The sequence below is a fragment of the Microcebus murinus genome, chromosome 20 (assembly GCF_040939455.1).
Source record: "Microcebus murinus isolate Inina chromosome 20, M.murinus_Inina_mat1.0, whole genome shotgun sequence".
NCBI classification, from domain to species: Eukaryota; Metazoa; Chordata; class Mammalia; order Primates; family Cheirogaleidae; genus Microcebus; species Microcebus murinus.
This window is the reverse complement of record NC_134123.1, coordinates 13437350-13509438: the sequence shown is the minus strand read 5'-3', so window position 1 is coordinate 13509438 and position 72089 is coordinate 13437350.

The window sequence follows — 72089 nt, the reverse complement described above, 5'->3', positions numbered from 1 at the left end:
CTTTGTGCCTAAGTACTTGCCTTTCCCTGGGTGACTAGCAGTGGGAATATATACCCTTTTCAGGAGATTAGTCTGATGTTCATTCACAAGATGTTCATTCACAGATCACATTAGTCTGATGTTCATTCACATTGCTCTTTTTCTGTGGTCTCAAAAGAGACTTACCAGAAGACCTGTAGTAATCTAAACCAAAAAAATGAACATACACGGGGTAGCATGGAGCTTTCTCTTTTTTTTAGGACATGAGCAATACAATTTGTATATTTACAGATATCTGTTCTATCCCTCATGTTCTCACTGAGTGGTCATAATAAGTAACCTTTAAATGAAAGGCACATATGTTACATTTGCCCTGCAGAAGACAGTTTGTTTTTCCCCATACATTTTACTATAGGGAGGGGGAATATTGAAAATGCCATGGAAAGCAAAAAACCAACAATAATTTAATTTTAATTGGATTTAATAATTTAATTTTAATTGGATATTTACAAGTTATCTTTATTTTTTGGATTGTGCTGCAATCTTTTATTAAATTGTTTAGCTTAAAGTTCGCCTCCTAAATCCTGTCAATCTGGGGATACTAACAAAATTAGATTCCTCTTCCTGCCAAACTGATGACTAAATCTTGGATCACATGACCAAAATAAGATAATGTTGTCCTAGAAGTCTTGAAATACAGTCTGCCTACCCTAATGATAATGGTAAACAGTTAATTGCATCCATCACACTCTATCAAAAGGAGAAATGATACAGAGGAAACCACCATTGGACAATGTGTAAGAAAATATCAATGTTACTTTAGAATAAACTAGGAGTTATGTTAGCTTCAGGCAATTAAAAAACGTACACTATCAGGGGATTTAACAGGAAATTGATGCCAGAAAACTACATTTATTATGGGTGTTAAAGAAGGAAAAATGTTCCAGAATGGCTATCTCTATGTTTGCTATATGACAGGTGTTCGTTCAATGGCCCTAAAGTCCATTTACTGGCAGAACAGGAGCCATGCTAGAAAAAGCAATAATGTCTCCATCCCTTCACACACCATGGTGAAGATATTCAGAAGTGACTCAAGGCCTGTGAACACCCAGTGAGGCTGACAAAACCATGTATTTAAATTGTTAAATCAAGATAGTCCCTATAGGGTGTTTTAGCCTCTGAGGCTCATTCTCTCTTAGGGATCCACTAAATTTGACAGCAGGGTGACAATTAACAAAATCTGTGATATGCAGACACCTATCCATTAGGAATTGGACTAAAGCCATTCATTCATTTTACCTAAGCTACAGAATGGGAAGTAACTATTACAAAGTAATGGCTTCCAGCCGCTATTGCTCAAGGCCAGTTTTGGATTAGTGGTGAGGAACTAAAACGGCCTTAACTACTTTTACTAATCCCAGCAAAATGTTCTCCTTAGTTAAGCATATAATGATGCATGAGGGCAGAAACAATTTGCCTATATCAGGCTTTCATCTTAAATGTATATTTTTCTTGTTGATGTCCTTAAAAATTATAGGCATTCATCTAAGTAAGATTTGGAGTTTTTCTCTCACGAAGAATAGCCATCTCAGAGTATACACAGTTTCTTTTAGCTTTTTAAAAAAAATCATTTGCTCCATATATTTAATTTGGTGCTTTTCCTTCCTTGTTATTGCCCCATTTTTTTAAGCATAAATTTACATGCAGTTCTTTTGAGTTGAACACTTGCTTAGATTAGCATAAGTACCACTACAGTCAGGATACAGAACAATTATAACATCCAAAGAATTCCATTTTGCTGAACTTTTGTGATCAAATACTTTTCTTACCCCAAACTCTGGCAACATTTACTTGTTATTTTCTTCTATAGCTTTGCCTTTTTCTGGATTGTCACATAAATGAATTCAAGTAGTTTACAAACTTTTAGGTCTGACTTCTTTCACTTAGTGTAATGCATTTGGGATCCATCTATGTTGTGTATCAATAGTTCATTCCTCTTTATTGCTGAGTAGTATTTTATTTCAGGTAGGAACCACAGTTTGTTAATTCACACATTGAAAGACATTTTAGTTGGTTCAAGTTTGGGGCTATTATGAACAATGCTGCTATAAACATTTGTATATAAAAGTGAACTAAAAATATAATCCTATGCTCCCACTAACTGAATGGACCCTGTCGTGGTCAAGGGACTCCAGAAAAATCCTTAAAATGAGTTCACAGCCATGATGGAATGGGAGGTGTAAAGCATGACTACACATCCATGTTTTCTCTTCATAAATATTCATGATTCCTCCTATAGCTTTTTAAATATGTATACGTAATCACCCTGGCTCAATATAAAATCCTGTTCCCTTTTGTCCCTCCCTTGAAACATGTGTTCCTGGCTTGTGGCTGGAGTAGTGTTTCCCAGCCAGCCAAAATGGCCACTGCATGTTAAGAACTCTTCATGAGAAATAAAGCTTTCCTTTTTTAAAAAACATAAACCTTGTGGGTTTTTTTTTTTAGGTTAACATATAAGTTCACATTTTCTTGGATAAAGACCCAGGAGTAATATTTTTGAGTCATGTAACTTTTTGATGTTAATTTTTTGCTTTTATTTGCAGGTGAGCAGATAGATAGTTTCTAAATGTGTCTATAAATAATCAATACATGAGCATTTTATTACTAAGTGCACATTATGTTCCAATAGTGCAAGGCACGGAGGACCCAAAGATGAATAATGCATAGCATATTAAAAGAATACATGAGTCCACTGACATAAGCAGTGTATTAGTTTCCTACGGCTGCTATAACAAAGGACCACAAATTGCGTGGCTTAGAATAACAGAAGGTTATTTTCTCACAATTCTGGAAGATAGTAATCCAAAATCAAGATGTCAGCAGGGCCATGTACCCTCCGAGACTCTGGGCAGAATCATCATGTCTTCATAGCTTCTGAGAGTAGCCATCAATCCTTGGTGCTTCTTGGATTTCAGCAGTGGCACTTCATTCTTTGCCTTAATTTTCACATGGTATTTTTCTGTCAACCTAAAATAATCTATAGAGTCTGAGTCTAGTTTAAAGAGAGTGTATTCAAGTACGAAGTTGAGGACAGCCCACTTGGGAAGCACAGATTACAAAGAATGAAAGTTAGTGTTCCGATGTATAGAAGTTTGGGATCGCTTATATAGACAAAGCTTAGGGAAGTTTAACAAAATTTTGTCATCTTTGTATGCAAGGCTTAATGCATAGTTAAAACATTAGCTCAGGTTGTCTTTTTCTTTTAGGAAAGTATATTTAACATTCCACACAGAAAATGTAATTGTCATGGGGTCTGGGTGGCATCTGGTTTGAGTTAGATACAGGACAATAAAGGAGGCAGTTAATCTAGAACAAAAGATCAGTGATTGAAAGTGGGGAGATCTCATCTCTTGTCTCTCCTAGTCATTTACACAAAAACAATGAGAAAGAGAGCTAAGCTATAATCTAAGAAGCAAAATTGCAAACATACTACATAACTCAGTCTCCAGGGCTTAACTTCCCCCTTTCCATAATATAGTAAATACAGAGAGTTCAGAAATTTTATTTTGTTTTACACTACCCTTGTCTTCTTTAAGGACATCAGTCACATTGGAGTAAAGGCCCACCCTACTCAGACCTCATCTTAATTAATTACATCTGCAATGACATTATTTCCAACTAAGCTCATATTCTGAGGTACTAAAAGGTGGGACCTAAATATATCTTTTTGAGGGATACAATTCAACCCATAAAAAATAGGGACAGAAATGTATTATGTGCTGACCATTGGTCAGGCATTGCGCTAAGTATGGAGGATACAGTGGTCAATAGATTAGGTAAAGTTCTGGGTTTCACAGATTTTAGAGCCTACTGGGCAAGACAAACTTGGATACAATTTTGATAAAGAATCTGTTTATAAAATTATGGTCCTTCTTAGGAGAAACACGAGATGCTCTTGGAATGTAAATAAGGGGTTCTAAATCTGCCCAGGGTATAGAGAATGCTTTTCTGAAGAAGTAACATTTAAGATGAACCTAGAGAATCAAACAACATTAGACAATAAAGAGTAGTAAAAGAGTAGCCTACACAGAGAAGAAAGCATGTAGAAAAGACTAGAAGTTGGAAAGAGTATCATGTTCCAGTAATTCAGCATAAAAGTGTCAAGGAAGAGTGTCAGGAGATGTGGACAGCAAAGATGACAGAGGTTTGACTATGCAGAGCTTTGTAGATCAGGCCTGGATTTCAGACACACTTTAAGGGCAATATAAAGTGATTAAATGGTTTTATTACAAAGTTTGATTTGATCATAAATGCATTTATAAAGATCCCCCACTTTGTGGAGAATAAACTGAAAGGAGACAAAATAAATTAGAAGGCAGATAATTAAGATATGTAAATATTTAAAACAAGATATAATAGTCAATTTGATTAAAGTAGTATTGATGGAAATGGAGAGATGAAGCTGAGATTGAAAAATAAGTTGGAGGCTGCTTAATAAAAATTGGATCCATTATGAAGGTGAGGAATAAAGAGATATCAAAGAAAACTTCCGCATTTCCAGGGTGAGCCATTAGGTGAGTGAAAGTGCCTTTTACTGACTGAAGAACCACTAGTGGACATTCCATTTGGGGTGTGGGATGCTCCAGGAGTTCCATTTGTGACATATTGAGTTTTAAATGTCTGGTAAATATTCAAATGCTTATATCAAGCCAATAGTTGTACATAAGACTATATAGCAGGAAGAGGTGTCTGGGCTGGACACATAGATTTTTGAGTCATCAGTTTATAGATGGTAATTTAACTTAAAAAATGGATGGAATTATGTAGGCAAGGAGGATATAATTAAAAGAGCTAAAATGGATCCCTGAGGAATTCCATCATTAAAAGGTCAGGTGAAGAGGAAGTGTTGGGAAAAGAAACTGAAGGTGTTAGGTAAAAAGTGAGGGATTCGGGGTCTCCTAGGGATGAAAGTGGGTGCTGTTGACCCTATCTTGGTCCTGCCTCACCCTAGTTTTCCATAGCTGGGGGAGGAGGAAATACCCTATGAAACTGACAATCAGAACTTGGTGCATCAGCTGCGAAAGAATGCAGAGGACTCTGTGGCCCACAGGCCAAGCAGCATAGGTACCAGAGAGTCCAGAAATTGACCTTCATGCATAGTTTAGGCTCAAGTCATGTGACTCCCAGCTGTCCAATTGAAGTGGTTCCATGGTGACCTCTGAACCACGAGGGAGGTCTCTATCTGGGCACTATAAAGCAACATGCACACCATAACCAACCCCTCTGTTTGTACCCTTCTTTTGGCCCTCAATTTGCTGTGACAATGGGTCTGGTCATCATCTGTGGTGTATGTATTATGTTCTATAAACCTGTATCTTGCTCTTGCTCTATAATCCTATCTTTTCTTTCCTCAATAAATCTCATTTTTGTGCTTGCTTAACTTTGGTGTGTCTGGTCATTCTTTGGCTGTGAGCATGCCAGAACCGACATTTTCAGACTAAAACCTGACAAAGAAAGCTGACATTTTTGCTGATAGATACAACTTTAGTAAAAAGGTTGGGTTAGGGGTTGACGACAGATGCTGGATCCAGGGGGAACAACAACAAAAACGGGCAAGGCTGCAAGAAAGTTAAATTCAGAACACATTGGCGAGTTGTGTTTGGCTGAAGAACAGGATGTAAGAATTGATGTAAGGAGAGGGAAGCCTTTAAAGTTAGGAAGGGATCAGATCAAGGAAATCTTTGGTGCCAACATTTGATTTGTTATCTAATCAGTATCATTTAAAGACAATCACTTTAGAACAGAATGTTAAATGAACTACCCTGCAATCAATACCTGGGGCAGGGGAGTTAATTCAGGCTTTATTTTAATAATGTACCTTCTTTCAATAGTGTAAAACTAGATCCCACTATAGAGCTTCCTTTTAGGGACAGATAACCTATGCTTTCTTCTTATACAAATGGGTGGTTTCTATTTATTCCCAATGATGTAGATTTACACCTGATAGTGTAAATATGGCTTTCTGTCTCCTAATTATATTAATAGCAACATTTTAATGAAAGGTAGTCTTGGGTAAAAAACCCAGTTAAACAATCTTTATAAAAAACAAATATTGCAATCAACTGGTGGTTTAATTTCTGGCAGTCACACAGTTTCTAATTCCCTAAAGTGTGATTTGCTTCTTCCATTGAATCAGTGTAGGCCATCGTGGAAATCAGTCAAGAGCTGGAATTGACGTAGTATCCAGCACAGTGACGGGAGACATTAGCTGCAGTGGCAACCTAATTGTAATGTAATTCCAGTAATATGTGCAGTTAGCACTGAGAGCACAATTTAGGGTTCCCTGCCTAGAGTTTCAGGAAAGCCATGCTGTTATTGTAATGAACCCACTGTTCTGCTGCTCCAGTTTTAGTCCTTAGCTTTATTACTCAGGAACAGTTTCCTGGTTGTTCCTAAAACTTCTCTAAAAGAAAAGAATGATAATGACTCTGAATACCACTGTCATATTACTTACAAAGACTTCATAAATGTTAGCTATGACTAGCTGTTTTATAACTCATTAGTATGCTTTTTGCATGGATTATATAATTTAATCTGTTCAACAACACTTGGGTAGACACTACTGTTAACTCCAAGTTTAGATAATTTAGTCAAAGTCACACAACTAGTGAGTGGAAGTGGCAGGGCTCAGACCTCCATCAGGCTGACTCTGGACTCCACTCTACTGCTAATATACTAGTCTTACATTCACCAGCAGCTGCATGTTAATTTGCCCTCTCAATTATAAAGCATAAGTTTCTTCAAGAATTTTGCTTTTGTCAGGTACTTTGCATATTCATCAAATAATAAATGTTTGCATAGAGAAGGAAAAAAATTAAGAAAAGAGAATGAAAAGGGGGAAAAATAAAAAAAGAGAAAAAGAGAGAAAGAGATGGAGGGAGGAAGGGAGGGAAAGAAGGAGGAAAGGCAGAAAGGAAGCCAGGGATGGAAGAAGAATGAGAGAGAGAGAAAGAAAGAGAGAAAGGAAGGAAAGAAAGGAAGAAAGGAAGGAAGGAAGGAAGGAAGGAAGGAAGGAAGAAAGGAAGAAAGAAAGAAAGAAAGAAAGAAAGAAAGAAAGAAAGAAAGAAAGAAAGAAAGAAAGAAAGAAAGAAAGGCCTATGCTGTCCAGCCATATTTCAGTGTGGGAGGGGGCCATGCAAGGAGACAAGGCTTACTGGTGGGCATCAGGAGGCTGGACACAACAGTAAGGGCCTAACCAGGACAAAATAGGAGGTCAAAAACAGGGAATTTTTTCCTTAGAGGATGGAAAAGATAAGCCAACTTTGGAAAAGGAGATAACCCAGATATCAGCAAGAGCAAGAACCCACTGCCACCTATCCTAGGCTATAGAGACAAAGGAAGAAAGAAGTGGTGTTACCAAAGCCTGAGGCTTGGGTCTGCTGATGGTGACTGTAACACAGCTAATCCTATGGACATATGGAGACACAAAGAAGGTAAGGTGCTGTGGAAGTTTCTGCAGGAGGCAGAAGGATAGAGAAAGGTACCTTATTTCTTCCTTCTTTGAACCCTGCAGTCTCCCTGCCTCTCTGGCTGAAGCAAGCAGTATTTATTTGACACAGGACCCTTATAGCATTCAAGGTTCAGCTCATCTGCTGCACAGAGCAGAATAGGTGAAAGTTTCAGAATGGAACAGAGATTAAATAGGTTCAGGACTAATCCTGAGTAAGACTGGAGGGGAAAAAAAAAAAAAATATATATATATATATATAGTCCCTTGAAAGGAAAAATAAAAAACAAACTGTTCATATGCCATTCTGTCTAACAGAGCACTCATTACAAGGATAATTCTATGAGAGCCCCAACAGTGAGACTATTTGTTCAACAAGACTTTGAGGCTTTAGCCTGGGTTACTAGAAAAGGAGGTATAAATATTTGTCATGAGCCTAGGCAGAAGGGGGAGAGCTGAGGTATCTAAAATATAATCTTCTCCCTACTACTTGTGCCTTTCTCTCTTCTTACTCTCTTTTAAATTCATAGCACTCATCATTTCCTGAAAACAAATATGTGTCTGTTTATTAGTTGATTGTCTCTGCCACAAGGAAGCCTATCGTTTTCACCACTATATCTCTAGGACCTAGAAAACTGTCTGCAACATAGACAATGCTCAATAAATATGTTTTTGTTCACCCATTCAACAAATAGTTGCCATCTCTGAAATAGAAATGTGCAGAGAGAAGTGGTACGCTGAACTAAACATTGATAGAACTAGAAATATACAAATCTTAGCTTCCTTACATCTATACAACTGTAAGCTTAATTTATGTTTGTAGGAGGAAGCTATTTTTTTCAGGACTTTGCCTGAAATCATACCCCTACTTAGCTCTCTCCCTTACCTTTCCTGTTTCTTCTAGTCTCTTACTGATTTCTTCTGGGAATGATTCCTTTAACAAATCATTTGCACATAACTCCTTGTCTTTGGATTCTACCTCATACTCTGTGGTGATTCACAGACAAGAAAACCAAGACAAGGCCAAGTAAACTGTCTTTACTAATTCCTGTCTCATAGGACGGTTAGGTCAATTAAGAGAGATCAAATAAGACAACCCTTGCATAGAAACAAGAGTATTGAAACTGGTAACCAGTTTTACTAGCAGCTCCTAAGCATTCTACACTTAAAATAATGCTTTTATTTATGGGCTCTCATTTGACTACTCTGAAACTCCTATGAAATTGATAAGGTTGTATCTTCATGCCCATTTAGAGATAATACTAATTAAGTTCAGAGGAAGAAAAGACACTTGTATCCATACCAGTACTGTTAGGGGCTGTGCAAATTTTGACTAAAGTCTTCAATCTCCAAGGCTATGTGTATCCATGTTCTAGTAGATTTTTAGCTCTTTTTTTACTCAAAGAGATTATTCTCCATACAAAAAGAAGAAAAGCACATGCAGGATACAAACTTAAACCTCTGAGTTCTCTGGTGCCCAGGCTTCATTCACTCAGCTCCTTTTCCAAGATGGCCCCCAAAGAGTCCTGTCAAATCCCTAAGGCACTCCTAGACCCAGCTTGAAACCACTTCATTTCAGCACGCTCAAGAAACTGATCTGGCAGAAGCCCTGTCATTTCACAGCATAATCTAAATAAAAGACCTCGGCAGGTCAGGATGAAAAACTCAATCACTTCCATCCATCACTAGTGAAAGGCAGGAAAACAATTGGATGGGTGTCCTGAGCACCTTGGTCTCTGCCAACTTGCTATATTAGATGTTATTACTAATGGAAGAAGGAGAGAGTAAATGCCCTACTGTGTATAATATCAACCGCATGAGTCTTGATAGATAAATGTAACTTTTGCGAAGTTTATGGATTAGCCATCAGGGAAAGCTTCCACTGTATTAGCAGACAGGTTTTCAATGCCACCCTGGGTAGCTGGGCACTAAGATAAGTAAAGCAAACACCTATGCTCAAGGGAAAAACTATAGTTGATCTTAATGCTCTGGTCAGAGGAGACCTTCAATTCAAAGGATGAAGAATGAGGTTCTATATCATTTATGGTCTCCCTTTGCCAGGTACTTTCTATCTGTTATTGCAGGCAAGGCCTTCATTGATCTTTTCTCTCAGCTGTTATTTATTCTCTCCTTTTAGCCTCAGCAAAGGAGGAAGATGAAGGGTCCAGGTACTTTGTCATTCTCCAATACTTATGAACAGTGTAGCACTTTCTTAACAAGAAAACCAATAGTTATTTTCTTCAGTGCTGCCCGCTATGTTTTGCTATGTAGTGAGAATGCAAGGCTGCCCCTGGGGGAGAGATACTGGAAAGGGTTGGAATTGGGAATATACCTGAATTGTTTTCTCTTCTTTCACTTCCTATGGGATCTGCATTCTCTAGCACAGTTCCCCAAAATGGAGCATGATCCTTCACCTCCAAGGCTATTCCCTCACTTTTAGTGTGTGTGTGTGTGTGTGTGTGTGTGTGTGTGTGTGTGTGTGTGTGTGTGTGTATCTTTCTCCTCTTTCCCTCCTCAATTTCTTCAATCATAGAAAGGGACACTCTTGTGGCAGGACAATTAGAGATGTGCCTTTGGCATTAGAAATACCCATGTTCTTATCCCAGTTCTATCACTTTTCAGCTGTGTGACCTGGGAACAGGTCCATAACTTCCCTGTGCCTCAGAGTCCCCTTTATAAAGTAATAACAGTACTGCCTTCCTAAGATTGCTATGAGACATAAAATAATGCACGTAAAGAACTTAGTTCTTACTAAGCACTCAGTAAGTCAATAAAGAATAATTTTTAAATGTTATATAAATGTAATTAATAGTAGTAACAATTATAACTCAAAGCTATTTCTTTCCCTCTAAGGTGCATTCTTTGATCTTTCAATAATCTGGTTTAGATGTCTTTCTCTGGACCTCGCTGGTAGCTTCTACCTACCTATGCTAGAGAATTATGGTCAATTTTTATATCTCTCTCTTCCTCTAGATTTTAAGTATCTAAAGGCAAGACTTATACCAGGTGATTTTGTGTACTCAACACATAACATGGTACCTGCAACAGGGTAAAATAAATGATTAGTGTCATTGTTTCCCTTGCTTCCTCCCAAAAATATTAATCAATTCAATAAGCACTAAATATCTTGATTATGCTCCAAGTACAAAGGTGTTGGAGATGTAGGTATGGATTAGACAGAAAAAGAGATTAATAAACCAATAGCTTCAATTAAATGTAGTGCATTCTATACCATAGTGATGCCCAGGGAGCTATAGGAATAGAAAAAGAACTCTAATGCACCTGAGAGTGAAGAGGTAGAAAGAAAAGTATCAATCACAAAGGCCACCCAATAGAATCTTGGAAGGTGAGCAATTGTTTAAGCAAGTAGAGAATAGGAAAAGGGCTGATTCTTACAGGCAGAGAAAATGTCTTCTGCAAAGGGAGCAGGAGTATAAAATGGCATAAAGACTTTAGGGCATATCACACAGTTTAATATCCTCCCATCATAAATATCAAGGCTGCAGTACGAGACGAGCCTTGTGAGGTGGCAGAGGCCAGATCACAGAGGACCTTGAGTGTGATGATGGTAAAATGCCAAAACCCTGGGAAGTACGAGATACATTTTTTTAAAACAACTCAGCCCATGGTCTTGACCAGCTGTTTAAAGTAAAAGGATGACCTATATATTAAAATCCTCCTATTAAGGTGGCATAGATCCTACTCAGTTGAGAGAGCAATTGAAGTGTTGGTATTCAAAGTGCAGTTCCCACCATGAAACACCTTACAGGTCGGAGCCACAAAGCAGAGGAAATAACAAAGTGCATGGATAGCAAATTGCCTCAGTAGACAGAGAAAATGGAGCATGAAGTTAGAATTGTTGCTAACCTGTCACAAAGTACATGACAAGGAAGAAAACTTATCTATGCTGAGGTTTTAGGAGAATGTCAGCACATAGTAATGAAAATGAAACTAGCATCATCAAACCTAGCATCCCCTTGAATCCATAATTAAGGAAGTGTGAACTCCACAGTCCCTTTGTTTAATGTGTGGCATTCATTTATAATTAGACACATGAACTGAATTCTCAGTTCTAATTGTTATGATGAATATACTTACAGTAAGATTTTCTTCCATATTACCTCTTCTAAAATATCTATTATGAGCCTATTAATGGGGATTAAAAAGGACATTTTAAAATGTATTGTTTCTCTGCTTGAAAACTGCATACTTAGTTTAAATTGTGTTCTATAGATCAATAAAAATTTGTTCATCTTCAGTACTTTTCCCAAGCAGTACTCTGATACCAAAAGATGCTTGGAAAGACTACAGACAAAATTTGAATCATATAGTATACCTGATTTACCAGCATGTTTTTATAATTTTAAAATTGAACCAATATTGGATAAGTGACTTTGAGATACCAGACACTGTGATGTATATATTTGTATTTTATCTTGATTTAGGATTCCAGTAAAGTCATGACTGAGAGCTTGTTATCACCAAGAATTCTGAGGTCCAGAGAAGTTAAGTAACTAGCCCATGCCACAAAGCTAGTTAGAGGTGGAGGTGTCATTTGAATTTTGGTCTGTCTGGTTTCAAAAGCTACACTTTCCCAATATATAGAATTTGATGTTACTGTGGAAGATCTAGGAGGCAAAATTAGGACAAGATGAGACTTAGAAGAAAGAAGTCCCCTTCTGAGGAGAGCTGCGCCACAAGAGTGACTCTGAGATAATCTTCAGTTACTGTGAATGTCTGAATATAAGGCAGACTCCATGGTTGAGAAACAGTGATATATCAAAGTCATGGTTATCTCTCACCTTGACAACTGCAATTGCATACAAACAAGAGTTCCTGCATTCACTCTTTTTTCTCCTATCTCAATACATTCCCTACAGAAGTCACAATGAGCCTCTGTAAACATAAAACTAATCATGACAAACATTCCTTATCATATTTTATAGTTTTTGTAATAGACTACTTTTTAGGCCAGTTTTAGGTTCATGACAAAATTGAGTACAAGATTCAGATAATTCCCATATATCCCCTCCTCAACAGTATACACAGCCTCCCATTATCAACGTACCACACCAGAGTGATTCGTTTTTTACAACGGATTAACCTTAACCTACATGAACACATCATTGTTACCCAAAGTCCATAGCTTACATGATAGCTCACTGTTAGCTTTGTATGCACTATGGGTCTTGACAAGTGTATAAGGACATGTATCCATCATTACAGTATCATACAGAACAATTTCCAGGCACTAAAATCCTTTGTGCTTCTCCTGTTCATCTCTCCCTCTCCTCTAATGCCTAACAACTACTGATATGCTACTGTCTTCATAATTTAATTTTGCCTATTTCAGAATGACCTCTTGTTGGAATCATATAGTAAGTAGCCTTCATCTTTGTTTTTAAACAGTCATTGTTTCATAGCTCTCAGTCTGAAGACCAAAATCCTTAATTAGCAGAGCTCCTAAAGCCCTGCTATAACTTGGCAGTCACCTCCCTCTTCCCATTTATGTGGCAACCCCAATGGCTTCCTTTCAGTGTCTTGGATGCACTTTGTTTCCTCCTGCCAGATTTCCCTTGCATACGCTGTTCCCTCTGTCTGGAATATTAAATTGTGCTCAGTATTCAGATCTAATTTTACTTGTCTTACTCTCGAAAAATCTTTTCCTCACCTCTCAGTCTAGGTAATTTCCTTTGATATTTACTTTCATTGACTCTGGTCTCTTTTTCTCAGTGCACTCATTTCAGTTTGTACCACTGTCTAAACAACATATAATGTGATTGATGTGGCTTTCCAATCAGACTAAAAGTCCAGAGAGCAGGGACCTCTCTATCTTGTTTACCATTACATCTCAGGCCTAGTAGAGAATCTGGCACATATTTATGAAGAAATGAATGAAGGAGTAAATTTAACCAGAAATCTATGCCTAGAAAAGGACTTACAGTAAAAGACCAAGTTCTTTGGAATTAGATCCTAGTTGAATCATCTTTGGCACTAACTAGCTATGTGCCCTTGGATACCAGAATTATGGATTTGCTTCATTTTACAATTCTAAAATTCTCTTGTGCATTCTACAGGGATGTACAAGAGAATTTTAATTCAGGTAAAACTTTTCCTAGGCACTGGGTCAAACAAGAAAGATACAAGAATAAGCAAGAACCATGCAGTCCCTGACTAATGGTGTTTAAACAGTGAGGACTGAAGGATTTTGTTTCTCTGTTTTTAATTGAAATTTTTAGTGAGAAAATTTTGGATATACATATAGTTGTAAAAATAATGCAAGAGACCATGTGTACACTTTTCTCACTTTCCTCCAATAGTAACATTTTGTAAAACTATATTGTAACATCAAAACCAGAATATTGACATTGATATCACTGTACAGTTTTTAAATAAATAATTGTAAGGGCAATGAGCATTAAGAAAGGGGAAGTTCAAAAAATTCCAGAACAACAAAAGCAAAGAGACTAAAATGAAAAGAAACAAATTAATGAGTCTGGAAGCTAGTTCATGAAGGATGTTGTAAGCCATATGAATGATTTGGGACCATATCGAATATGCAATGGAGAGCTCTGTGGGCTCTAAACAGAGGAGAAAGAGAAGTGTAGAAAGATGAACATAGTAGAACTTTAAGAGTAACACAGTAGAACTCCCCACTTCTAATTCCATAGGATAAAGATTTTTTTTTTTAATTTCAGGTCTTTATTTTAACTAATTTTTTTTAAAAGTTAACTTTTCTACACAAAAAACCATTCTAGGACTTAATCTTTTAGACATTGGGTTTTGGAACTGCAAATCATAAAATATAAACATTTTCAAATTTCGTTCTAATTAAAATCACAAAGGACAACATTGTTTGTCCTTTTACTTTAACACTGGAGAATTTTTCAGGAAGTAGCACATTATAATATATTGGGAATTGAGTATCAAACCCTTAAGTGTATTAGTATTTTCAAGGATATACTTATGCTTTTAGTAACTTTCCTTATATCAGTCAAAACAGGAATTCAGTTATCTAACGAATGGATAGCCCTTAAAATTTTAAACTTTTCTAGGGACTTTTTGTACACACAAATAGTGACATAATAAAGCTATATGTGAGAACTTAAATTATCCAATGTCACATTTTGAAATTTTCTCTCTTAAAAAGAACAAAAATTCTGTTTGTTCCATGACTTTGTTTTACTGACATCTCACAGGCAACTCACATTTTCCCTCAGGAAACCAAAATTTGTACACGTTCACACGAGGCAATAAAATTACCACGTGCTAAGGGAACGTAGAATTAAGGGTGGGAACATTTGATCAAGGAATCCTAAGGGAAGAAATAAATGTTCTAATCAGTTCTGATAAAATACCTGCTTTCCCGCAGCTCAAAAGGAAAACTCACACAGAGAAGGTCAAATACATCCCCAAGCTTGAGAGATGTGAGCCCTACAGGGAATTAGTCCGTGGTGACGAAGGTCAGGGGTGTCTCAGCAGCCACAGGAAAGACCTCTGGGAGCGCCACACATCCTCTTTTCTCCTGGCAGCAAAGAAATTCTCCCTCCCCAGGCTTCGGTTCTCACAAGTTAGGAAACTCTCCCTGAATTCACCTCATGGTTCTGACCCAAATGGATTCTCAAATGCACGAACCCCACTGACTGAGTGGGGACAATCTGCGTAATGTGTGCTGCAGGCAGAGCTGCCCACAGACTGCTTCGGGGCAGGGCTGAGGTCACCTCATGCAGATAGGACACGACGCCTGAGGTGCCAGGTGCTATCCCAGCCCCCATTGAGGGGACTGAGGGCCGAGCAGGGCCGGTGGGGTCAGCTCAGTGGGGTCTTCAGACTCCGTAGCTGACCAAAGGAGACCCGGGACCCGAGGCCACAGCAGTTTCCGACCATTACCGTCCGCTGGAGACACCAGGTGCCTCACACTCACCATTTCCCAGCTCTCGGGTGTCTCAGAGTCCTCGGTATGGATTTCTCAGTACCAGCAGGTAACAGGGTGACAAAGAATGCACCTAGCGTCTTTAGGAGCTGGTCAGACACAACTGCGCCTGAGGGCAGATGGCGGGCTCCCCACTGCGCATGCGGCGCGGGGCGCCTCACGGGTGAAGATCTCCGTCTGTGTGAGAGACAGAAAGTATGAAGCGCGGATAGTCTGCCTTCAGCATATACTTCAACATTTTTGGAACATACTGAGTAAATTCTCAGTTATTGCCTATCATTCACTAATTCTTGAACTCAAACCCTCTTCCTTGTAAAAGAAATCCCACAGTTCGCCAGCCCCAGGATAGAATACAGGAAAGCCACTTCAGGACGGACTTTTTTTGTGTGTGTGGAGATAAGGACTCACTCTGTAGCCCGCTAGAGTGCGGTGGCTGCAACGGCAAACTCCCGCCAATTCCTGGCTCAGGCGAACCTCCCGCCTCAAGCGACGCTCCTGCCTCAGCCTCCGGAGTAGCTGGAACTACAGGCAGACACCACGACGCCGGCCAATTTTTCTGTTTTCTGTGGAGGCAAGTCACGCTTTTACTCAGCTGGTCTCAAACTCCTGACCTCAAAGCAATCTTCCTGCCTCGGACTTTCTCTAAAAAGGCGGGTAAGTAGTGTGGGTCAAACACTCATGCCTGTGCCCCTCCCCCACCTCTGCCTTTGGTGGAAATTTTTGAGGAACAGTAATGTAGAAATTAAACTGTTTGGAAGAAGGAGCTATTCCTGTTACACACTTCCAATATTATAAAGTTTTTAATATAAATATTAAAAAGTCAATTGGGAATACTCATCAGAATTAAAAAGAAATGAAATACTGATACAAGCCGCAACATGGATGAACCTTAAAAACACTGTGCTATGTGAAGGAAGCCAGGCACAAAAGAACATGTATTATATCATTCCATTTATATGAAATGTCCAGAAAAGGCATTTGTAAAAACAGAAAGTAAATTGTGGTTGTTTAGAGACTGGGGATGGGGAATGAGGACTAACTATAAAACGGCACAAGAAGTATTGTTGGGATAATTAAAACCTAAATCTGGATTATGGTGATGGTTGACAACAACTCGGTAAAAATGCTAAAAATCCTTAAATTAGACATCTAAAACTAGTGAACTTTACGATAAGTAAACCGTACCTCAATAAATTTGCTAAAAATTGAAAATTCATCTAATGTGAAAAGAATATATAAAGTCAAGAGGTACTTTTTGATGAGCTATAAAGTATCATTTGTTTTACATTCCTTACATAGAAAATGGAAAGATTGTTTCTGCTTGCCTTAAGATGTATCCAGCCCCATTTTTCTTCCTCTTATGTGAACTAATTTAGTTACATTATTCTATAGGACATGGCTACCTTCTTTGCACTATTATGCTTTTCCTGGGCAATTTTTGGAACATAGATTTTCTGTTGTTTGTCCATTGACTTTTTAATTCCTAAATTCTTGACAATAGGGACTCGATTTGTGCTAAAGGTTTTAAAATACCAGACAAGAAGAACAGAAAATCTTTGCTGGCTGAGTTTGAGTGAAATCTAATAGAGGTGGGTGTGTGGTTAACATTTTTGCCACAAGATAGAACTAAATGATTTTCATTGAACTTTCTCTCAAAAGCAGTTTAGGCAGATGCTGCATGGCCCTTGCTTCCATTTCTCAAGCACAAATGGGCACAAGGCATCGTGATAATACTCTCATGTTCCCTAAAGGACCACTACAGCAACTCTAAACTTCAGATAACAAGCCCTTTCCAGCGGAGATTAAAAATAAAATTAAGAGGAACAACAGCATCCTGTAAACTACTGGTTCTCAAAGTGAGATCTCTAGATCTCACTTTGTAATGGCAACATCAACTGGGAACATATTAGAAATGCAAATTCTTTAGCCACACCCAAGACTTACTGAATCAGAAACTCTGGGGATGAGTACCAGAAAATGGCATATTAAAAAGCCATCCAGGTGATTCTGATTCATGCTAAAGTTTGAGGACTGTTGCAGTGAACATAGAGTATAAATGTGGGTGTCAGAAGACCCGAGTATGTATGATCCATGGGATTGGACTAACATTGCAATCTAGATTTGTGTGTAATATAGTTAACTTATGCAAGTCCAAGGTTTTTGGCAGGTTAAATGGCAATGGTAGAACTTTTATCAGTTTCCTATTCCTGTCATAACATTACCACAAATTTAGTAGTGTAAACAGTACAGATTCATTACCTCACTGTTTCCATAGGTCAGAAATCCAAGCACAGTATTGCTGAGCTGATTTCCCTGCTTAGGATCTCATGGGGCCAAAATTAAGATTCCCATCTAGGTACTTGTCTGGAAACTCTTAGGGAAGAACACAATTTCAAGCTCATTCAAGTTATTGACAGATTTCAATTCCTTGAGATTGTTGGACTGAGGTCCCTGGGCACCCCCATCTTCAAATCCTTCTTTAAGGATTCTCAATACTTCAAATCCTGCTTTAACTCAGCAGAGCATCAAATTTTTCTCATGCTTTGAATCTCTCTGGCTTCTCCTTCTGCTTTTCTCTCTGTCATAAGCCAGAGCATGTTCTCTGCTTTTAAGAGATGTGATTATTGTAGCCACCCAGATACTCTTGAATAATTTCCCTACTTTTAGAGTAACCAATTAGTAACCTTAATTACATCTGCAAAGTCTCTTTTGTCATGTACAATAACATATTTTCAGGCATGATATCACCTCACATTCCCAGGGTGGAATTCTCTTGAGGGCCATAACTCCACTTACCACAGAACTCCTTTTCTAGGTTCCAGAACACCACAAAGGTACATGGATGCCTTGGAAGGGATGGAGTGTGAGAAAGCACCAACATTAATGATTCCTTGAGAAAAATGCTGATAGAGTAAGCGTTTTTTGTTTGTTTGTTTGTTTTTTAGAGACAAAGTCTTGTTCTATTGCCTGGGCTAGAGTGCAGTGGTATCAGCCTAGCTCACAGCAACCTCAAACTCCTGAGCTCACGCCATCCTCCTGCCTCAGCCTCCTGAGTAGCTGGGACTAGAGGTGTGTGACACCACACCTGGCTAGTTTTTTCTATTTTTAGTTGTCTGGCCAATTTCTTTTTATTTTTAGTGGAGACAGGGTATTGCTGTTGCTCAGGCTGGTCTTGAACTCCTGACCTCAAGAGATCCTCCTGCCCTGGCCTCCCAGAGTGCTAGGATTACAGGCATGAGCCACCATGCCCAGCCAAGAGTTGTCTTTTCTTAAAGTATCACAAATAAAACCTCATTAGGTGACCTCCTCAATTCATTCAGTTCTTGGAACTCTAGAACAATTTCTCTTTGACTATTAACGTGTAGATCCTGCTGAAGCCAACTGGGCTGGATAAAACATAGCACCAGAGGTAAGAATACATTTTATTATCAGATTGAAGATAAATATTGTAGGATAATATCATAGGTGAGTCTATAAGGCCCAGAACTGGGTTTCAAGTTTTAGGGTTAGATTCTCACAGGTAAAGAGAAGTAATTTGTACTACCCAATCTGACAGAAAACTTTAATTTTGCATAAAGAACTGTTTGTTGACAGTTTAAATAGTTCATTCTGTAGTCTTCTTTTAAATACTTGACAAACGTATTTAATCAATGCAATATACTTGTATGGATAAAAATATTAAAAATAAGGGATAGGAGGAAGGATGTGTTATATAGAATTTTCTGTCTTTTCCCAGTCTACCATCCAGATATAACCGTTACCCATAGGGAACTGATTTTAGTTTTTTAAATCTCTTTCTTCTGGTTATTATTTGGAAGTTTGATTTTAAACCCTCAAATCAGAGGAAGGTTTAAAAGGTTAAAACCTTCATCAGCTGAAGGTTATTTTTTTTTCTGGCATAATGACAGAGATATATGTCCCAAAACCTTTCAAATTTCCCTCAAAACCATCTTTGTTTGGTCTCTGTCATCCTCCAACTGCTTTTAAATATATTTACAAAACATGTTATGTTTTGTAATGTGAAATGAATAGGTCTTTTAAATTTTCTTCCAAATAAAAAAGAAACACACAATTATAAATTGTCTCCACATTCCACTATAGGATGGATTCCTTTTGGAAAGGTTCAGAGAGATTATAATCTTTTCATAATTGCATATGTCTTATAACATGTAAAATGTATAAATAATATATCCAGAAAAAAATACATTCAACTTTGAAGCAAATGTTAAAGAAGAACTTATCTTTGGGCTTATGTTATTTTCCCAACATTCTGCTTTTTATTTATTTATTTTTTGGAGACAGAGTCTCCCTTTGTTGCCTTGGCTATAGTATAATGGTATTCCCATAGCTCACTGTGGTATTCCCATAGCTCAAACTCCTGGGCTCAAGTGATCCTTCTGCCTCAACCTCTCCAATAGCTGGGACTACAGCACATTTCACGACATCTGGCTAATTTTTCTATTTTTAGTAGAGAGACAGGGTCTTGTACTTGCTCAGGCTGGTCTCGAATTCCTGAGCTCAAGCAATGCTCCAGCCTCAGCCTCCTGGAGTGCTAGGCTTTCAGGCATGAACCACTAAGCCCAGCCAGCATTTTGCTTCAATATGCCGTTGTTTCTGATTTGAACATTTAACTTTCTCTTTTGACTGATACTGTGAAATATGTAGTTTTCACATATATTTATTGAGCACTTACTATATGCTACAGACTTTTCTAGGCATAAAGGGCCCCTGGACAGGTGAGCCTGGCATCGGAGTAGTGCAGATAGTTTGTTTTCTAGATTGCTCTCCCTTACCTTACTGAATAAATGACTTGTTTTAAAGAGGTCCAGAAAGGGAAAGTGACTTTTCCAAAGCCCACTAGGAAGACAGAAATCTGTGACTTCATGTTAAGCAGCTGGAGCTTTCTGAGCTCTCCTATAAGATGCCACCAAAAGAAGGACAGAGACAGATCCATTTGCCAGTGAGCAATTTTTAGTGTTGATGAGCCTTATCTCGCATGTGCATTATAGCATTTGTAATTGCATTGTATGTTGGTTAAGTTTAGGTGTCAACTTGACTGAATTAAGAGATACCTAAAGAACTAGTAAAGCATTATTTCTGTGTGTGTCTGTAAGGGTGTTTGCAGAGGAGATTGGGGTGTGAGTCGGTGGACTGGGTGGTGAAGATTCACCTTCAGTGTGGCCAGGCACCATCCAATTGGCTGGGGACATAACAGAACAAAAGAGGCAAAGGAAAGGTCATCTATTATCTCTCTTCTGGAGCTAGCACACTTTTCTTCTGCCCTTGAACATCAGAATTTCAGGCTCTCCAGCCTTTGGACTCCAGACTTAACCCAGCAGTCCCTCTGGGTTCTCAGGTCTTGGGCCTCAAACTGAGAATTATATTAATACTATCAGCTTCCTTGATTCTGAGGCTTTTAGACTTAGACTAAGCCATGCTACTGGCATCTCAGAGTCTCCAGCTTGCAGACGGCCCACTGTGAGACTTCTCAGACTTCTCAGCCCCCATAATCATGTGAGCCAATTCCTCTAATAAATCCTGGGACTATCTCATATGTCTACCTATATCTGTACATCTATTCATATATACCTATATCTCTGTATAAGATATATAGATATATATCTTATTAATTCTATCTTATTAATTCTCTGGAAAACTCTAATACACATTGTTCATTATCAATGCTTATTTATTTTTCTCACACTGATGTATTTCTAGAGTACCTAGATATGTCGAGAAAGCAATGTAGGGAACTGATTCTGTGAAATGAAGAAAATGTACTATTAGTTTGCCAGAAACGGTGAAGTACAAATACTTCATTTATTCTCTGTCCTCTTTTCAGCTTGCATTTAATATCAGAGAAGCATCCCATCAGAACTTGAGATCCATACTGGTGATTGCAGAGTTACATTGCGTGCTCTGCTGTTTCTTGATTATAATTGAGTCACTTACACAGATCTGAGTAAAGGCAGGAAATCAACCATTTGTGATGAATAATTCCTGCAAATTGGATGCAAGACTACATTTTATAAATGCAGATTAGGTAATAGTTCAGATTCTCAAGAAGAAGAATCCTACAGGTAGGTATATTACATGATCTCACTCAATAACACATTCATTACACACAGCTAGGGTGACTGCATATCACTATTTGTCTAGGACAGTCTAGGTTTACACCTGGTATCCTGCTGTTCTATTTAGAATTTGTCCTAGACAAAAGTGTCTCAGTTGGGAAGAAAAATCATGTGGTCACCCAGTACAAAGTATATATAATACGTATAACTCTCAAAAAGCGATCCAGCCTTGTAGAAATTGCATAGGTTTTAGAATCAGGTAGTCCTGAATTTAAGTCTCAGCTCTGCCATTCATTAGTTATATAATCTTGATAAAATTTTTTATCTGTCTGGGATTCTGCTTATTCATAAGAAAAATATAAAAAAGCCAACTTTGACTTCCATATTAAGATCGTTGTGAAGATTAATTAATTAAATTCTATATGCACAATGCTTGAAATATAATGTGTTATATGGTTTTCAATAAAAGATGTTCACATAGACAAATACATATATATATAACATATGCATATATAAAACATATGCATATGTATAACAATATCCCTTGTTTGGGGATTTGCCTTTTATAAGAAATTCCACTTACATTTCAAGCAAACCACAAGCTGCATCCTGCTCCCTGCCCTAAAAATGAAATTTGTAATGTTAGCTAGTTTTATCAGTAGAAAAGGATATATGTATGAAATCAAATAATGGATAATAGTTAGGGCAACTTTGGCCAACCAAAACAAAGGGATTTGTTTCTGAAACCTTTTCCTGCTAACTCTATCCCCTCATAATCCTAACTCTGCTATGCATTTCCTTCTCTCTCTCTCTTTCTCTCCACTTTCTATGATCTTTGAAGGAAGCAAAGCACGCCTGCTTCTCCACATCCCTATGTCAGACATCGTTGGATGCACGAGCTGTCATAATTAAAAATGTTCCCAACTTTCTGTGACAGCTTGAGCCAGCCCCCGAGAGAGTAGATATGTATTCTTGTGCCTTTGGTTTTCTCCTTTAATGATAAACAAAAACCCAGCTTCATTGAAGGGAGACTTGTAGATTTATTGGGCTTCAGATCCAAAGTCCATTAGCCCTTTGTTGTTCCACCCTACTCTGCAACTCCTTTCTCCTTTTCTTCTGAGATGTCAATGGCTCATTACTGTTTTTCATTTGAATTCAACCTTTCAATTATTGTCTACAATACTAATATTTGTATTCAAGTTTATTTCCAATCTGAAGATCCACTGACATAGATAAATATCACATACTCATGTTTCTTTTTCTTTTAATTTCATCACAGAATGCCAACTTGAAAGATGCTTCAATGATAGCTATTTTATAATCTTTCATAAATACTTTATCTAGATAAAGTGTATGTGTTTCTGGAGTATAAACTTATTGTAATTTTTAGGTACATATTTCAAAGAGTCTTCTAAATAACTCCAGGTACTACTTATACAAAGTCTTACTTTAGATAAACTCATATTAATTACTAATTTTCTGAGTTAATGTATTTGGAGTAAAAATATTTAGATAAAATTCTTATATTCTCTTTTAGATAAAATCAGCTATTCTAATGTTATGAAAATCTGCTTTGGAACAAAGTATGACAAAATTATATACAATATGATGTATACATATATACTTGTGTGTGATATATACATACAGAGAGTATTACAAGAATGAACCATTAACCTTTTCCAGCCCACAAATCATTCTCCAATTGTCAATCTAATTTTTGCCTCCTGCATCCTATAGAGGAAAATACCGAGACCCACATAATACAATTCTGAGAAGGAAATGGAGAGAAAGGAGACCAAACTCTTAAAGCCTGGCCACAAAAGGTCCAGCATACAATATAAAAAGCTGCAGAGTGTTCAGGAGGCAGATGAGGGCAACTTGGTCACAAGATGGTCTACAGCAAAATGTGTGTCCTAGACCACTCTATTTTCCCACAACTCCACAGTCAAACCTCTCCTAATCTTGTCAATTAAACTTGTAAAAATTATGCTAAGACCTTGGTTGAAGTTGTCAACATATTCTGTTTCCCAATTTGCTTTCCTACTTATATTTTTAACCCCCTACAGACTGCTTACAAAAGGGCACAAAGAGTGATCCTTTTAATACTTGATATTCAAAATGCTTTCAAGCTATGTGTCTCTCACAGAGTAGCGGTCAAAGCCCTTACTGTTTAGTAGGTTTTCAAAGAGGACTGCCAGATTTAGCAAATAAAAACACAGAATTCATAGTTAAAAATACAGAACACTTGCACTGAACTTTACCAAAACTTTGCTGTTCCCTTACATTTATATTATTCAATGAGTTTCCATTGCTTGCTATGGAGGAGAATATGGGGTGAATGGGTTTGGGCTGACTGACACTCTCAAGAGAGTGGTCTTTCCTGATAAACACTTAGCATGGCACTTACTACCACCTGATAGATAATTATTGAAAAAGTTGGCATGTCTCCTATCATTAAAATGTGTAGCTCCCACAAAGTGGAGGGCATGATTTCTTATTGCCTCGTCATTAATACCTAGAATATTACTTGCCACAGAATAGGTGTCCAGTAACTCTTTAATGAACAGATGCTTTTCAAGAGACTCAAGTAAAAACATTGGAAGTATTGAAAGTTTCAGTGCATTGTTCAAGACTGTATCACTGGGAAAAGGCAAAATTATGTTCAGAAGCCATTAAATCCAGCCTCTTAACCACTACCTTACCTTTGTTTTTGTGTTTTAAGTGGGAAGTAAAAGTTTCTTGCCTCTCCTGTCTAGATTTTGTTCTTTGTCCATTATTCATGATCAAACATTATTTTGAGGAGATAGATCAAAAACTCATGAACTGAATTTTCTATTTTTACCCTTGATGCCTGGTGCTATTTAGTGTATAGTCCTCAGTTTTCTGATAATCCAAATGGATTTGAAAGCAAGGGAAACAGTGATGATGGATATTGTGTTTGGGATAACACACAATATCTTAAAGTCAATTATAATGATTTATACTGTCTAACCTGCTATAAACTGTATTACTCCCCACTCCCCACCCCCCACCACACACACCTGCCTGCCGGAAACTCATTAGAATGGGAATGAGGGGAAAAGGAAGAAAGAATTAGTATAGTTCTATAATCATAATTCCAAGAAGTATGCTGTTAAAACAACTTCTAAACTAAATATTTTAAAACATTCTAATATAAAAGTAAAGTAGACACTAAATTTTTCATTTACTAAATGTGGAAATTTAACTCACTTTGATATCTCTGTACCTTATCAATAAAATAGAACATTATTTATAATCAGTTAACTATTTCTTTATACATTAACCCTATAAAGGAGCTTACCTGATAGTAAGGTAGACTTTCCTACCTGAACATATGCTTGTGAGAGGAGTATTGAGTTCCTCTGGACCATATGAATGTGGTTAACATATTGTTTTCTTTTTTATTAACTATTTTTTAAATAACAGTAATGTAAGAAAGAAAAAAATCACATTTTTTATTTTACTGAAAAAGTTACTGAGAAATGGAGGATTTTCATAATCTCTGAAGGACCATGTTAGTAGAGACGGGTCTCACTCTTGCTCAGGCTCTTGCAAGGTCAGGAGTTTGAAACCAGCCTGACTAGAGCAAGACCCCATCTCTACTAAAAATAGAAAGAAATTAATTGGCCAACTAAAAATATATAGAAAAAATTAGCCGGGCATGATGGCATGTGCCTGTAGTCCCAGCTATTCGGGAGGCTGAGGCAGAAGGATCTCTTGAGCCCAGGAGTTTGAGGTTGCTGTAAGCTAGGTTGACGCCATGGCACTCTAGCCCGAGCAACAGAGTGAGACTCTGACTCAAAAAAAAAAAAAGAAAAGTCAAAATGGAAAGACAGTTGAGTATATTCAGCAAATTTGCTAAAATTTTATTACATACCTATTATTGGCTATGCTCTGTAACAGATTCTGTGTTTGATTTGAATTTTACGTGCTTGCTCATGAGTTCGAGTGCTATCTTTATCATGTAAAGACTAAGTGATGCTCAAAAACCACTATCAATTTGTTAAAAGTAATTTAAAAAAACTAGTATATGTGAAAACATCTCTAAGCATAAAGTGTGAGCTAAAACGAGATTTTTTTATAAATATGTAATAAGCATGAGATGTTTTATGTATTTATCAAGGACGATTATAATTAAAATAGCAGTTTAAAGATTTATTCAAACATATATATCTTGAATATATATATATATATCTTGATATGTATTGATTCCTGCTTCCTGCTTTCTTTCCCAGAGAAGAGGAAGACAAGAAACAATAGTTAAAGAATGCTACTTTCAGAATCTGTTTCACCATTTTTAAAAATAGACTTTATTAAGAGCAGTTTTAGGTTCATAGCAAAATTGAGCATAAAGAGTTCTCATATATCTCTTTTCTGCTATCAATGTTCAGCATCAAAGTGGTACAATTTTTACAACTGATGAACCTACATTGACATGACATTATGATATTATCACTCAAAGTCCATTGTTTGCATTAGGGTTCACTCTTGGTGTTGTACACTACATGAGTTTGGACCAAGATATAATGACATGTATCTATCATGATAGTGTTATGCAGAATAGTTTCAACTAAAAATCCTATGTGTGCTGCCTGTTTATATCTCCCTGTTCTCTAACCTCTGGCAGCCACTAATATGTTTATTATCTCCATAGTTTTGCCTTTTCCAGAATGTCATATAGTTGGCATTATAGAGTATGTAAGCTTTTCAGCATTTTTTTTGTTTAGTGAAATGCATTTAAGGTCCATGTCTTCATATAATGTGACGTTCATTTCTTTTTACCAGTGAATAATATTCCATTGTCTGGATGTACCACAGTTTATTTTTCCACTCACCTACTGAAGGACATCTTGCTAGCTTCTAAGTTTTGGCAATTATAAATAAAGGTGTTGTAAACATTCCTGTGCAGGTTTTTGCATGACATAAGTTTTCAACTCATTTGGGTAAATACCAAGGAGTGTGGCTGCTAGTTCATATGCTAAGAATTTTAGTTTTCTAAGAGCCTTCGTTTTCTAAGACTTTTGGAAGACAAAACTGTCTTCCAAAGTGTCTGTACCATATTGCATTCCCATGAGCAATGAATGAGAGAGTTCCTGTTGATCAACATCCTCACTAGCACTTGGTGTTGTCAAGGTTTTTAATTTTGGCCATTCTAATAGATGTGTATTGGCATCCCATTAACATTTTATTTGTAACTTCCTAATGGCATATGATTTTAAACATCTTTTCATATGTTTATTTTCCATATGTATATCTTTGGTAAAGTGTCTGTTCAGGTCTTTAGTCCATTTTTAATCGGCTTGTTTGCTTTCTTATTGCTGAGTTCTTTTTTTTTTTTTTGGATAACAGTTCTTTATCAAATATGTGTTTTACAAATACTTTCTTCTAGTCTGTGAGTTATCTTCTTATTCTCTTGACCAATGTCTTTACAGAGAAGTTTTTAATTTTAATGAATCTCACTTATCAATTATTTCTACATCATGTCTTTGGTGTTATATCTAAAATGTCATTGTAATAACCAAGATAATCTGTATTTTCTCCTATGTTATCTTCTGGGAGTTTTATACTTCTTAATTTTACATTTAGATCTAGGATCGATTTTGAGTTCATTTTTGTGAAGGGTAAAAAGTCTGTATCTAGATGTACTTTTTTATATGTAGATATACAGTTGTTTCAGCACCATTTGTTATGTTCACCCAATTTTAGAGCTAGTAAAAGATATTTGAGGAAAAAAAGTAGGCAGTCACTTGGACTCAAACACATGTTTCTGGTGAAACATGAAAATAACCGCACTTCACTTGCAAAGAATATAACATGATATGTATTTATAAGTATGTAACTGACATGAGATTCTTACACTTTTGTCAACTTCTTTAGCCTATTTGTGTGCCTCTTCCCACAACTTTCACTTCCTTATCTTAATCTTCTAATCTCAGTCTACAGTAGTGGTTAATAGGTTTGAGACACACAGCAATTAGAGTAGCCTAAATGGAGTGAAGGACACTTACCAGAGATTAGTTGATCCCTCTATTAGAAATAGGAGAGGCAAGGAGATGGTCAAATCAGCCCATGAAATTCTGGACTCTGGTGTTTTACTTTTAGCGATTTATAACAGAAATTTAAGTGGTGTTTAAACCTTCTGAGGGAATAGCATAGAAGTGACTTAGTGAAAGATCATTCTGCAACTGGTATCGGATTGGAAGACAGGGAGTCCAGTTGGAAGGGGGGAGATGGTGGTGATAGATAGCAAACGCCCCAGTTCTGAACATGCAGTGGAAGTTTGTGACAATGAGGAGTGATGAATTTGATAGATATTAAGGAGGTTCAATCTAGAATTTGGTGATTGATTGGGATGTAAAGTTTAGTGGAGACTTATTTTTTAAAAGTTTCAGGAGTTTGGGCATTATCTGGTCTCTCAGGACAATAGGATAGTTTCTTTATTCCGCATGTGAAGAGCACCTAACAGAAAAATACAGATGACACTCACACCTGGCATTTAAAAGATCTTCTTGCTATAATTATCCTGCTATGTATATTCCCTAATAATATTCTTGATAATGGTACAGTATTGTTGCATTAGTTTTAGAAATGTGTTTTTTAGCTTCAAATACACTGAACCACACACAGCCTCAGCTGCTTTAATTTTTCTTCTCTTCTGGAAGTTAATAATGCTCCTGAAAAAGCAATTAAACTAAAAAATAAAGCTTCATTTTGAAGAATAAGCAGCTTGCAACCTGGTTTAACGCTGAGACGGCACTAATAACACAGCATTTATGATCTAAGGGAGAAAATGAAAAGTCTTTATTATTTCCCCAAATGATGGAACAACTGCGGCCTAAAAACACACTATCACCATTTATTGCATTAGATAATGTGCATTTTTGTAAATGAAATGCTTACTTCTGAGCATTATACCCTCCACTTTAGTGATTTGGCTAAATAGTTACTTTGATCTCCAAACATAAAGAGCTTTAGTAATGTCATTTCAAGACTCAGAAGCCAAGTGGAAAGGTGAAAGGAAAACAGATCTAAGCAGAGCCAATGAGGCAGCACCTACTGGGAGGTACACAATGGGGCATGAATACTCATTTGATTTAACCCAGGGAAAATAATCTTTGCATTTTAAGATTCAGCTATTGTGAGAAAACCTTCTTTCTAATCCCAGAACTGCTTACAACAAGGCTGAGAATATGATAGGCAGGTTATTTCGGTAAAATAAAGGTGAAATTTGGCTTTTAACTGGGGGATGCAAGTAATCTTTGCTTCTTTATTAGCCACAAGGAATTGGATCCACTCTTGTAGTTAGTATACTGATTGGTTGTTGCACAGAGGATAGCCTTTCATACACAGCCTTTCTGCTCCAGAAATGAACACATCTTTGTTCCATTTGATCCTTGATTTGGAAACTGTAATCCTAAAGAGAAAGCTCCATATTTAAAGTAAAACCACATTACACAAATGATTTATAGTTAATAAAATGCCTAACATTTCAAAGCTTTTAACACCACCACTGATGGTAGCAAGAGATGGCCACTCTGCTTACCTCTTCTGATGGTGGTCAGTAGATGCTTGGGATGAGGATTGTATACTCTGAAAGAAAGCAGTGTATCACAACATAGAAACCCTCACACCATGTGGCACCACATTGATTTTTAGCCCAGAGAAAAGTATATGATACTTATTTTCTTTTCATAAAAATATTCAAGCTTAATGTTAATGGAAAAGAAGAAATCCATGCCTTACTCTGCTGTCACCTCCAGTTTTTCCCCTTGGCTGCTAGAAAGCTCAGCTCCCTTTGTGGCTCTTATTTCAGATACTTACTAAATACCATCTCTTCTCTCCCTGAATTGGGGGTTTAGGTATATTTTTATCCAAAGAATTTTGATTTCCTCGAAGAATAAGTTTTTGGTTTTAACTTTTCTTATAGTGAAAGTCTGTTTTCAGCTTTTGTATGTATGAGAAAGTACAGTTGACCCTTGAACAACATAAGGGTTAGGGGTACCAACCCATCCTTGTTGGAAATCCAAGTATAACTTTGACTCCCCCAAAACTTAATTATTAATAGCCTTCTGTTGACTGGAAACCTTACCAATAACATTAATAGTCAATTAACACACAAATAGACTAGTTTCTACATGTATTTTATGCATTCATTACATACCTTTTTCTTTTTTAAATGTTTTTTTTTTTAATCGAGGTAAAATATTCACATAAAATTTGCCATCTTTGCCACTTTCAAGTGTACATCCCTCTCTGCCTCCTACCCTTCCTGACTTCTGGTAATCACCAGTCTACTTTCTATCTTCATTAGACCCACTTCTTTAGCTCTCAGATATGAGTGAAAACATGGGGTCTTTGTCTTTCTACATTTGGCTTATTTCACTTAACGTGATAGCTTCCAGATCCATCCATGTTGTTGCAAATGACAGAGTTTCATTCTTTTTATGGCGGAATAATATTCGCTTGTGTTTATATACCAAATTTTCTTTATGCATTCATCCATTGATGGGCACTTAGGTTGATTTGGCTATTGTGCAAGCTGCTGCAATAAACATGGGAGTGCAGATCTCTTCGATATATTTATTTTCTTTCTTTTGGATATGTATCCAGGAGTGGAATTGCTGGATCATATGGCATACTTAACTTTTTATTAATTTTCTGAATACTTCCAGGCCACATAATCTGCAAGTTTTTTTTCAAATTGTCATAAATCTCCAAAAAATTTTCTAATATGTTTAGTGAAAAAAATCTTTGTATGCTGCACAGTTCAAGCCCTTATTGTTCCAGGGTCAACTGTACTTATTTCACCTACATTTCTAGAAATAGCAAGATCTTACAAAGCTTTCGGAAGGACTGAAAGAACAAAAGTGAGAATATCTGCAGGGGCAAAAAATGGAGAGGGCTCTGTTAATGCAAATATCAAGAAGTTGCTACCCCTGGATAGAAGTCTAAAAGTTCTGGCTGTGCTTCCTTGAGGTCTATCCATTGCCTTCTGTTTTCTAGTTGACCTGATGTAGTTTGGAGACTTTGAATCCCATCAATACAGAGGAGAACCAACAAAAGAGCAAATGTGAGCCTGGGAGAAAGTACTCGATCTAGGATATGTGGGAAACCTTTTGGAAAGCAATATATGAATAACAATTTTTAAGTGCATATATTTAGATCCAAAAATTTATTTTTCAAATCTATAAAGGAATACTCCTCTATGTGCTCAAGGAAAAAAAAAAAAAAAAAAAACAAATGATCAAAAGCTTTTTTGAAGAAGGCAGGGTAAATATTTTCTGATGATAAAATCCCAGGTGGTCATGATTTCAAGCATTCCTTATTAGATTAGATTCCAATTCAGACACATGAATGTCCTTCAATTTTGATTAGCTTTATTTACAATGACTCTTGCACTCAGGAAGGATGCAGTTATTTTTTTTTGTTGTTGTTGTTTTTTTGATGGTGTTTTCTTTTCAATCTATGTGTCTGAATGTTGAATTTAGATAGTAGACATTATAATTGTTGTAGTCATGGTTATTATTATTATTTTGTAGAATTTATTGAATACTTAACTATGTCCTGACAATATACCACATAGTAAATTACATGGGATTGCAATGTGAATTCTCACACTGACCATTTCATATTAGTAAACTATAATGCCCGTTATATAAAAGAAGAAAGTTGAAGCATAGAGGTGAAGTATCTTACTTTGGAATAAAAATTCAGATCACTTGACTCCAGGGCCCAGGTATTAGCTACTATCAAAAAGCTGTATTAGAATCAAAGTTTGTTTAAAGACATGGGGGAGAGCCTGACCATCCTACCTTCCATTATGCCCATGCCTATTACTGAAAGCTACTGTCTGAAATATTAATGTTATTCAGAACTATCACCTTATTGACTTCTTTGCTAGGAAGACATTCTCATTGTTTGATCCTCAGGTGGCCGTATTAGGCAATTTTGTCACCAATGAGAAGTCAGTGATTATCCTTTTAAAGCAGTATCTTTTATCAGATATGACCTCAAATGCCCTACTTGAACTTTCCTTAATTAAATGAATGTTACCCTAAGATTTCCAATCAAATTTGAATTAAATGCATATAAATGACTCTGCGAACTGGGGGATTGTGTGTGGGTGTCCTCATTTCACACTCTGCACTTTCTAGTAGATAAGCCCAGATAACAACAGACCATGACTTGGGGTCTTAGTCATTTCTTAATCAATGGTAATCTCAATAAATTCATTAAAGTTTCCCAAACAAACCAAAAATGCCAAATGTCAAGTTTCATGTTTATGAAGTTTGGATGAAAGTAAATAGCAAATGAGACATGGAAAATCTAAAACAGGTTGATCTAGAATTGTTAAAGTATGAATACATGGCTTCTAAAAGGGCCCTCCACTCTCAATCATAACTATATTTACTAAGATAATTTGCCTGTACTTAGGGGCCCCTGGTGAATATTACTTAAAGCGGAGGAGTAGATATTTAGACTCAGCCCTTCTCAAATGAAAGAGGTGGGATAGGGAAGGAAGGTGATTTGTTCGTTGTTAAAAAGGGATAGTTCTTTTCGTTGTTTTTTTGTTTTTTGTTTTTGCATTGATTTTGGGCTGCTTTTCTGATACAGCAGAACTCTAATCTGTGGATGTAATAGGAGTCTGTGAGTGCTATCATTGCTGTTGCTTTCAAACTGCCTCTGACAGGATTCCCACTTCAAACTCCAAAATCATCTATTACTGCAAATATATATGTTTAGTGGTCTACAAGAAACAGGAGATTGATTGAGGACATTTAAGAGGTGGCAGGTAAGAAAACAATCCACTCATAGCTTACCCTGAAACCCCAATTATATGTAATGTGCCTTAATGAGGAAAGATGGAACAATTGAAAGGAAACTGCAAGAACCCTCTTTTACCAAGACTAGTGACCTTTTTAGCATACTTGAAAATGATGATTCTTATTGTGTTAGCAAATCAAATGGAACACATTCTTTTTTAATTGAGGCCTGTGTTTAATCTCATCATTTGAATGATTATTGCCTATTTGAAAGTATGTGCATGAGCATTACCAAATCACCTTATTTCTTTCTTCATTTCCTTATTGAGCTTATAAATACAATTGGTTCAACATCTTTAGAAAATAAATATGCCTACAAGAGTTTTAAGGCTGTGATTTATTAGAATATAACACTTGTGAGTTATAGAGAGTAAATTCAAAATGCTAAGGTTCTTGTTCCGTGATTTTTCTATTGACAAATAATCAGCTTTTCTGATGAAGTATTTCATGATGCTACTTAAATGTATAATTCCACAGTTCCTAGACACAGAGTAATATTTATTTATTTATCTTTGAAAATATATTTTTTTTTCCAAAGCTAAATCAAATAATTGAACCTCCTAATTTCATGCATGGCATTTAGTGTTAGGTTGATGCCAAAATGAAAAAGACAAAACTTACATTTTCAGGAAGTTTATATGAGCAAACATTTTTTTTTTTTTTTTTTTTTTTTTGAGACAGAGTCTTGCTTTGTTGCCTAGGCTAGAGTGAGTGCCGTGGCGTAAGCCTAGCTCACAGCAACCTCAAACTCCTGGGCTCAAGCGATCCTTCTGTCTCAGCCTCCCAAGTAGCTGGGACTACAGGCATGCGCCACCATGCCCGGCTAATTTTTTCTATATATATTAGTTGGCCAATTAGTTTCTTTCTATTTATAGTAGAGACGGGGTCTCGCTCTTGCTCAGGCTGGTTTCGAACTCCTGACCTCGAGCAATCCGCCCGCCTCGGCCTCCCAGAGAGCTAGGATTACAGGCGTGAGCCACCGCGCCCGGCCTATGAGCAAACATTTTAAAGGCCACATTAGGCATTTCTTTTTCATATTTGGATAGATAATCTAAGCATAATTTAGGTTTCTGGGTGTATAATGGCATGAAGAGGTATTTGAATAAATGACCTGCCTTCATTGAAAACAGTAGAAAATACCACACAATAAGGAGATTCTAAAGTAGTTAGCATGTGACTATGTTAGGCAATTTATAACCAGTACAGCAGGGAACAAATTGATATTTTTATTTAACAGATGATATTTCAACCACTCTAGCTGGCATATTATTTTTTAAAGAGAAAAAACAAAAAACATTGTAAATAGACTTATATTACAGATTGTGCCTCTCTATATTTGCCATCTATACTGCACAATTTAAATCGATGTATGTCTTCTTTCATCTGCAAAAGGACTTATTACCTTGTCCTTCAGAAGCTCACTCTTTGAATTTTATTCATGGATAGTGAGGAGCATTTATGGGAGAGGCTTGTAAGTACAAAATGCAATTATTTTGAGACCTATATCTCCTACCAAGTGGATACTGGGGAGATAGGATTGATAATGACTTTCTTTTTTCTTTTTTTGTTTGTTTATTGAGATGGAGTCTCACTTATCATCTGAACTAGGGTGTGGTGGCATCAGCCTAGCTCACAGCAACCTCAAAGTCCTGACCTCAAGCGATTCTCTCACCTTGGCCTCCCAGAATGCTAGGATTATAGGCGTGAGCTACGGCGCCTGGCCAATGACTTTTAAATAAAAACTGAGATGTGCCTAATTAATTACCACAATGTGATTTACTCTGTCCCTTAGTATTTTAGAAGTAGCCATAGGAAGCCTATTATGTGTGCAAAGGATGTGCTCATTTTATTTAAAATGGGGAATGCCTGGTATGGAAAATGTTTTTCATGATCTCACAGTGAATCAGCCTGAGCAAAACTTAGGAATCACAGGAAGCTAGAAATGAAGGAATGGTTTCACTAACTCCAAGTTTCCCCAAGCCTCCACAGAATAGAATTTTTTTTAAAAAGGAAAATTATATGCATTTATACAATTTAGAATCTGTTTTTAGTTTGTTGTTAGCTTCATTAGTAAAGATGTTTGGGAAAGATCTGCATTTGGTAATTATGTATGGAAATCCTGAAATATGGGAGACTGCAATGTGTAGTACTTTCTTAATGATTTTTTATTCAGCTTGGAGAAACAGAGAGGAGAAAGGAAAAATAATGTCATGTTCCAACAACTCGTTTTGGTGTTATGAAACTCCTCAGTAGGCCCAATTTAAAATATGACAGTATTTTTTTTCTAATCTAGTACAATATTCTAAGTACTTAAGACAGTTATTGGTAACACAATAATTTTTATTTTGATATATTTAAAAAATTTTATATTCTATAAATTCTCAAAAATCTTGTTTATCTCAATGTTTGCATTTAAAAGAGATATAGAAATATTAGACAAGACGATTTTGGTTTTATGTTGTATAAGACCAATGCAGAAAACAATACTCCTATATTCTACATGTCTCTTTGTCAAAACTTCAGCAATTCATGGGGTAATTCAATTCTGAGTCAGTTTCACAGTGATGCAGCCATTTTTTCCCATTTGGATGGTTGACATCTAATATAGATAACTACTTTCTAGCCTGCAAGCATTCAGCAAAACAAAATATATGAAGGAATCTGATCATAAATTATTATTTTTCTATGAGGAATTCTGAAAAGCAAGTTGATTTTAGAAGTTAACCTATTAATGTCTTCATATATCAGTGTAAAAACATACCCTAATTTACTTTAAATTATTATTAGAAGGAAAAAAACACCAAATAATATGCCACTATGACATAAATGCAAATATAGTATCAATTAGTTCAGATATAGTACTTGACATTTAAAGATGATTTATCATAATTCAGCCACATCATATTTAGTTATCTTTTTTTAAAGTTGGCTCAAATCAGAAAACTAATATGCATTCAGTCATATAGTAAAGAGTCAGGATGAAGTGAAAAAAAGAGGTGAGACAAGAAAAATTTAATTTAAATTTTATATCAGTCATAATACATTAAATATATACATGTAAACATGTAAACTTTTTAAAAATATGTTTATATTATATAGGATTATTTGATATATTTGAATTTATCAATCCCAAAATGTTATTACAATATGAAAATATGTCCTTCCTTCAAGACATAGATGTTGAGTACATTTTAAATGAAATATTTTGTCAATCAAATTTGAAGTTTGAAGAATGAAAATATTTGGCTACCATATCTAACTTTATCCACATAATAGTTTTGTCTGCTCACTCTTTTTGTATTCTCTCCATTCTCTTTGTATTCTCTCCAATTTTCAAGCTCCATTTAAATTTCTTTCAGAAAAAAAAAATTACATTTCATTGTCACTCACCATAGAAATATCTCTCAACTCTAACCTAAGGTCTTCAATTCCACCTGATGACTAAGAACTTTAAAAAAAGAGAAAGGGTTCTCATTCTCAGAGTAACTTGGTGCATATCACCAAACAATCTTTCATTTTTGTGTACAAATGTTGTTTCTTCAAAAGTAGAAGCAGTGCAGTGTCTTAGCCTCTTTTTCATGTCACGCAAAGCTGAGCATATTCTTGATGTTTGTTGAATAAATACATATTTAATAATTGTGGAGTTAGGATTTTTTTCACTCAGATGCACCTGTTTTCATAATGACTATATTTTGAATTGAACTGATTTCTTATTTTAGGGTCCTGCAGAATGATCTTGTTCTGGTTGCTTTTACATACTTTTAAATAGACATTGGTTCTTGAAACAGCAAGGAGTTAGTATTCCCGTCTGAAGATTGAAATTGAAAGAAACAGAGAAACCAACTTTTCTGGCTGCAGTAAAAGGTAGATAGGTGCAGTAAAATATGGAGAAATCAAAAGTTTCCCCTGACGTCTAATTAACCTTCTAACCTGGTACTGATTCTCTTCACTTCTCTGCACTTAGTTTCATCACCTATAAAACAGGAATTTTTTGGCATGTATTTTTAAAAAATAAACTTAATTAAACTTAATTTTATTTCAGTTTTAGATTTGTTAAAAAAAATGCAAGGATAGCACAGAGTTCTAATACACTTTGCACCCAGTTTCCCTATCATTAGCATCTTACATTAGTACAGTACATTCATAGCAATTAATAAACCAATATTGATACAATATTATTAACTAAAGTCCATTCTTAGATGTTCTTACTTTCTTTTCTTAATGTTCTTTTTCTGTTTTAGGATCCCATTAAGGAGACTACATTACATTTAGTTGTCATGTCTTGCTAGGCTCCTCGTCACTTTGCAGATTGTATCTCAGACTTTTTTTGTTTTGTTTTTGATGACCTTGATGGTTTTAAGGAGTACTAGTCAGGTGTTTTATAAAACATCCTTCTATTGGGTTTTGTCTAATGTTTTTATTATGATTAGACTCGTGTCATGGGCTTTAAAGAGGAAGACCACAGAGGTAAAGTCCCTATTTCATCAATTATATCACATCATGTGTACATACTATTAACATGCATTTTCATTGTTAGTATTGACCTTAATCACCTGGCTGCAGTAGTATTTGTCAGGTTGATTCACTGTAAAGTTAATTCTTTACTATTTAGAAAGAAGTGTCTATGTGTAACTCCTGACACTTAAATAGTCAGGAGTTGTGCGCCACCTCCTTAAGCATGCCATAAGTATATAAATTACTCAATATTATTTTCTTGGAAATTTTTCTCTTCTCTTCCATTTGTTTATTTATGCAACAATTTATTTATTATATGGATATTTTATACTTTGGGTTATACTGTAGTACTACTTGTTTTTATTTCACAGATTGCTCTAGCTTTGGTTATTGGAGTTCTTTCAATTGGTTTCTGTATTCGTTTGATATATCCTCAAGTGTATGTGTGTGTGTTCAAAGGAATTTTGAGCTTAAAACTGAAATTAAAACAAGCCTGGCATATATCTACTAAATTACAAAATATAAAAAGAAAAAGAGAAAGGAAATAAAACAAGGAAAACAAAAACATCGTTCAATCATTTCACTTGGCTTTATTTCCTCAGACTCATATACCGTCTTAGTACCTCAACTGTAGGGTCTTAAAGGCATTTCAGACCTATAGCTCCTGAAAAAGAATTTTTTGTTTTCCCCCTACCCTAATCTTCACTGTTAGTTAATGGTTCTACTGTACCGATGGTAAATTCATTCCCTAGAAAAATTATTGTGAGCTTTAAGTGCCATTACATCACATTTGGAATACATGCCAGTTCCTTGTCCTGGCTCCCAAATTCTTTATTATTTTCCAGTTCAATCACTCAGTTGGATTCCTTTCTGATTTTCATGCCATGTTTTTACTTGCCCTATGCTTTTAACTTGCTCTTTGCTCTGCCTGTAACTGTATTCCTCAGAACTCACTATGTGACTGATTTCTTCTTAATTTGAGGCTTGGTGCTAAATATGTTTTCCTCGAGGAGAAATTCTGTGATTACCCTTCCTCTATCCTATACCCTTAGATATTTCCTGTTTAACATATCAAACATTTGGTAATTCTCATATTTATTTTTCATTTATCTATTTGCACATTTCTCTGTTGCACTAGCATATGAGGTCTATGTAGTTAGGAAATTTGATGTTATTTACAAATCTCCAATATTTAGCATAGTGTTTGGAAAATATCTTATGCCAATAAATACTATTTATTGGATAAATGAGTGAATAAATGTATATTGAAGTGAACATTATTGATCACTTTACCAAAATTAATTAAAAACCTGTCATGCTTATTACTAGAAATGAATTTGACACATTCTTTATCTTCAGAACTTCATATATATGTACTAAAATGAATACATAAAATAAAAATAAATACATACAAATTACATATTCATAAAATAAATATAAAAATATATTACCTAAGTTGTGTAAGAGAAGGTTGGTCATTTAAAACTAATTATTTTCCCCTGGAAGAGTAGAAGCCATTAGTTACCAAGGATGTGGTAATAGCAAATGTAAAGACATTTCATTAGCACCATGTCCACAGCCTGTGTTTATATGATGACTAAAGGACTTTAGCTTAAGTTGTATACAAGACTACTCTCCTCAGAAAGGTGGACTTTCTAATATTGAGCAAAACCATACAGCTAGAGAGGCATTTTGGTATAATGGCAAGAGCATTCTTTGGACCACATATGGAGACCCTTGAATTCAAGTTCAAGTTATTTTAACTATAATCAGGTGTTGTCTCAAGTGAGTTACTTTTTTACCATGTCACAATATCTTTATCCATAAAACAAAAAATACATAAAGTATTAAATCAGGATAATAATGTTTTCAATGTTATAGAATTATCTGCATTAATATCAACAACCATTCTCTGTACCAGGCACTGAGATAAGGATTTTTTAGACCAACATTCAATATATGCTAGGTTTTATGCCATTTCTTGATCATCATCACCATTCCCCAAACACAGACTATGGTTAAAAGATTATATAAAATTTAAAAATCTGCCTCCCATTAATACCTTTAACAAGTGTTAAAGGTATTAACACCTGTTATTTTATAGGCAAATTTACTCTAACTTTTAGGTCAGAAGAATATAAAATATCATTACCTGGTAAAAGGAAGAGATTCTATTGTTGCTACTGTTACAAAAATAAAACATCCCAGCATATTCCAGGCAAATAAATGTTTCCCATCGATTTTATAGAACAAGAAAGAGCATGTATAAAGAAATAGAAAAATTAATATAATAATGTTATATTATTAATTATTAAGAAGAGATATTAATATAATATTTAATTTCTCTCTCTCTTTTAAAATGAAGTAATGTGGCATTGAGAAATGTGTGTCCAGGTACTTGGAGAGCCACAAAAAGTGGTCGATTTGTAGGATTATTGTGCTTTTTGATGCCTTTTATTTTATAGTCCATATGAACACATAATATGACTGCATTTTGCTATTTTAGTGTACGTATGTACGTATTTCTGTACATATTTAGTGTACGTAGTGTACGTATTTCTGTTCAATAGTGATGTCAAGTACCTTTCTACATGGTTATTGCCACTGATACTTTTTTGTGATTTCTTTAGTATACATTGGCCATTTTATGTGGTGAATTTTCTGTGTGTTTCTTACTGATGAGAAGTTGTTGTTTTTATGTGTTTAGATATCAATACTTTGTTTCTTACAAAATTTCCACGTATATTCTGCCCATTGTATTGCTTATCTTTTAACATTATTTATATTGTTTACTAGCACAGATTGATTTATCTGCTTTATTTAAAAAAAAATTACCAGTTTAGAAGAAAAGAAGGAAGGGAGAGAGGGAGGGGAAGGGAGGGGAGGGGAGGAGAGGAGAGGAATCTATGAACTTATTTTGGCAAGGATATGCAACCCAGTAAAGAAATTCACTGAGTTGCTTATTGAAGTGGAAAATTCATGAATGTTTAGGTGCTAGTTATGAGAACTAATTGTTTCATGCTAATCCGACATTAAAAATGAGCTCTAAGAATAGGAAATAATAAGTTCAAAAGTCTTTACAGAGTTGGCTAATATCAGACCCTGTTTTCATTTGGCAGAAAAGAATCTTTAGTTGAGTCCAGTAGAGTTTTTTGCCTGCCAGGGTCATTCAAAATTTATGCTTCTTTATCTGCTTCATATGCTTAGAGTGAAACACAGCAATTAGTTTTGAACAATTCTAAGTCAATGCTGTTCATAAAAAAATTACCTTTCACAGCATCTAAATCAAATGATGGGTTGAGTTGAAAGGTTTCAATAAAAGAAAAATTTGAGTTGGGTATTGAATGGTTAGTGGGCAAAACTTAGGCTAGTATATAGAAAAGTTATTTTTAAAATGGTGGAAAAAAAGAGACCTACCATATTAAATTTTGATTTAAAAAATTTCAGTTTATTAGAAAAAATTTTCTCCTTCAATTTATATTTTTTTCAAGCCTTAAAAATACATTTTGGCGGCCGGGCGCGGTGGCTCATGCCTGTAATCCTAGCACTCTGGGAGGCTGAGGCAGGCAGATTACTCCAGGTCAGGAGTTCGAAACCAGCCTGAGCAAGAGCGAGACCCCGTCTCTACTATAAATAGAAAGAAATTAGTTGACCAACTAATATATATAGAAAAAATTAGCCAGGCATGGTGGCTCATGCCTGTAGTCCCAGCTACTTGGGAGGCTGAGGCAGGAGGATCACTTGAGCCCAGGAGTTTGAGGTTGCTATGAGCTAGGCTGACACCACAGCACTCACTCTAGCCTGGGCAACAAAGCGAGACTCTGTCTCAAAAAAAAAAGAAAAATACATTTTGGCAGTGTTGATTTTCAGAATGTTAGTATTACGAGCTCTACAAACCATCTCCCCAGCAAAACAAACATAACTGATGAAAAGTATTTAAAAATAAATACTTATATTCAAAATAAATATTAAAAATAAATATTTCCTGTTTAACATATCAAATATTTGGTAATTCTCATATTTATTTTTCATTTATCTATTTGTACATTTCTCTGTTGCACTAGCATATGAGGTCTATACTAGTCTCTAAAAATTATCCAAAAAACATTCTGCAAATGGAGAGCACTTATTCAAGAAAATCTTCTAAATCTCAATAAAAACAGTGAAAATCTGTAGCATTTGAACACCACTACACTCTCTCCTCTCTCTCCAACTGAGTATGATGGAAGCTCTATTCCTGGTGGGTAAAGTCAGAACACAGGGCTCACACTCCCCCTAACCCCTGTTAATCCTATAGTCTCTTCATAGGAGGACCAGTCCACCAATATTTCTCATCCCCCACAGCTCCACCATTAGAAGCTTTATTTAAGTCAAGAGTAGCTAATAGGTCTGCGGCCTTTCTTCCCGTCCATCCCTACTTATAGTATGGGAGCCCAATTCCAGATGCACCAGGCCAGAAATACTGATCAAAGGACCCAGAATAGTCAATCTTTTGAAAAGGAAAAACAAAATTGGATTACATGCATTTTTCCAACTTCAAAACTTACTATAAGGCTACTATAATGAGACAGTGATGTACTGGCCTAAGGATAAACATATAGCTCTATAGAATGTAATTAAGAGCCCCCAAATTAATTCTCATACTTATGGTCAATTGATTTTTGATGAGGGTGTCAACATAATTCAAGGAGGCTAAGAGTAACCTTTACAACAAACGGTGTTTGATATGTCTATGCAAAAGAGGAAAATTTGACCCGTACCTCATATCATACACAAAAGTTAATTCAAAATGGATCATAGACTTAAATGTAACAGCTAGAACTATACAATTCTTAGAAGAAAACATAAGCATAAATCTTTATGACCTTGCGTTAGGAAATGGCTTCTTAGGAATGACACAAAAAGTTCAAATAACAAAAGGAAAAATAGATAAATTGGACTTTGAATTTAAAAAGTGTCTGCATCCAAAGACACGATGAAGAAAGTGAATAGACAAGCTACAGACTAGGAAAAAAATAATTACACATCATATAACTGATGAGGGTATGATATCCAGATTGTATAATAGACTTTTGCCACTGAATAATAAAAAGACAAATAATTCAATTAAAAATGGACAAAGAATTTAAATAAGCATGTCTCCAAGGAAGAGATATACACATGGCAATTTAGCACATGAAAAGATGTTCAACATCATTAGTTATTAAGGAAATGCAAATCAAAATCATGATACACTACTTCACATCCACCAGGATGCATATAATGCAAAAGGCAAACAAAGTGTTGGAGAGCATGTGGGAAGACTGGAACACTGATATATTGCTATTGGAATAGTAAAATAGTGCAGTCATGTCAGAAAACAGTCATTTACTAAAGAGGTTAGACATAGAGTTTCCATATGACTCAGTGATTCCACTCCTAGATTGTATATCCCTCCAATATAAAAACATATGTTCAACAAAAACTGTACTTGACTATTTATAGCAACATTATTCATAATAGCCAGAAAGGAGAAATAAACTAAATGTCCATCAAATGGTGTTGAGTAAATAATTGTTATATATATATTCAATGGAATATTATTCTGCCATAAAAGGGAATAAACTGCTGATACATTCAACAACATGGATGGACCTTGAAAATATTACACTAAGTGAAAAAAAAATCCAGTTACAAAAGATCCAATACTACTGTATGATTATATTTGTATGACATGTGCAGAATAGATGATTCTATGGAGAAAGAAAGTATTTATAGATTTGTATTAATATATACCTGGGTTTGGGATGTTGGAAAGAAATGAGAGTGAATTGATAAAGACTACATAAAAATAAAGTAAAATTATAAAACTCTTAGAAGAAAACATAGGAGTAAACATTTATGACCTTACATTAGCAGTTATTTTTCGGCTATGCTATCATCTTAGATATGTCATCTTAGATCCGACAGGATTTCTTTTTGGGGTGATGAAATATTCTATAATTGATTTTGATGATGATTGTATTACTCTGTCAATATACTAAGGAGTGTTGACTTATGTAATTTAAATTACCACATATTAGGTTATGTGAAATATTCCAATAAAGCTGCTCAAAATGACAAAGATTTATATTAAATAATCAGTCATGTAAAATTATATCCAGTAAATATTTGGATATGGGAGAAATATAGAGAAAACAGAGCAAAAATGCTGAACTAAATGAAAAATGAATGCCTGTGAATGCTACGACAGCAATCTATTTAGGTAAAAATATCAAATTAAAACAGCTGAATTTTCAACTTTATCATTCTACTTTTTAAAATCCTGTTTCCATGGCTTGATAAGATAGATAATGTTTATTCTCTTTAAATATTGTCATTCTCTTATTATGAAATATATTGGCCTTTACCTATTTAATGACATAAACACAGAGCTCCAGAAACTTTGCCTAAGTAAGTAAATCTGATTTCATCTTGCCAGTGGTAACAATTCCCTTTGATTTGCAAGTTAATCTGAACCACTCCTGTAAGAATAACCTCTTTTTATTAGGTGTGCCTACTGGGCCAGTTCTGCTGGCAAACCTTGTCTACCTACAGAAAATGAAGAAGAATGAATAAGTAGGGACAGAAGATTTCAATTTATCACCCAAGCTACATTGCATGCTTTCAAATCTCTTTTGAAGTTTCAGGTTATATATTTTTTTTTCTTAGATTTAAGAACTCAAAGAGATTTCAATGAGCATATGGTCATAATTTTGTAGCAGAAATACCTGGTACTTTTGCATTTTAATTAAACCCTTTGGAATATATTTTCTGCTTTGGTAATGAGTTCACTTATATTGTTGAAGTTATTCACGCTAATCTCATACTTTTTCATTATTTGATTCTGCTATTTTCCCACACTTTTCATTTTATATCAAATATGTTTTTTTTCTAATTTATATAATTTGTCTATAAATGCTAAAATTCCTAAGTTATACTCAGAGAGTTCCTCAATTTATTAATAACAACACACATTGGTTTGTTGTCTGAAAATATTTGGATATATAACCTCTCTATATTATTGTGAGACTGAATTAATTCAAAAGTCAACTAATCAGAAATCTGGAAGAAGTTCTTTGGTATAACAGAATGGGCACAGGTTATAGAATCAGAGAGACTAGTCTTTAAAAAAAACTGGGTTCATTGTTTTATTATCTGGATGACATTAAACAAAATACTTAAACATCTTAAGTCATACATTAATAATTTTTAAAACAAGCGTCCTTATACCTAGTTTGGGTGTTTTGTAGGAGTTTAAATAAAATAAGAAATAAGAAATTAGACTATTCTTTAAGTATATTAGACTTTCAGAAAATGTTTATTCTCTTCTCCCTTTCTCTTGTGGCTTTATAATATTGTATTTGTTGTTTGCATAAAACAATCTACCTTCCAGAAGCTTGGGGTTCAATCTGAGAAAGACACAGAAACAAATACATTTAAATACAAATAAGAAAACACATAAAATTGTATTACAAGTTTCAGAGTGATTTGGAGACAATGATAAAGGTGAAGTCATAGTGGTTAGATTTAAATTCTTAAGAATTACTAATAAAGAGTAGGGAAGGTTATATTTTAAGGAGAGGGAATATAGAGGAAATCAGGGGTAAAAAGTGCATAGTGAGCTCAAGGAAAACAGTATAATTAGATGAGCCCATTGATTATTCTGGGAGAGAGAAGTGGATGAGAGGAATTGAACACAGAAATGATTAAGAAGATATGTCAGAGAGAAAAGACAATGATCATTTAAAATGTTTAAATCTGATCAAGAAGGTGATAATAAGATCGGAAAAAATGTGAAGAAAAAAAGGGCTAGTTTGGGGATGCTAAGTTATCTTTCTCATCTTCATTGGTATCTAATCAAAATGTGCAATGAAAAGTGTGTCAGGTCAGAACCACATAGACCAAATTTTGTATCTAGCTTCTGTCCTACCATTAGCTGTGTACAGTTGGGTACATTTTTTAATCTCTCTGAAGTTGTTTGTTTTCATGTACAGGGTGGTGATATAACTTGCTGCAGTAGTTATTTGTGAGAATCAGACTTAATATGAAGTGTTTATCATAATTTTTGCTCTTATTAATATAGGTACTTATTAATAGCAGAAATATTCTGAATGATATAGAAATGTACCTTATGCACCTGCACATATGAAAAGCAAAGCAATAACTGCTAATGAATTGAATTTATTAGCAGAAGAACTTTGCAAAAAGTTAAGTGATTATAATCTTATATCATCATAAGATGCTCCAGAGAAAATCACTTTATTCTAGTCATTTCCATCATTTCCATTTTTTGCATCCAATTCATGCATTTCAAAAAGCTTTTAGAAGTTGATTCTTTCAAATGTGAAATATCTGTATGTGAATGCTATTGTCAACTCATTTTAAAATTTCCATCATTGAGGGAAAATTAATTGTGGATGCAGTGAAGATATAAATACAAAGACTGGTGGAATATAATATTATAGTAAAACAAAGCTTTTATTAAATTAAGAAACTGATGGAGCAGAACTATACTTTTAATTGGTGTGGTACATACATAATACATAAATGTACCAAAACAAACTGTGATAGAAATACTAATCTTCTACTAATACAAATAGAAGGTATAAACACCTACTTCCAGCGAAGATGGAGTAATGGGAATTGGATTTACTTTTCTTACAATAAAACCAATAAACCAGCTTTTATTTCAATAAGCTAGAAAGTGAGAAGCACACTAAAACTAAAGTAAGAAGATGAAAGGAAATAATAAAGATCAGAGATGAAATTAATGAAACAGAAGAGAGAAAAAGAATGGAGAAAATCAATGAAACCAAAAGCTATTTCTTTGAGACGATCAATAAAATTTGATCAACTTCTAGCTAGACTGATCAGAAAAAGAAGAGACATAAATTATCAATATAGGAATATTAGAGGTGACATCACAGCACATTTTAGGAGTAATAAAAACATAATAAAGGAATATTATGAGCAACTTTATACCAATATATGCCCTATATTTGTTAAAAAAATTGAAATTGTAGTTTTAAATCTTACCACAAAGAAACTCCAGCCAAGATGGTTTAACTGGTAAATTCTATCAAGTATTTAAGGAATAAATAATACCAATTCTACACAAGCTCCTCCACAAAAAGCTGGAGAGGAAGGAATCCCTCCCAACTCATTCTATGAATGCCAACATTACCCTGCCACCAAAACAAGATACATACATTATAAGACAAAAAAAAAAAAAATTCAAAAACTACAAACCTATACCCATCATTAACATAAATGTAAAAATTCTAAACAAAAATTTAGCAAATTGAATCCAGCAGTAGATTAACAGGATAATACATCATTGCTACAAGGGATTTATCCCTGTAATTTAGGGTTGCGTTCACATTAAAAAATAAATGTAACTCACCGTATCAGTAAACCAAAAAGGAGAAAACATATAATTATGTGGATACATGCAAAATGCATTTGACAAAACCCAACATCTGTTAGGAATTATGAAGTGTTAGATTTTTATCCTACTTACCGGTTAACAAGTTGGCTTGCCAGTTTCATAGATGCTAGTAGACAACTTTTGGTTTAGAGATAAAGGATTTTATTTCTCATGGTGTGGTAGGCAGCAGGAGATTACATTTTCACATTGGTTCCCTTGTCCTCCACGTCCATGGAATGGAGGTAGAACCAGGTGGACGCTGCACACACATTGAGTCTGTATAATAACTGAGAAACTCTGAGTTTAGGGTACTCCTAATCCTATAAAAGGACTGCTAGAAAACCTGCTCAGCCTTTGCCTTGTTGTCTTTATTATCTGGGACAGCAAATAAGTTTTCCCTCTGCCCCATAGAGAGATGCTCTCTCTGCTTCCAAGTCTGTTTACTATACGAACATCCTCGTAAAGATGGTTCAGAGCGAACCTGGTAATTTCTCTCAGAAGATGTGTAGAAACAGGAGAAACCCATTGAGAATTGTCTCCCAACAATATTTACCCTTCCCTTCCCCACCAAATATGCTATTCCCTCACCCATTCTGATTGATCAGACCTGACTGACAGGGTTGGTACCAAATCTGTTTAATTTCACTCTTATAGTGTTTACATTAGAAAGCCAGGTGTTTTTTTTAAAGTTTTTGTGTTGACCTTTCCTCTTGGCTCAAGGCATTAATCCAGGTACATCAGGATGTATTGGTGATTTTGCAGACTCCCCCTTGGCATGCACAGAGTAAGTCTAGAATAATTCCATCATCTATAACAACTCTGACCAATAAATTAAGGTAGATTTGAATGACTTTGGGGTCCAAGGTGGTGTTTCTTTAGCAGCAAGGTCTATTATGACTGCTCTTAAGGTCCATTGGTCCTTATTTTGAGGAAAGAGACAAGTTAATGCCTAGCTTTCACACAAGAAGTAGCAGTATAGCCTTGGGGTGCAATTGGTGCCCCTGGAAGCAAGTGTTGCTTACAATTCTTGGAGCCCCCCAAATGAGACCAACCTAGGTTAGGGGTACAAATTAACAGTGCCTCTAGTTTAGGGCTCACAAACAACCAAACAAGCAAATAAAAAATAAATATCAGTCTGAGCCTTTAAAAACACACATATTCTTTTCTTCTTTTTAAAAAAGGATTTAAATAGGATTTGAAAGTACTAGCAGGTTTTAGTTTGTGTCACATAAGCTCCACTATTTAAATGTCTGTTTACAGTTAAGTGATTTTAATTTAAGCTCTTTGCAAAATTTCCTCATAGTTACATGCAGCCATCCTCCTGTAAGGCTGCAGGAAGCTTTTCACCTTTCAAAGGTGTAAAGTCTGGTTTCAGTTACTCAGAGGATTCTAAAAATGGTTTCATCCAGCCAAATTACCACACTAAACCAACCCTTCTAGTTTGGTAGTTTCTCATGAGGAAAAAAAAAATCCCTTAAATTGTTAAGCGAGATAATTAGAACGAGCCAGACCAGGCTGATAATAGGCATGGGAATTTTTCAAGGGCATCCATGTCAAAAACTTTATTTAATAAAGGTCCAAAGTTTGTGAAAAACTGTACAAAGGGAAATGTTGCCACTTTGGATCCCTGAGGAGTTCAGTCCTTTGCCAACATGAATGAACTACATTGTACACAATCCATTGCTCAATTCTAAGCAAAACATTGAAGTGGTTAGTGTCAGTCTGATTCTTATATCTTCACAGTTAGCAACTTAAAAAAGAAAAAGAAATGAATTCTAAACCTTTTAACGTTATACACTCAGAACTCTAGCATGGGAATTTTCTACCTAAAAGAAAGAAAAATATGATAGTTAAAATATTATGTAAATTAGCAATTCTCAAAGGTAACAAGAAAACATTCTACAATGGGATTATGTCATACCAGAATGAGTTTTTTTTTTATTTGAGGAAATAGGTTTATTATTAATTGATAATTAACTCTTATTGCTAATTAGAACTTTTCAAAATTATTAAATAAATATTAAATAAGTGAAATGAAAAGCTCTTAAGTAACCTGTATCTTTTACCAATGGACCTACTGCTAATAAAAGGATGACTCTGCATTCACAAATATCTTGCCAGATACATGTAGTGCTGCATACATTTAACACCAACAAAATGTCCCCTAGAAACAGGCTGTTGGGCAAAAGTCTGGGGAAACTTCAGTAGTTTTTTCTCATTATTCTTTGGTGATCAGAGAGTTAAATGATGTAACATATTTTTTTTAACAACTCTGAGAAGATGCAATGTGTGAAATAAGAAACACTTAAATTAAATTCTCTGAGGACACTGCCATTCTTCAACAATTTCATCCCATGCTATTTCCTATTATTCTTCAGCCCTAAATATAGCCATATAATTAAGCCTCTGAACGTGATTTTTGAAACTCCAAGGTTTTTATCTCAGATCTCTCTTCGCCACTAAATGTGTCCTATTGAAAGTTGGCCTCACTAAAAACCTAACAGAGGAAAATAAACTATGGAACAGAAAGTAAGAGAAATAAACTGACAACACATAACTGCTCTTTTAAAGAAAAACTCACAACACAACTATCCCCTTTTGTTTTGTTTTACTTAAAACACCTGTGACCTAACTAGTTATCTCTAAGAATTCTCAGCCTTGAAGGGCCCTAAACAGACAGTAGGTATATGAACTTCCCACTTCAGTTCTCCCCAGCACCTAATCCCAAATATTCAAATAAAGTCAGTCTCACAAAGAAAAAAATAAATAAATAAAGAGCACCTGCAACTGCTTCACTGCCGCTTCTGTTATCAGTCTGCTGAAGCAGAGGGAAAAAACCCATTTTTACCCTTTAAAACTCTGAGCAACTTTCCTCAGTCACCTGGCACTACCCTCTACCTTTTCTTCATTGTTGTGGCCTCTGTCTCCCTTTCTTTCCTTTTTTTTCCTTGAGAAAGTAAACTTTCTGTCCTAAAACTATTCCACTCCTGGTATGAGGATTCTTTCTCCAGCCCACCATGAACACCTAGTCAGTTTGCACCGTAATATCTGTGAATCCTGACAAATCATTTAGCAGTACAAAAGTCTCACTTTACCAAGTCTAAAGATCCTGTGTACTTTTAAGCTATACATATATTCAAAACCTGCTGTCACTGATATTTATAAGAAAATAGATCCATGTTGGCCAAATAATCTAGTTCTGCTTCTATAAACAAAGGGAGACTCCTCAAAAGAAGGCTGTTACTTTAGGCATGCTGAATAGGTTCAACAAAACTTAATGGTAAGTAAATATAATTTAAATGGATTCCCGATTTTGGTGAAGACACAATTATGGATAGCCTACATACACTCCAAGAGTCAAACAACTATACTGATGGATACATTTCATGAAGAAGTTATTTTACAGGTAATGGACAGCAGAAAGAATGGAAATACTGTACATGATATGAGCTCCACATCTATCTTGGGTCCTGTCTGTCTGAAGCCTTTTCAAAACTTTGTCACAGGGGAGTAGTGGTCAAACAGAGAGCAACAGATTCACTGGCCAGAAAAAAAGAAATCAGAGTTTGAGGTCGCTAAACAGGCAGAAATTTGTGCAGGTAATGAATCACAGATATATGAGTCTGCAAGTTAATTTCCTTCAGAGTTTGGCTGAATACTAATTCATATATGTAGGATGAGACTCTGTGAGAACAGGCAGAAATTAGTTTTTTTGTTTGTTTGTTTGTTTGTTTTTATGGAGGTCAAATAGTACTGAGAAGGACTGGAGTTCTAATTAGCCATATAAAGAAATATCACTGAATACCCAGTCATTCCATTAAAACTTCAGAAAAGCCTTTCCTTATAAATAGATCTGATGTAGCCTTAGAATAAGAGTAACTCTGTGGTTCCTAACAAAACCTAAAACTAGCTTGAGAGTTATTAAGCTGATCAAACAGTAAATTAAATGCTTGACAGAACAAAAGTGAAAGCTCTTGAAAAGGCAATCCAAATGCTCAAGGACACAGCACATGTGTGTGCAGTTTTAAAAACTGTAACATATAACCAGGAGAAAACAGTCAATAGACACAGACGGAGTCATGATACTATTATAACAATTAGTAGAGTAGTGATTTAAAGCAGCTGTGTAAATATGTTCAAAGATTGAACAGAAAAGATGGATATAATGTGTGAAAATATATGCATAATTCAATCCCAAAGTGAAAGTAATAAAAAATTTGGGAAAAAAAGTCCTCACATTTAATAGAAATATTAAACCACAGATTTAAGAAGCAAAACAAACCCCAACCAGTAGAAACTAAAAGAGGACAAACCTAAACACATTATTGCTTAAATTGCTGAAAAACTTAGAGAGAAAATCTTAAAAACAAACCAATGAAGGTAGACAAAAATGTACAATGGGGCATTGATGAAAATGGGTGCTAATGTTTCAGCGGAACAATGCAGCGAGAAAGACAACAAAATTCAAATTGCTAAACATAAAAATTTATACCTTCACTTCCTTATATTAGAAAAGAAGAAAAGCACATAATCAATTATATAAATGCCTACCTTAAAAAGCCAGTAAAATCAACCTAATTAACTCAAATCAAATAAAAGCAAATCAAGATTAGAGGGGAAATAAAAGAAACAGAAATTGATAAACACAAAGAAAAATCAGTGAAACTAATAATTATTGGTATGGAAATATTAACCCCTTTCCAAAAAAGTAATAGAATATAAAATAAAATACTTTAATAAACCCATAACTTACACTGACCAAAGGTAGAACAAGTGAAAAACACAGTATCAGAAAAGAAAGAGTATCAATACAGATACTATAATTATGAACAACTTGATGCCTATAAATGTGACAACTCATAAAAAGATGTATTCTTTGAAAAATACAAATTAACAGATTGATACAAGAAAAATAGATAATTAAAATAACTGTTTCTAAGTTTATTGAATTTTTATAATTAATCTTCCCACAAAGAAACTTTCAGGTGCAGAGAGCTTCCCTGTTGAATTCTAGAAAGCATTAATGGAATAAATAGTATCAATCTTCAAAAAAGTCTTTCAGAAAATAGTGGAGGAGGGAACTCATTTTAATTCATTGTATGAGGTCTGCCTAACCTTGATAAGAAAACTAGGCAAAGATGTAACAAGAAAATAAAATTCCAAACCAGTTATCTTAGATGCAAATAACAAAATATTTGCAAGTTGAATCCAGCAATATGTAAAAGGGAATGAGTGGATTAATAAAATGTGGTATATGTATACCATGAAGTACTACTCAACCACAAAAAACAATGGTGGTCTGCCACCTCTTCTATTATCTTGGATAGAGCTGGAGCCCATTCTACTAAGTGAAATATCATAAGAATGGAAAAACAAGCACCACATGTACTCACCATCAATTGGTACTAATTGATCAACACTTATGTGCATATATGGTAATAACGTTAGGGGGGAGAAGGGGATGGGTATATTCACACCTAATGGGTGTGGTGTTCACTGTCTGGGGGATGAACACACTTGTAGCTCTGATTCAGGCGGGGCAAAGGCAATATATGTAACCTAAACATTTATACTCCTGTAATATTCTGAAATTTAAAAAAAGAAAAAGGATAATGTATTATGACCTAGTTGGGTTTATCCCTAAATGAAAGGCTGCTTTAACATTTGAAAATCAAATCAATCAGTGTAATTCACCACATTGACAGAATAAAGGAGAAAATAATATGATATGCTAATTAACAAATAAAAAGCACTGACAAAATTTAGCCCACATTCATGATAAAATCTCACAACCAAGTAGGGGGAAAAAAGGAAATTCCACAACCAGATAAGAGCATCTATGAAAATACCAGTACTAACATCATACTTAATATTGAAAGACTAATGATTTCTTTTTAATATCAGGAGTAAGGTAAGATATTTGCTGCCCTAACCAGTGCTATTTAACATTGTGCTGGATGTCTTATCCACTGCAATAATAGAAAGAAAATAAACAAAGAGCATAAATATTAAAAAAAAATTAAAAAGACTTAAAATGTTCTTTTTAATATTTTTATATATGTAGAAATCCTAAAGAAACACTAAAGTAAATGCTAGAACTAACAAGTGAATTAATGAATACCATAGACTACACTGTCAATATAAAATATCAGTTTCATTTATATAAACTAACAATGAATAACTGGCAAATCAAATTAAAAAATATCATTTACAATAGCATCAGAAATCATAAACCATGTAGTATTACTTTTAATAAAAAAATATGCAAGGCCACTGTACAAGAAACTACAAAAGACTGGAGAAATTTTATAAAGATTTAAAATATTGGAGAGATATTTATGTTAATGGATTGGGAGACATAATATTACTAATATGCCAGTGCAGTTCCTAACAAAATCCCAGGAGAAATTTCTGTCAAAGTTAAAAATCATTCCTTCTTTCTTTCCTTTCTCTCCTTCATTCCTTTATTTTTCCATTTTTATTGTATGCTTCCCTCTAATATAAGGCTGTTATAGTAAGAGAATTGAATGGCAATAAATACATTTTTTTTCAGGGCCAAGTGGTATACTATTTTTTATAGTATTATATAATTAATGAAGCTTACTAAGTGCCAGACACTGTTTTAAGTTCTTCACATGTATTAACTCAGTTAATTCTCAGGAGAACCTTATGAAGTAAGAACTAGTATTATCCCTATTTTATAGATGAGGAAACTGAACTACTGAAAAAAATAACTCACCCAATATCATGCAGCTAGTAAGTGGCTGATGTATTAATAAAATCTGAATATAATAGTCTAGTTCCACATTCTGGAGCTCTTAATCATTATAGTATACTACCTCTAATTACTTTTTCTATCTCTTATAGTTGTGGGCTTTTTTGTTTAGTTCATCATAAAATGTAAAATTATCTTTTCCTCAGATAGTATCTTTATTAAACTATCCAAATATATTTTTTCCTCCCATTGAGCTCTATCATTTCAGGTAGAAACAACCCAAGTGCCCATCAGTACATGAGTAGATTAATAAAATGTGGGATATGTACACTATGGAGTACTACTCAGCCTGCAAAATATGGTGAACTACCTATTGTATTATCTTGGATGTATTATCCTGAAGAAGCCCATTCTTCTAAGTGCAATATCACAAGCATGGAAAAACAAACACCACATGTACTCATCATTAAATTGATACTAATTAATCAACACTAATGTGCACATATGGGAAGTAACATTCATAGGGTGTCGAGTAGCTGGGGAAGGGATGGGTAAATTCACAACTAAACTATGAGGTGTGTGCTGTCTGGGGGATAGGCACGCTTGTATTATAGTTCTGACTCAGGCGGTACAAAGGCAATGTGTGTAACCAAAGTGTTTATAGCCCTGTAATACTCTGAAATTAAAAAGAAAAAAGAAATGAAAAGACAAAAAAGAATAATAGTACATACATATTTTTGCTACATTATTTATTTGTCAGGTACTTTTTAAAGCACTGATGATATATCTATAAATATGGGAAACAAACTAAAAGTGCTCATGTATATTCTCGCTTCACCCTAACAACAATCATATGAGATAAGAATTACAATTTTTCCCATGCTGCAGGTAATACAATTAAGGCTTGAGCAAGGTATGTTACTTGCCCAAAGTCACAAAGCATAGAAATAGAGAATTCAGGATTCAAACTCAGTTCTATTCAAAGCCAGAGTGTTGACAGGAGATATTTCCCAAACACTGCTAGCAGGGCAAGCGATCCTTAGGCCTCTCACAAAATCATCCATGGAATTATTATTACTAAGTCAACATTTCTTTTTTCATCAAGTCCAAGGAAATTCAGCTATAACAGAGGCATTTGCCACAGTTACATTTTCATCATAACTAACACAACCTAATATTCTGTATAAAATTACTACCATGAATTAACTTTATGTCTGCAGGAAATGGGATTGTATGTAATTACTGATTTCCATTCACAATAAAATAAGCAAATTATCTTCCCCAACATAAATGCACCATAAATTGTTTTGAGGCATAATGAAGAAATGAATTTCTAAAAGAAATATGGACCAAATCTGCCAAATTATTGTAAATGATAGCCCCTTTAAAATTAGAGCATGTAATTGCAATTGGAAAATGTTATCCTCTTAATGGTTACATTATTATTTGGGTAGACCAATAATCCTCTTTGCTGATGTTCCATTTCTAGGATATTGACAGATTTTACACATTTTAATATCAAAATGCCATCAAATTTATATATAGAATGATTTAGTGTTTTCAATATCAGATTTGTCATAATGAAGTGTCATCCATGAGTGTAATATAATGACATTTTAATTAAGAGTAGAGGCTTTGGCAAATAAAAAAGAAAGCTATTTTTCTTTGGATATTTCTGAGTTTGTTGACAATTTTCAGCTGAGTATACTTTCAATTCAAAAGATTGTTCTAACATATGGCCAAATGCATTTAATCTTAATGAGTGAAAATAACCTTTACTACATGACATTTTAAATCAAATAGAATAATCAGCTTAATTTCGGCATAGTATTTTATAACAATTATCTCTTACATTTCGCATAAGAATGAAACATCTGCATCACAAAAATGTCACACATAATAAAGGTGTGATCATTTTATTGTAGAACTCTCACATTTGTCTATTAGAGAGAAGCTTTTATGTTATACAGCTAATTCTAGCTAACCAGTAGCACCCAATTAAAATGTTTTCAAATCAAACTTTCAGTGAACTCAGAGTATCTGATCAGTCAGTGATTTGAGAGATTCAATGAATTAACTCACATATGACCCCTTTTCCACATTGAATGCTCATTTAACTGTGTCACTTTAATAACATTTCTTCAGCATTAACTTCTCTCACTGTGACTTTGCTAAAATATATATATATGTAAATATGTATATATACATATAATAATATAGCAGGCACTGTGTTAAACACTGCGAAACACCCATTTAAGAAAAATCCTCTAGGGGCTTTTAAAAAAATTATGCATACAGAATATTTTGAAATGTAGTCATAAATTTAAATACATATAAATATAATACATATAAATTTATAAAATGTGATCATTCTGATTAAAGTAAAAACATTATTCTAAGTGATTGCCCTAAATTGAACAATGGGAAAAATTGTGCAAAAGCATTCTTTCAAAATAGTAAAAATGCAGGTCATTGGAAAAGTGTTTTTTAATGAAATAGTAATTTTGTGACTTGAAAATTAAAATGAATATATTTATAAAAACCAATTTCATTTTATAAAAACAAAAGAGACACTGGGGAAATTATTTACATATTTGCTTTTATTTTCTTTTAAAATTTGAATTATTTGGATACTGATACCAAGATGGAATTTCTCTTATGGATCATAGTAATGATTGCTAAGAATTTACATTCCAATTGCCATCATTACCTTTTTCTTTGGGGAAGGTAGAATGCATTTGCGAATGAACTAAATTTTATTTTGTCAATCTTTATTTTACATAGAATTCTCCTTCCCAACCACTATATAGACATTTCCAAGCTTAGGGAAACTTGATTAATGAAGAATTTATTTTTAGCCACTTATTTTCATCTTCAGCATTCAAAGCCTCTGAAAATTTTAGCAAAGTCTAGAGGTAAGACAAAATAATGAGAAATAACACTTAGCGCTATGAGAATTTAGTAAAATCAATTATTTGAGCTGCATTTTACTTATCTGTGTAACATGTTTGGGCTCAGAAAACAGTGCCCCCAATTGAAGGTCTCACAAGCAAACGTTTTTCTTTGGCCTTCTCCTGTCATCCTCTCAGTCCCATTCTTTCCTGAGGCTAGCCATGGAAACTAGAATCCCTCTTCTCCAAGATGGGTCATAAAAGCCAGAACCTTTTCCCCCAAAAGCCAGCTATAAAATCTAAAATTATTCTTTGTAAAAATTGACCATAAAGAAATGATCTGGCCTAACTTGTTTGTCATAAGATGCCCATTCCAAAAATGTCCTGCTCCTTACCCAGAAAGAAGGAATGCAGGGTCAGAGGCCAAGAAGAATCTAGACAGGCAGGCCTTCCTTGGTTTCCTCAATTATTCTGCATCAGATCATATCCTTTTTGTCCAATCATATTTCTACACCACTGCCCATACTTTGTTAAACCTAAGCATAAAAATGGACAAGTTCCCCTGTATCTTTGTGTTTTCATTCTGAAGGCTCCCATGTATACACATTAAATAAAGTTGCATGCCTTTTCTTCCATTAATCAATCTGCTTCATATCAGTGATTTTTTAGTAAACCTTTAGGGGGCAAGGGCCTTGGTCCCAAAAACACAATCAGAAATAATACCTTCCTCAGTGGAAAATCTAGAGGATTGACTGACAGAATGTATGCAAACAACGGGCATGCCAGTGGTTACTTCTCCAAGAAGATATGTGAGGCCAGGACACAGAACTCAGACTTAGTTTTATAGAAGTAAAAGGCAACTGATCACAGAGCAAAGTTTCAAGTACCAGGTCTATTGTGACCCAGACTAGATTTCATCCAAATATTGTTTTTTTACAGGAATTTGTGCTATGAATGCATTAGCTTTATCATGTCTGGCATTGCATATTTGATGAAAAAAAGGAAGGACAAATCAATGTATAATGATGAATAGCAAGTGATTTTTTTGGTTTGAAAAAAGATAATTTATTTTGTAAATATTACTTGAGCAACTATGTGTGTGAGATAGTGTGCTGGGCACCAGGGATAAAATTGACAAATAAGCCAGACATTCTCCTGGACCTCATTGTTTCTGAACATTGATTACCACTTTTCTTTCTTTTTGAAAGAGATTCCAAACAAGTAAATGACATAAATGTGAATTATTTCACCTGGAAAATATTTTTATTACAACTTAGTAAACTTGATTTTAAAAAATGAGCTTCTAAATATGTTATTATATAAGTATGGATAACATAGCTCCTTGAGAACTATAACCATTAAGTGCTTTGTAATACATGTCACCTCTCTTCAGGTGGCGTTTTGACTTGGTTTTGATCAAAAACTAAAGATATGGAAGCCACATGCATGTTGATTTTAAATCAGTAACAGGGTCCACATCCAAAATAATCTCAACAAACTATAATGAAGAACAAATTTCAGCAGGAATAAATTTAACAAACTAATGTTTTTTTTGCTTTCATGTTTAATATCCCTCCTTGTCACTGTATGTGAACATCATGTGGCATGCCTACAAGACAAGAGTGCTTTGCATTAAATCTGGCAGTTTCACTAACCTCACACTTGCCTGTGGGGAGGCTACAAACCAAGCTAGAGCATTCAGGGAATACCTATGCCAGTCATCTTCCTCACTAAGAAATTCACTCAGAGTCCCATAATATTAATACAAAAGGAGGTAGTTGTCCTGATTCCAAATCCTGGCACCTGTATGACCTCGTTTGATAATTAAACACTGTAATTTTCTAACTGGAAAACTGAAGATTGGACTATCTAAGAATCTATAATCCTTCTGTCATAACTGAAGAAAATAATGACCTTAATTCTGTTGGTATACATGTATACATATCACCATTTATTGAACATCTTTGATGAGCTAAATGGAACTTAATTATCTTACTTTCCATGTAAATAGAAACAGAGCCAACAAGAAAATGAGTAAAAATCTCCAGGATCCCACTGCTAGTAAAGCAATGATTAGAACACAAATGTGGCATCTAAACCTACATTCAATTTAGAAATACATGAAAATCTTTGTTCATTCTGAAGAAGGTTAGTACACAACTATCTTTTTTAATGCCTCTGCAAACTGACGGTTCTTTAAATACTTGTCTTATGTTTTACTGCTTCTTTATAAGAGCTATAATTCTGCTTTCTGAGGCATCAGTATTGGCCCACTTGTAAAGATTTTGTTTAGTTGTGTAACAATTAGAGTTGTCCAATAATTCTGTAGATTTTCTATTGATGGGAGAAGTTCCTCATTACTGGCAGTTTTCAATGAACAGACTTCTATAACTTATTCTACAACAAAAGGCTATTTCTTTTGAAAACATACCAGTGAATTTTTGATGGATGACATTGAAGAGTTGCAAAGAATTATTTTCTGTCACTTTCTTCCTTGCAAATTGAAATTTCAATGTTTTGTGTGTTTCCCCCACAGCCTTACATCAGGAATCTCTGAAAATAGAGTGAATGAAGGCACAATTTCTCCTTCTCTCTCTCTCTCTCTCTCTCTCTCTCTCTCTCTCTCTCTCTCTCACACACACACACACACACACACACACACACAGAGAGAGAAACACACACACACACAGAAAGGGAATTTTGGAAATGATAAAGCCTTTATGGCAGGAACCAGTGCAGGGATGCTTAAGTTCGGCACTAGCAAAATATTATGGCAGACAGAACAGACAGCAGGAATTAATGCCACTGTCTGAGAGAAGTGAAGAAACGAATAAACATTTGAATACCCACTATGTGCCAGAGACTGAAATTCAAACCTAAGTTCAATATATCTGACTTCAAAACTCAAGCTTCTTCTCTGATACCAGGCCTTATCTCACCACTTGCCTTTCATATCTTGCCACTAGAAACCTAAAATTTGCAATTTGTTAGTATCCTGCTTCTCTGCTGTTTCATTTCAATTCTGTTCCCTATCCTCAAATTTGATTGGGAGGTCTCTTTGGAATTGGAAACAAGTTTGAACTTGCCATGCTTATTTTGTCTGCACCCTTCTCACCCATTCATATGAATTTTGAAAGTGACCGATATTTGGTTTAAATTCCTATTGTTTAATTTATTTGCAAATAATTTTGTTCTAGTTAGCCTTACAAGTTATCAGTGAAGTGCATTCCTTTGCCATTGCTTTGTAAAACAAGTGTAATTCTGCAGGCTCTATGGGGATTCTGATGACTAAGAAATTACTCTATAATGAGAAAACAGGCATTCACCATGATCAACACGAACACTGCGCTGTTTGCCCCCAAGCAAGAGAAAAAGCCGCCGGCATGTAATGTCGAGACAAATAGTCAGAGGGATGCCAAAGAAAGATAAATAACACATATACACAAAATACCCAGAACACTGGGTACTCAATGCTGCATCAGAATCTGGAAGGATTCACTATCTATTTTTTCCCTCTATAAAAAAAATACAGAGTGAGAACTTGTTGTAAGTCTTAATTTCTTTTCTAATATTTTTGGTGATTATAAAGCAAACAATTGACTTTAATGTCAGGCTTACATTTTTATCACTCCCATCAGCTAAAAATGTGCATGTTACAATTATAGTTGCATTCTTATTTTTTTTGAATTTCATATATTTTTTTTTATCTCGGGGTACAAATATTTAGGTTACATATACTGCCTTTGCCCCACCCGAGTCAGAGCTTCAAGCATGTCCATCTCCCACACAGGTCCCACCACCACCCATTAGGTGTGAATCTACTTATCCTCTCCTCCCCACTCCCATCTTCCCATCATCTGACGAATGTTACTACTATATGTGCATTTAAGTGTTGATCAGTTAATACCAATTTGGTGAGTACATGTGGTGCTTGTTTTTCCATTCTTGTGATATTTCACTTAGTAGAATGGGCTTCAGCTCTATCCAGGATAATACAAGAGATGCTAGATCACCATTGTTTTCGGTGACTGAGTAGAACTCTTATAGTTGCATTCTTAAATGGAATAAGTTTTGTCTCTAGAGAAAGGAGGCTATTTCTGAAATCTACCTGTAATTCAAAAGAACTCTAAAAGCAGAGGGAAAATATCAACATTCCGATTATTTATCTAATTGTTACAGAAATGTAACATACACACTTAAGGAAAACCATGTGATGGTTAGTTACATGCAGATATAAAATGAAAGGCTTTCTATTTTATATAAAATTAGGAATTTTATATTTTGTTAAGAACAATTTTAAAAATATATAGTAGCCATTTCTCCTCATTTTTATGTAAATTTTAAGATGTCAGTAAAGCTCATTTTAATATGTGGCATAATTTCATGAAAATATCTTGCCAAGCACTTTTGTTGACATTCTAATATAAGAAAAAAAAAGCTGCAATACAAAAATGACAATCATTTACCCTTCCTACAATTTCAGATGCTAAAATCTTCTTTAAGGTTTCATCATTATAAAACATCAATTGTAGAATTAAGGTTTAGTAGATTCTGAATATGAAGGCACAATTGTCCTCTTGTCTCAACTAGCATCTTGCATAAGGTTAATGGAAACATGTCAACCATCAATAATATATCAGCACTGTTCTAATCTGTTTGCAAAATTATCTTGTTTAAATATTCATAATAATTAGAAAATACAAATTTGGTCATAATGGGGCCTCTCATATGTTCATCATCTTCAAGGACACTTATTTTTCCCTCTTTGTAGGTCATAGACCATGACCATAGACTGTGACCAACAGAAAAGACAATCTCGCCCTCCTACTTCACATGTTAAAAATACGAATCAAAGACTGTTGGCAAAAATTACACACTAGTGCCAATTAATGTTAGGAATGGGGATATTGACAAATCATCAGTGCTTAATAATAATAAAAGTCTAGAAAGGATTTTCACATCTCAACTCTGTTAACTAAACTATTTTTATTATAATATTTTTTGTGATGGATACTTCAAGTAGAAGGAACTAAGGTATTTCTCTTTCTTCTTGTGACACCATCGGCCTACATGCAAGACTAAAGTTATTTCCAGCTTCATCAAAGGGAAATCTTTACAAATAGGAATGGCTGATTACCTAAGCCAGTGACAGTGAACAAAGAAGTTGTCCTGGGGATAAAAAGGGCAGAGAAGGGAATGGAAGGGAGATGAACAAACTAAGGGTTCATTTGGGGATTTATGAATAATAAACTGACAGGTCAGCCGAGGCGATAAGGACAGAGATTTTATTAGACCATCCTTAAAGGATTTCAGAATTAAATGAGGTGCTCTACACAAATTCACTATTGCTAAAGTTTATCACATCTTACAGAGTGCTAGTTTCTATTTTGATGATTTCATAATTTATATTTTATAAATGTCTTTAAATTAATCCTCACAATGACTCTACTCAGTAGATAATCTCTTACAAACCAAAATTCACAGATGAGAAAAGTAAGATTCAGAGTGGATACGTTGACTGTTGAATGTTTGAATGTTGTATTTCTAGTAAGGGGCTGGACCGCATGGATTCACTGCGAAATCCCATTGAATTTAGATATATATACACCTTTATACCACCATGCAAGAATACGGAATTTCACAAGTCTGTTAGAGAGGGAGGAGGAGGAGGAGGAAGAGGAGGAGGAGGAGGAGGATGGGGAAGGGGAAGGGGAAAGGGAGGAGGAGCCTTGGAACAATATCCCTTGTATGCTATAAGGAGAAACAATAGATAAAGCCTAATGATGCAGAAATGGCTGAAAGTCATCAGGACATGTGAGTTACTCTGCATGAAGTTATCACCCACATAGCTAAGGCCAAATATCCCTGCCCATTGAGACAGATGATGCAAAAAAATTGTTACAGTTTCCTTTATTCTACATAGGTGAAAGAAAATGTATTTCTATACTTAGGGCAGGGGTTATGCAAAGCTCTTCCAGTCCAAGCATCCAAAACACACACTCTTTCAAGAACAGGCAGGGAAATAATATTAGGTAATTTTTGCCATTTTAAAGAAGAGAAAATAAACTAAAAATATTTAAGTGGTGCTCCCAACTACACACTGGAGCCAATTCATGTTAGGAAGAAAGAAAGCAACAAATCATCAGTGCGTAATAATAATGAAAGTCTGTCTCTCCCAAGGTAACTGAACTAGTGAGGAGAGAGCAAGAGTTCAAACACAGATGTGTCTCATTCCAGAGACAATGCTCTTTGGTCTGTCCTTTTACATGTGACTAGACAAAGGAGCATGAGCTAAGTTGCAAGTGAATTGTAGCTATTACTATAAGCAACTGTTATAGAATATATATTTTAAAATCTCTATCTCCTGCTGTGAAAATTATTCTTTCCCGGAGTAAGCATTTTAACACTCATATAATTAATAGAGGAAAAATCTAGCTTTTAGCATAATTTCTGTCAGAGCTTCCTGGTTGATAGTTTTCCCTTCAAGGTTGACCGGAACAAAAGCTGATGAGAAAAATAGTTAAATCTACAAATTTTATCATTTGAATGAATGAGCCTGAGAAATACGAAGCTCAAAAAAATGCAAAAGATACTCTACCCTTTTAACAGGAGTGATATTGAAGCCTTTGAGGGAGCAATTTCTTTCCTTTTCCAACAAGTGCGATATTAGGTGGATTGCGGACATGAAACAAAAAGGTTTTTCTGAAGCAGCTATTAAAGTCTTCAGAAGAAGCACCACCGACAATTGCAATATTTACTTCAGGTTTGTAAGCACTTTCATCTTCCGAGATTAAAGACTCTGAGGTGTTTAGTAAGTTTATCATCATATTAACATTAATGAGTATTACTCAATCTCTCATCAAAAATAAGGATGGTGTCCAGTGTTTCTATGTTGATTTTGCTTCCTTAACAATAAATATTTTAGCAGAAAATAAGAAACATATTTTTCCCTGCTTAAAACAGGGCTTCAAAAGAGGTGATTTATGAGTGACAGATTGTAGGATAAAACACCATAATCAGTGAAAATGTATTATTTAGGGAAAGTAAATTCCTCCAGTTTCTGGTGACTGCTCTAATCGTCTGAATAAAATAACAGTATGCAAATGCTTGCTCTAGAGTTTGACAAGGCTGTCACTTTCCCTTATCGGACACAGTGCTTTATCACAATGCAGTCAAAAGAAAGGAGGAAATGAGGTGGAAAATATTATTATAGGATTTTTAGGGTACTTTGATAGAAACTAGAGACAGCTGTTAAAACTACAGTATTTAAGAGCAAATGTGAGTAATGAACCGTAAAGTGAAATATGTAAGGCAGGGAAATATTTCTGGCAATACATATGCTCTAACATAAATTTTACGATACTACTGAGCTGGCTGAGGCTACAACACAACTTTGATCAGGCAGTTAGCACCTTCACCTTGTTTACACCTCAGTGTAGCACTTTCTGAAGAGATACAGAGTTGTCTTGTGTCATGTAATAGTCACTATGCAATTTATCTCCTTCCCATCTTTTCTCCTTCTCTCCTACCCTCTTTCTCACTCTCTTTCTTTCTCCTTCTTTCCATTGGCTGCCAGGAAGCACAGAGTGTGACATACTGAGCAAATGGCTCAGCTCTGTCTCCTAGTGCAATTATCACTCTTATTAATGATATCTGTCTATTTTTCTCTGTGTCCGTGCATACCATTTACAGTGGTATAGAAATGATTTTACTAAGAATAATTCAAGTACCTTTTAAAGAAACAGATTGTTCATTCAAAAAAAATATGAAACAGATACAAAAGTTTGTAATTAATTTCAAAGTAATTTCAAAGACTATAGCAGTATGGCAATCTGATTATTTTCCTTTTGCTTATTTTTTTCTCTTTGCTGATTTAAACATAGAAGGAGGGTGGTGCCAACGGTGAGAACATGTTATGTTGTGTTCAAAATCATTGCTAACAGTATTTGGGGGCAAATAGCTGAGTAGCAACATGAGTTGTATTGATTATTATGGCATAGCTTTCTCTGTAAAAGCTTTGTTATTATTTTTCTGGCATTGTCAGGGGAAAATAGAATTTTTTAATTTATTACAAAAACATGCCTATCATTTGGCAAGGTATTTGTCTCCCTAGACAACATTTTGAGTTTGGTGTAGAACAAATATTTAATACCTCAAAGAAAGCCCATTGAATTGGAAAGATTTATTTTGGTTTATAAAATATTCTCTTTTGATGTGTTTTACTAAAGATAGGTGATACTGGAGATTTTTTCTATTTAATTGTTGTTTTGCTTCTGGGTAGTTTTTTGTTTGAAGTATTTATTGGCAGAGGGGAAAGAAAAGAAAGACTATTACTAAAGACTTTGCTAAACCTAAAAAGGGTATAAGATGGCGGGAGAAAATAAAGGCAATAGTATTCACCCTTAAGCAAGTAGAGTTTTTTGTTTGTTTGTTTGCTTTTTAAGCAGGAGAGGTTATCTATGAAAAAAGTGTCATTAAGTATCACTGCAGTGGTTCTACACACTAAGAAAAGGAGGTTAGAAATAATACCTCACCTGCTATCATCAAAGACTGAGCTGCTTGGCCAAGCAGTTAGCAAAGCTTTCTTCCCACAGAGAATGCTGAGGACAGGAAAACACAACACCTTTGGCTTAAACTCTGAATAAAAATTGGCCCAACACTCTTTAAAATCTCAGTGGTCAAATGGAGAAAAATTTGGAAAGAAATGTCATTTTCAAATCGGAAGCATGCATCTGTCTTGCAGAAGTCAGAAGCTTGAATTCTCCTCTAGGGTGGGCTGTCACTTTTTCCTAGAAAACAATTTTAGGTGCACAAATGTGAAGGCAGCCACCCCCCATATGGGGAGCCCTTATCTCTGTCAACCAACAAGATTTTTCCATGTGTATGGTTTATATAAATATCACAAAAGGGGTCTTTTTTTATATGCATACATATATTTGTTAACTTGCTATTAAGGTGACTATATAATTCATCATATAAATCCCAGATACATTTCAGGGTAAAATAGGGCACTATTAACAATTATACTGAGGCAGAAGTCACAAACTGGGATTGCCCTGAATATTTAATCACTCTAACTTTGGTTCCTTGAGTCTAAGTTTTCGTTCATGCTGCAATCATCATCATCATTTTGAGTAGAATGTTTAAATGAAGCAAATGCCAATATTCCAGTAGCAGAATTTTGTTAACCTTTCAACTGACAGAATCCAAAATTCCTGGATTACTGGAATGGTCAGTATTTAGCCCAAGCCATCATCCCTAAAGTCTTGCTACAGTTTCATAACTTGTTCTTGTAAGGTTGGAAGCTTTCTCTAAACCAGTGCTCTTAAAATTAATGTTCATATAAGTGACCTGGGGATCTAATTAAAGTACAAATTCTGATTCAGTAATCTTGTAGTAGGGCCTGAGATTTTGCATTACTACCAAGCTCCCAAGTTGTATTAATACTGGTCTGCAGACTCCGCATTGAATAGCAAATCTCTAAATTATTTTAGTCAATCCACAAATTTTGTTTATCTCCAATGTTGCTACTGAAAGCTGATGTCATCACACTACTTTACATGATGCTACTAGATTTGCCAATGAAACTTCCTATTAGATACTCAGTAAACTAGTTAACAAAGCTTTGGCTATTGGTGATAAACAGGAATTTCAGGAAGGCTTCTAGTAACCACCTCTAGAGTAAAACTCTTGAAAGAATAATTTTTATTAACTTATTTTTAATTGACAAATAATAATTATACATATTAATGAGGTACAAGTAACATTTTGATCTATGCATACATTGTGGAAAAATTCAATCAAGCTGCTTAACATATCCATCACCTCACCAACTTATGCATGGTGACACAGTTAATAATAATGTGTCAGATATTTCAAAATTGCTAAAAGAATAGAAAGAATGATTCTTAATGCATGTCTCACCATCGGCTGCTTTAAATCTTCCTAAAAGTCTTTTATGTTTGTTCTTATCTCTCTAATCCCTTCCTCTCAACCCTTCATGGGCTTACTCTTTGTATCAGATTTCTCTTCCTTTGTTAGAAGAAGGTAAGTAAATTCCAGCCACTATCTTCAATCTCAGTTCTGAGGTTTTGGCCAATTGTGTCTTCCCCATTAGAAAAATGTCCCGATAATATCAACCCTTCCTCTTATGACAAGAATTTAGACAGCACACTGTTTTGATCAACCCCATCAGATTATTACTTTTGTCTTACATGAGAAGAAGAGAAAATCATAGGGAAATTAGAGGGGTATTGGTTGGTATGAGAAGAAACTAGTTAATAGCATGAGTTAAGGGGCTCCCACTCCCAATGAACTGCCTACTTGTTAAAAAAACACACCATCTGCAGACAACTTTTATATTAATATCACTTACAGAACCTTGTGTTTGAGACTTTGCCCCTTGTTAGTAATGCATTTACTAACACCTTCTCTTATAGAATCTAATTTAATCTTAAAATCTACTCAAGTAGTCTTTTTATTTGAAACACTCTGAAATGTAATCTTGAAATCATATTCATAACCTTTGTTTGCATATGGCCTTTCAAGCAATAGAATATTGGAAAAATGAATGAATATTTGAAAAGTTATCTTCATATGCCACACCTCACCCCTAGTCAGTTAATATATATTGAAACCCTTCAATTGACAAAAAGGAAGCCCCCTTCATAGAAAAAAAAATTTCACGTATGACATTATGTATCTCCATCCACTTTTGCATGCCTACACAGACTTACGTACCCTTTGACATATCCATATATTTTTTCAGGAAAGAGAAAAATGCACACACAGGCTCACATGCCAAACTCCCACATTTAATACATAGAGTAAATGCCAGGAAATGTACTAACGTCCATATTTAGCAAACATTTCTTTAGTTGTAAAGAAAAATAACTAGTATATCTTTATTCAAGACAATGCAAAATTAGCAGTATCATGATAAAATGAGAGAATGAAACAATCAGATCAAGGAATTTTAAAGATTCAGCTGAGGGACCCCTCTCACTCTAGTTCCAGGTTGCTATAAGAACTGCAGTAGAGGTGGAGGGGGCCAAGATGGTGAACAAGAAGCCACCCACATATGCCTTTCTCAAGGAGAATATTGAAAGATGCAAGTAGATGCCCACCGAAGGGTGAACCTTCTTGGAGAAAGCATTGTAAATCATCAGAAAAGCAGTGGAAAACACTCAAGGTGGATGAGAGGGAGATGAGGTAGTCCACTCAGCAAAATGGGAAGGTACCTGGGAGAGGCATCCACATGTGTGGAAGGATAGGAGGAGAGAGCCCAGGGACTTCATACTTCTCCCATGGACACTGTGACCTGAGCTTTGAGGGGGTCTCTATCACCACTGCAGACCTCTGGACTGATCAGAGTGATGCTTGGAGATTGTGCTGTGACAGTGCACCAAAGAAGGGACATAGCATGGACCTACTTCCTTCTGTTCCTCGGTTGCTGCAACTGTTGCTATTCTGAAATTTAGGGTCCAGAAAGCCTGGTTTACACAGGGATTGGCTTTGCAGCAACCACAACCACCATTGCATCTTCTGTAGCAGGGAAAGAGCAAGGAGAGCAGACACTCTTGTGACCCTGTGACTGGGAGCTGAGTGCCCCAACCCACAGGGAATTTGAACAGGGTAGGTGCTGCTGATGACACTAGACAAGCAACTGCCCCAGTGGGATGTGCATAGATGGAGAGCCCTAGGGCCCTACATCCCAGCCCATGGCCTTTTCCTCTCAGCTCCCATGCTTCCAGCACCACAGTCCCAACCCCATAGCTCTTACACACTGCCTGGTGGAAACAGCCTCCATGGTCCCTCACACTGACATGGACCAGCTAGTCATGTGTTGCCATTGCAACTGGACCCAGGTGGAGCAAACACCCACAGCCCTGACACCTGTGACCCCTGCATAGATAGCCTTGCCCATCTGCCACTGCCACCCTTGCAAGGAAACCTGGGAAGGGCAATTTTCCATAATACCCACTTCTGTGGACAGAGACTCTTCCAGGCCCCCTCCCAAGCTTCCAACAGTGGCCTGGAGAACAACCCACAACTCTGCATGAAGATCCTCTGACATCAGCTTGGACTGTGACTATCACAGGTGAACACAACACACAACGTCTTCAACACAGTACATCTGCCACTCTCCTGCCAGGTCAATCTTCCAGGGTAGGATACAAAAGAACCATCTAGGTACCTCACCTACTTCTCACTAAGTAGGACAGCTGCAAACAAGGAAGAACATGTGCACCACAAACCTATCTTCCCATAGTTGAAAGAAGAGGTTTCAGTTGAGAATAAACTAGTAAAAGAACTCTGGGAATATGAAAAACAACCTGGTTCAACATTTCCAAAGGATCACAATGGATCAACAGCAATGGACCACAATCAAAAAGAAATTGTCAAAATGTCAGAAATGGAGTTCAGAATATGGATGGTAAATAAGATGAATAGGATTGAAGAGAAAGTTGAAAACAAACACAACCAGTCCCACCCCCAAAATTTTCAGGATGAGAATGAAAAAAATGAAAAAGAAACTAAAGAGATAGATAACATAAGAAAGGATATAATACTAAAACTTAAAGAAATGAAAGTCATTAGGGAATTTCAAAATACAGTAGAAAACTTCCACAACAGTCTAGACCAAGCCAAAGAAAGAATTTCAGAGCTTGAAGATAGGCTTTTGAACTAACCAAGTTGGTCAAAGATACAGAAAAAGAATAAAGAATGAACAATCATTCAGAGAAATACGGGGCTGTGTGAAGCAAACCAGTATATAAATTATAAAATCCTGTAATTTATATCCTGAGGGAGAAGAAAAAAAAAACAAAAAGCATGGAAAACCTATTAGAGAATTATTATTGATTCCCTGGCATCATTAGAGATTCAGATATCCAGATACAAGGTGGTCATCAAACACTGGGAAGATTCATAGCAAATAGGACATTTCTAAGACATATAGCCATCGGCCTAGCCACAATCATAAAGAAGGAGAAAATTCTACAAGATGCAAGATGAAAGCAATAGCTAACCTACAAAAGAAAATCCATCATGCTAATAGCACACTACACTGTGGAGACCTTATGAGCCAGATGGGGTTGGGGCCCCATTTGTAGTCTTCTCAAACAGAACAACTGTCAGCCAAGAATTTTGTATCCTGCAAAATTAAGTTTCATAAGTGATGGAGAAATAAAGACTTCCAGACAAGCAAACACTAAGGGAATTTGTCACTACTAGATCTGCCCTACAGGAAATACTCAGAACTGCGTTATACTTGGAAGAGTACAGTGGACACCCACCAGTGTAAAAATACCTGAAAGTTAAAGCTTACAGCTCTAATAAAACAATAGCACAGAAAGAAAGCAAAACAACAAGGTATAATTTGACATGATGAACAGAACACTATCCCACAAATCAATACTAACACTGATCATGAACAATCTTAATGCCCCACTTGAAAGAAATAGACTGGCTGAATGGATAAAAAAAAAACAACAAAAAACCCTAGTTTAAGCCATCTCCAAAAAACCCATCTAACTTGCAAGAACTTGCACAGACTCAAGACAAATAGAAAAAAAATATTACATACAAATTTATACCAAAAGTGAGCAGGTGTAACCATTCTCATATCACATAAAATAGACTTTAAATCAACAATGGTAAAAAAAAAAAAAAAAAAGACAAAGATGGTCAGTTCATTAATATAATGGTAAAGGGAGCAATTCAACAAGAAGACATCATAATCCTAAACATATATGCACCTAAAACAGGAGCTACCAGATTCATAAAATAAACTCTACTATATCTTAACAAAAAATAAACAATAGCATCATAACTGCCAGGGACTTCAGCACTCCACTAACAGAACTGGAAAGATCATCAAAGCAGAAAATCAACAAAGAAACAGTGGACTGAAATGGGACTCTGGGACAAATGGACCTTACAGACATTTACAGAGCATTCTACCCCTAAACTACAGAATATACATTCTTCTCAACAGCACATGGAATGTTTTCCAAGACCGATCACATCTTAGGCCATAAAACAAGTCTCAATAATATCAGGAAAATTGAAACCATGTCATGTATCCTCTCAGACCATAATGGAATAAAACCAGAAATCAATTCCAAGAGAAACTCAAATCTACACAAAGTTGTTGATATTAAATTGCCTGCTGCTGAACAATCTTTGGGCCAGTGAAGTAATGAAGATAGAAATCAAAAGGTTCCTAGAACTGAATGACAAAGAGGACATAAGCTTTCAAAATCTTGTAAAATCTAGTAAAAGCAGTGCTAAGGGGAAAATTTATAGCCTTAAATGCTTACATCAAAAAGATGGAAAGATCACAAATTAACAATATAATGTCACATTCTTAAGAATGAGAAGAACAAACCAAACCCAAAGCCAGGAGAAGAAAAGAAATAACAAAGCTAAAAGCAGAACTAAACAAAATGGAAACCATGAAAAACAAACATAGGATCAATGAAAAAAATTGATTCTTTGAAAACATAAATTGATACATTGCTAATCATTAGGGAATTGCAAATTAAAACCACAATGAGATACCACCTTATCCCTGTCAGAAAGACCACTAGTAAAAAGTCAAAAAACAATAGATGCTGGTGAGGATGCAGAGAAAAAGGAATGCTTATACACTGTTAGACAGATTCCAAAGTAGCACAACCTCTATGGAAAACAGTATGGAAATTCCTCAAAGAAATAAGTGTAGATCTACCATTTGATCCAGAAATCCCTCTACTAGGTATCTGCCCAAAGGAAAAGAAATCATTTTATCAAAAAGACACCTGCACTTGAATGTTTGTCACAGCACAATTCAGCAAAGATGTAGAATCAAACCATATGCTGATTGATTCAGAAGTTGATAAAGAAAATGTGGTACACATATACCATGGAGTACTTCTCAGCCATAAAAATGAATGAAATAGTGTCTTTTGCAGCAACTTTAATGGAACTGGAGACCATTATCCTAAATGAAATATCTCAGTAATGGAAGAACAAACACCACATGTTCTCACTAATAAGTGGGAGCTAAATGATGGGTACACATGGACACAAAGAGAGGTAAAGGATATTGGAAACCAAGAATGTGGGAGGGATATAAACTTACCAATCAGGTACAATCAACACTATCTGGTGATGGTTCACACTAAAAGCCCTGACTTAAGCATTATCCAATGTATCCAAACAAAAGCATTTGTACCCCTTTAATATTTTAAAATAAAAAATTAAAAAAAATAAAAAAATAACTACAATAGATTTTTGGCCTGCGCTGCTATTAAGCATCATTTTCTAATTATGATCAGAATTCTCAAGATTTACCCAAATATACTTTGTTCTGCACACTTTAAAGAATGTAGTAGGTACTTCTCGTTTTTCTTAACTAAGTACATTCATAAAATATTGTGATGATTGAAAATTGTATTTTTCATTCACTGTTGTTTTCTGGTCATCCCTGCTCACCTATAAGAGACATGGCTAGGAGCTTGTCTATATTCCTATTATGTATATTTTGGTTTTGTTTAAACACATTTTTGGTATATCTTTGTAAAAATTATTCTAGTAAAAATGAAAAAAGATCATACTAGTACTCCCTACTGATCCAATGTGCTACGGCGAAACACTGCCACTTACAAGCAAGATTAAATTAATAGAATTCAGTGATTCTATGCATAAAAATAAATAAATGTATAACTGCTTTCTTTCTACTTATTAAACAGTATTTTCTGCATTTCCTACTTAAATTCATGGAATAAGTAAAAAAGAGGCAAAAGAGCTAACAATCACTGTGTGCCTTACTAAGTGCAAGGTATAGTGTAATATTCCTTAATGTAATACTTCTATTATAATGATTAATTGTTATGATTAGAGATTAGAAGACATTTTCCAATAATAGCTTCCATTTGTTGAAGACTTTTCATATACCACGGGCTAGGGACTTTACGTAAATCATTTGAAGTACTCTTAGCTGGGTTTTATTATTCCCATATAATGGATGATGGACCTAAAGATCAGAGAGGTTAAGTAGCTTCTCCACATCTAACAGCTTGTTAGTGCCAGGCTCTACAATCAGACAGATAGATCTTCATATGAATTATAGTTTTATGTTCTGTTCACAACATTTATATTTTCTTGGGAACTGCATACTCTGAATGCAACCTGCTCTTTTGTGCTGTTCATATGTACTTGTATGCTGATAATTTTTTATAAATTAGACAAATAAGAA